We start from the raw sequence: 60,948 nt of genomic DNA on the forward strand, positions 1-60,948 counted from the left end.
AATCCCTGTGTCCTAAAAGCTGATTTTACATTCAAGTCCATGGAAAACAAATCTACAGTGCTGCGTGGAAATGGTTTTGTGTCCTTTGAGGCAATGCACAAAGGGATCTCTGATTGTGACTGAACAGCATTGAAGATTGATTTAGTTCTCTGCTAAACAACAAGCACTGACCGTCTTAATTAATCCTGCCAATATAACCAATACAGGGTGGCAGGTGGCCTAGCAGTTAAGAGCATTGGGCCAGTAACTGAAAGGTAAGGTATCTGGTTTGAATCCCTGAGCTGACTTGGTGAAGACTCTGCCGTTGTGCCCTTGAGCAATGCACTTATCCAGAGTGACTTACAGGAGCAATTATGGTTATGAGTATCTGCTAAACTACTAAAAAGTTAAATGTAACTAGCAGGCAACATAAACAAACATGTGACTCTAGAAACAGAACATTAAACCAGAAAGGTGTTTGAATTTAAATTAATTTCACCTTTCAGTGTCAAGAACACCAAAGGTTGTTCTTCTTCCATGTCAGTGAATATATTGCACCCATGTGTGTAAACATAAGCAACTGACATGTGACTACCATTCTCTCCTATCATAAATCAACAGCATTTCTAGAGAGTAAATGAGCTCATTCTGAATGAACAAGTCTGAATCAGTGAGTTTTTTTTTTTTTTTTTTTTACCTTTGAGGTATCCCTGTGGTGTACGGACCTGTCTTGTCTGCATGAAGACGGTGAGCGTGACCACATTGCCCACCACTATGGCGAAGGCCAGACTGACCATAAACACCACGGCCAGGGTACGGTTCAGCAGGCCACAGCAGCAGAAGGTGCAGAAGGGGGCCAGAGACTTGCCTGACCCCGGCACAACCAGGGCAGCTGCTGTCAGGTTGGGGCACACAATCGCCTGTGTGCCCCATGGAACACTCAGGTTGGCCAGGAGGTCAGTCATGGTAGTCTGGACGAGGCCCAGGACAAACCTCACTACTAGGAGAACTTTGTGCTCCTGGTGCCCATGTGCTGGACTGAGAGATGCTCCTGGAGAAACAAGCAGGAACATCATAAACCAAGGTAAACCATCAAACCTGTCCAAAGGAAAACTACAAACACTGCTATGTAACACGTAATACAAAGTTGATTTGCATGATAACACTCATATCACCTACTGTGCTTTCTACCTATATGTTTCCTAAAATGACTTACAGGTAACTGCCAAAATAAACGAAACACTTGAGTAAATGAGGAATACAAAGTTTATTGAAAGCAGATGCTTCCGAAAACGGTTTGTGTGCGTCTCAGTCACAAGATGTCAACCCAATTAAACACTTATGGAAGATTCTGGAGCAGCGCCTGAGACAGCGTTTTCTACCACCATCAACAAAACAGCAACTTATGGAATTTCTTGTGGAAGACTGGTGTCGCAACCCTTCTATAGAGTTCCAGACACTTGTAGAATCTATGCCAAGGCACATTGAAGCTGTTCTGGAGGCTCGGTGGCGGCCCTATTGAGACGCTTTATGTTGGTGTTTCCTTTATTTTGGCAGTTACCTATACAGTATGTTCTGCAGATGGGCACTACTAACGACACCTCACAAATCCCCATCAACGGACAAACTCTATCATTACACAACAAAGAAATTTGCTTGCCTTTGAGGTGTTGAATATACTGCAAAATGGGCAATCATGATGTATTCAAAGGAAACTACATGTACTATATACTTCCTAAATCATTGTAAGTACACAGTGTACCCCACAGGTTTATGTATGGTGTTTATTTTTTATAGTACTTCTGATTCATTACTGCATTGTTGGGAAAGAGCAGGCAAGAACACCATTTCACTGTGCTTGTGTACGTGACAATAGAAACTTTGTTGCACTGTACTGTAAATTTGTCATAGGCACATCATATTCAATGCACATCACAATGCTTGATTAGGGAATTTGTGAGATCTGCTGTTTTGTTTCACTGCCATATACAATCAGGGCCAAAATTATTGGCACCCTTAATAAAAATGAGAAAAAAAAGACTAAAATAACAGCCTGGCCTCAAAGACTAGACGTAACATAGTAAATGTAAATTTGTGACACTCAAATGAGTACAGTATGTTATGTTATGTTATGTTCACTGGCGTAGCGCAGTTTCTCTGGACCCCCAGCAAAGTCGGAGTTGCCCACTTTCAGATTATGTGGTGCTAGTGCTTCTAGTAGCCTGTAGCTTTGCCTGAATGGATGCATGTTTATTTTTATTTGGTCCTCATTTTCTCATGTTAAGTCTAACGTTTATGTTTCATGAAGCTATAGGCCTACGGTGTCGCAATGCTGCTATTTCGAATGCTGGCTGGCGGCAATAATGTATTTACTTGTTCAGTAATTAAAGTGGAAAATTCAAACATTTCAGATTGTAAAATAAATGTGATGCAACAGCATACTAAATCAGTACCCAAAATATATTTTTTAGAATATACAACTTTCCTGTAGGACTATAGCCTACCAGCCATCATTGCACTCTCTCGCAGTATGGATATAAAGTTTGTGCTCCATAAAACCAGTCTATTAATGCCAAATAATCAGTCCACTGTCAAAACAATAGCTTACTAGGGCTTGTTTCATTATGCAGACAATGCAGTCAAGCCTACTAGCATATCTATAGCTATATACAGTATTTAGCTGGTAGTCCATTTATATTACACATTGGAACTCGGGGCTAGCTGTCGTGGGCTATCAGTCTCATCACTCATAGGCTTTTACCAGTGTACACAGAAGGGGGGGGGGTCACTCATGAGCGCTGCTGGGTCACTGGCAGTCATCAGCTTGGTTTTCTGGGAGAAGAGGAGGACTGGTACTCTCTAGAGGAACTGTCACTATTCTTGAGAGGAGGAAGAAAGGAAAGCAAGGCCACTGTCATTGCCAGGCCCGGGCAGTGAGATCTCTGTGGGGACTGGGAAGCTTTAGTGTTAGCTGCCGCATGACTAGGTCTACTAGCTTCCACCTGCGATTGTGTTTCGTCAGTCGAGGACGAGGTGGTAGCTTTGCTGACGTGGTTATTGTCTGTAATGTGGCACGAGCTTGATCAGATAAAGCTTTTTTTTGTGGAGTTTTTGTTCACCACTTGATCTTGCCTTTTGTTTAACCATCTTGAACAACTCACTCACTGATTCACCTAACTGTCACTGAGAAATAGGCTAATTAGATGCATGAAAACGATATTGTCTGACTCAGCTACTACGCATGTTTGTTGGACAACACGAACGCTTCGCTCGCTACATGTGAAAATTAAAAGTATGGTTACTCTTTTTACTTTGCAACTACTTACTACTTTTTTTTAGCTATTTTGCAACTACTTAGCATGTTAGCTAACCCTTCTCTAACCACTATCCCAGGGGTTCTCAAACTTTTTTGTATTAGCAAATCCATCACTGACCCCCTCATAATCAGAACACAACTCGAGTGAGAAAAAAAATATCATTAAGGAGTTTTACCATGATTTTGTGTGCAAGGCCGGACAAACCAAGTCTCGGGCCCTGGGAAGGAACATTTTAAAGGTCTTCCTCTTGGAGAAAAAAAAGCTAATATCCTGCAGTTCATCACGTTGTCATGAGGCAGAGAGAAAACGACTGTGTAACGAAGACGCTGTGAGTCAAGAAGCAGGTGAAACGTTTAATAATAATAATAATAGTGAAATAAATAAAAAGTAAATCATGGTACCAATAAATGCTTCTAATACACCAGATGTATGTCCTTGAACCAATTATGTTTAAATCACATTTAAAAAGCATTTTTGAAAAGGTCTGAGATACAAGTTTGAGGTGGCTTTTTAAAAGTATTTTGTCTCCAATTAATGTGTCGGCCAGAAATACGAGTATAGTCAAAATTATTTGGGTATGAGTTAACAGAACATCAACTTTTAAAAGTTAAATTTTCACTGAACAATTTCTTTAAATTACAGTGCATTTATGTAAAAAAAATATAGTATTGAAGTATTGAGATTAAAAATGTGTAATAGGTAGAGTACTGTGGATACCAATAGGCCCATGTTGCCCAAGGTTTAATAACATAAATTGTAGATTAATAATATTACATTGTATTACACCCTCTAAACTTCCACGGATCCCCTGGGCAAAATGTGTTTTTTCAGTTGTTGGATCCCCCCGCCCCCTTTTGCCCTTGGAACAGCCTCAATGCGTTGGAGGATGGACTCTACAAGGTGTCAAAAGCTTTCCAAAAGGGTGCTGGCCATGTTTACTCAAATGCTTCCCACAGTTGTGTCAAGTTGGCTGGATGTCCTTTTGTCCTGCCCATTCACCCTCCGAAAGGCACACATACACAATACATGTCTCGATTGTCTCAAGGCTTAAACATCCTTCTTTAACCTGTCTCCTCTCTTTCATCTACATGGATGGAAGTGGATTTAACAGGTGACATCAATATGGGATAATATCTTTCTCCTGAATCCCCTGTTTTCAATACAGGTATAACGACACAGCTTTTTTTGGAAAATGTTTTAGAAGGTTGGAGAACACATTGGGAGGCATCTTGAAACTTTGCCGCAAGTGGATCTTTTAGCAGGACAATAACCCCAAAGCACACATCAAACCCCACAAAGAAATGGTTAATTGACCACAAAATAAACATTTTGAAATGGCCGTCTCAGGATTTGATCCCCATTGAAAACCTGTGGTCCTTCTAAATCTTGTTATTGCGTAACATTTTTATGCTTGTCTTTGAGTCCAAGAGTACTCAATATTCAGAACCATATTTTGGTTTCAGATGACAAATAAATGCCGTTCAATCTCCTAGATAATATCCACATGACTGGTGTGCATGAAGATGTCAAGAGAGACAGATATCTAGCAAGAAAAAGGCGATTGGAGGGAACACTGACAGATCAGCGCAACAAGACCATGGATTTCTACACTGACTGCAGTGAGCAGAAAGCAAGAAAACAGTAAAAAAAGTGAATGTGGAAATGTGTAAAAGAACAATTGTGAATCCGACTGAGTGAAAACAACTCACAATTCTCCTACATGTACAGTCCTAGTTATCATTGCCCAAAACTAAGGGAATCATTTCAAACATCTCACATATTTTTGCTTATTGTGTCCATTGACTAGAATTCATATATATTTGGGTTAAAAGACCAATTCAGTGGGAAAACAACAAATGGGGTAAAAATAGCCCAGTTAATATTGACTGCAGCTGCAGCTCCTCAGGCAGCAGCGCTCCCACTTCATCTTACGTTCGGGACACAGATCAAGGGTTCTCCAGGGACTGACAGTATTCTTCAAACTAATTACATCTAGTTTATTTGGGGCGTCAGGTAGCCTAGTGGTTAGCGCGTTGGGCCAGTAACCGAAAGGTTGCTGGATCGAATCCCTGAGCTGACAAGGTAAAAATCTATTATTCTGCCCTGCAGTTAACCCACTGTTCCCTGGTAAATAAGAATTTGTTCTTAACTGACTTGCCTAGTCAAAATAAAAGGTTAAATTGACAGCACCTTGTCTCTACAAACCAGAGTGCATTTGTGCAATTAACATCGAGGATGAGTGCCATGAGAACTATCAGTATGTCCCAGCAGGACCAGCCTAAGTGACACACCTCACATGTTTAAGATAATGCACACAAAATAATGGAGCCCTTAACCTTCACGACACATTCAAAGGTTTTTTCTCTCTCCATGCAATCTTCAAACACAGACGTATGTGTGTGTGCAACAGGCCGAATGAAGCTAATGAATCCAACATGGACAGAGAGGCTGCATTGTTTTGTTCATTATGGACCATGCCTATAGACCAATCACCATGACTAAATAGCTCAACTAAGAGTAGCAATTTACTCTTCAGGCCATAATGGGAGGTGGAAGCTCAACTTGCAATATTTAACGCTCTTATATAATGACACATAACCAGTGGTGTAAAGTACTCAAGTAAAAATACTTAAAAGTTCTACTTAAGTCATTTGAGGTATCTGTACTTTACTATTTATATTTGACAATTTTTACTTCTACTTCGCTAAAATAATGTACTTTTTACTCCATACATTTTCCCTAACACCCAGAAGTACTTGTTACGTTTTGAATGCTTAGCAAGACAGGAAAAAGGTCAAATTCACACACTTATCAAGAGAACATCCCTGGTCATCCCTTCTGCCTCTGGCAGACTCACTAAACACAAATGCCTTGTTTTTAAATTATGTTCGAGTGTTGGAGTGTGCCCCTGGCTATCTGTAAAAAAAAAAAACATTAAAAAAAATGTGCTGTCTGGCTTGCTTAATATAAGGAATGTGAAATGATTTATACTTGTACTTTTAATACTTCAGTATATTTTAACAATTACATTTACTTTTGATATTTAAAACCAAATACTTTTAGACTTTTACTTTCCCTTTTACTTGAGTAATTTTCTATTAAAAAAAGGTATTTTTACTTTTACATTTACTTACTTTTCCCACTACTGCACATAACTGAGATTTATAGCCGGTAAGATCCCTGAGTGGACCAAATCAAAATGGTGGGGATAGAGAAAATCTGATTACAGCTATTATTACAAATTAAACTGAGCCTTACACTGAGCATTCCATCTCAATTATATGAGGATTAAGCATGGCTAAGACTTGAAATAAAAATGCTGAACGAAAGAACAGAAGCATTTTGTTTGATGGCATACAGATTTATATTTTGAGCTTTGGGGAGGTACAAGATCTGTACCCTTGTTAACCGTCTGGTTGTAACTAGTGGAGATGACAGGCGGAAATGTCCCCTGTGTGCCCATAGCAATGCCTGAGGCTGTGGGGGACACTGTCACAACAAATACACAACTGATCCTCACAGCAAGACATGACTTCATCCACACAATCTTTTAGTTTTACAACAAAACAAAAATCTCACAAACTCCAAACCAATGCAAATGACAAAGGAGAAGCAGTATAACAATAGACGAACAAATGTCCTTGATACAAATTAAAATGGATATACAGGCGTCTGTGCAAAGTGAAATGCCTAAGTGGTAGGCAGAAGTGTGTGGTGAACCTATGAGGAGCAGTGGTAGCGAGCTGGGAAAGGAGGGCTGACTGACCACGGGGCTGATCACGTGTTTGTCATGCATGCATTGGATGTATATTTGTTTGTGTGGCGGTCTCCTTGGGTGAGAGGCAAGGCGTGGAGAAGGCTGTTGGATTAGGGGCTAGGTCAGGGCTCCCACCCTGGAGCAGGAATAATGGACTGGCCATCTCTACTCGATGTCCCCCCACGCCAGGGCTGTCTTTACTGTCATGGCCTAGCTGTACTAGAACACAGCAGTGACTCATTCATCTCTCTCTCTCACACTCCCTCTCCTCCTTTCTTACCCTTCTCCAAAGTCCACCCAATCTATGAAGACTCCCCATACTGCATATCTCTTCCCAGCCTTCCCTTTCCACACCTTCTCTCATCTACCTCTTACTTTCTCTATCAATCCATTTTATTTTGCTGTTACAGGATGTGTGCAGAGCATTGTGAAAAGCACTTTATTCCTGAATCTAGCCATCCGTTGATCTATAGGTGACTCCTCGCTTCCGCTGTTGATCTTTGTAGTGTTTGTTAATCATGTACAGTAGTCTCATTGTTCTACTCCCTGTCAATATACTGTGGTCTCAATCACACTCATCTAACGAACAGGCACCCCCACCCAGAGCACGTTATTCCATCAACTGTCCTGCTGTCTACAGCTCTAGGGAGAGACAGCAGCACAGGACTTAATGAACAAAGGCAACACATACTGTGAGTGTGACTGTATCTGTGTGTACGGTATGAGAGAGGGGAAAGAAGAGCGATACAGTACGTCATTGTTCTCTACACTCAATTATAAAAGTTCACTTTCCAAAGCACATCTTTGTTTTTTTTGTTATTTACCTAGAAGCCATATCAAATATATCCCAGATTATAAGTAAATGCATAGTAGCAGCTCATTACCACAGTTGAACTAAACAACACAGCCTCTGTCGACAGATCATATGGCTTCAGACAGAAGCTGTTGATTTTTAAAATATTTTTTTTACCGCAAACATAACATACAGTCTGCAAGCGCATGAAATATACATAACTCAGCATCTGGTAGATATTCAGTTTTCCCGATTATAAACAGATAGAAATGCCATGCACCACAAGTGATTAATTTCAATAAAAAGGCTTACTTCAAGTCCAGCAAACCAAACACTATCATTTCAGTACAACATGCAGTTGAACACACGAACAGTATATAAACAATCAGGAGAATCTCACCTGCATTGTCACTGCACTTGTTAAAAGTCCACCTTTAGTGCCTGCAATATTGTGGAGAAGTATATGGTCCAATGGTCATTGATGCCCTTTTCGGAGTAAATCCGTCTGAAAGGAGACAGGAAATGTATAGTCCTTGTATCACGCTGCCTCCACAGAATTCGTACACCTAAAGTAGACAGAGAAGCACTGCGTCACTGTACAGTCTTTCTTGCATTCTTTATTTACTTCAGCCTTCTCCATCTCTGTCTGTGTCTCTCTCACCCTCTTTTGTTTTCTCTCTCTCTCTCTCTCTCTCTGGTAGTCTCTAAGTCTCTCTCACATGAGCACGCTTTCTCGCTCTTCCACAATTGCAGCTGCAAGCCACAGTCCACACACAGCAGCTTCTCTCTCAGTCTCTTTCCCCCTCAGTCTCTTTCCCCCACACTCTCCCTCCCACATCCCCTCCTCCTTCCGTCTCTCACAACTCCAAGCGACTTATATGCCTTATGTCTCGTGTGCTCTCTACACTCATATAAAAAAGGTGCTATCTGTCCCCATAAGAGAACCATTTGACTAACCCTTTTTGGTTCTAAGTAGAACCCTTTTGGATCCTGATAGAAATGTTTCGGGTTCCACGTAGAACCATTTCCACAGAGGGTTCTACGTGGAACTAGTACTGAGCGATAAGTGTTTTTTGAGGTCAATTCGGATTCGGTTTCGGTTCGCAATTTTTTTTTTTTTTATGTTTTTTAAATTTTGTTTACGATAATTTTTTAAACATTAACTGCATTATGAAATAATGGCATTCAAATGATTTTAGAGCTTTTTCATGGACATTCTGAAGCCAACAACAGTGAACATTCACATTTTTTTCTGTCAGGTCCACATTTGGTAGACATCAATAGAAAAATAGGAGATTACTATGAAATATTACAATATTTCAGTTGTGTATATTACTTAGTTTTTATTTGATGGCTTTATTATTTTTAATTCCTTAAAGTCATCCTCTCATCTCTGCTCAGGTAGTAGCAGCTAGCCAGACAACGTTATCTCTGTTCTCCCCATATTGTACTGTCCAGCTTGGAAAGCCTGCCTAAGTATGTTGCAGAGCTGTCTGACAAAATTATTTGACTTGCTCTTCAAAGTAGATAACCAACCTGGACTGGGGGGGTAGATGTAACTTAGTAAACTAAATCTGGGACATTCCAATTATACTGAACAAAAATATAAATGCAACGTGCAACAATTTCAAAGATTTTACTGAGTTAAAGTTCATATATGGAAATCAGTCAATTTAAATACATTCATTAGACCCTAATCTATGGATTTCACATGACTGGGAACACAGATATGCATCTGTTGGTCACAGATACATAAAACAACATTGGCCTCATTATGGGCCTCAGAATCTCGTCACGGTATTTATGAGCATTCAAATTGCCATCGATAAAATTGTGTTCGCTGTCTGTATTTTATGCCTACCCATATCATAACCCCACGGCACCATGGGGCACTATGTTCACAACGTTGACATCAGCAAACCGCTCGCCCACACAACGCCTTACATGTGGTCTGTGGTTGAGAGGCCGGTTGGTCGTACTGCCAAATCCTTTAAAACAACATTGGAGGCGGCTTCTGGTAGAGAAATTAACATTAAATTATCTGGCAACAGCTTTGGTGGACATTCTTGCAGTCAGCATGCCAATTGCACGCTCCCTCAAAACTTGAGACATCTGTGGCATTTTGTTGTGTGACAAAACTGCACATTTTAGAGTGGCCTTTTATTGTCCCCAGCACAAGGTGCACCTGTGTAATGATCATGCCGTTTATTCAGCTTTTTGATGTGCCCCACCTGTCAGGTTGATGGATTATCTTGGCAAAAGAGAAATGCTCACTAACAAGGATGTATACAAAATGTGAGAGAAATAAGCTTTTTGTGCGTATGGAACATTTCTGGGATATTTTATTTCAGCTCATGAAACATGGGACCAACACTTTACATGTTGAGTTTATATTTTTGTTCAATGTAGTATGATGTTACGAATTACAATTCGTATGATATGTTGCTAATTGCAATTTGTACAATATGTCATGAATTGCAAATAATACAATATGTATTTGAATTAGCAAAACTCCAAATTTGTTGTGGCTAACGTTAGCTAGGTGGCTAACACTAACATTAACTATGTGGCTAACGTTAGCTAAGCTAGAGGATAGGGTTAGGGGTTAAGGTTAGGAGTTTGGTTAAAGGGATAAGGTTAGGGGAAGGTTTAGCTTACTACTAAAAAGTAGTTGCTACTTAGCTAAAATGTTACATTTGTACATGATGAGATTCAAATACGCAACCTTTGGGTTGCTAGACCCATCCACCCCGACCAACCACCTAACTTTTGTTTTTGCCATAATTAACTTTCTGTCTTATGTAACCATACCAAATATTTTTTATATTTTTTATATTTTTCACCTTTATTTAACCAGGTAGGCTAGTTGAGAACAAGTTCTCATTTGCAACTGCGACCTGGCCAAGATAAAGCATAGCAGTGTGAACAGACACCACAGAGTTACACATGGAGTAAACAGTTAACAAGTCAATAACACAGTAGAAAAAAAGGGGAGTCTATATACAATGTGTGCAAAAGGCATGAGGAGGTAGGCGAATAATTACAATTTTGCAGATTAACGCTGGAGTGATAAATGATCAGATGGTCATGTACAGGTAGAGATATTGGTGTGCAAAAGAGCAGAAAAGTAAATAAATAAAAACAGTTTGGGGATGAGGTAGGTGAAAATGGGTGGGCTATTTACCATTAAACTATGTACAGCTGCAGCGATCGGTTAGCTGCTCAGATAGCTGATGTTTGAAGTTGGTGAGGGAGATGAAAGTCTCCAACTTCAGAGTTTTTTGCAATTCGTTCCAGTCACAGGCAGCAGAGTACTGGAACGAAAGGCGGCCAAATGAGGTGTTGGCTTTAGGGATGATTAGTGAGATACACCTGCTGGAGCGCGTGCTACAGATGGGTGTTGCCATCGTGACCAGTGAACTGAGATAAGGCGGAGCTTTACCTAGCATGGACTTGTAGATGACCTGGAGCCAGTGGGTCTGGCGACGAATATGTAGCGAGGGCCAGCCGACTAGAGCATACAAGTCGCAGCGGTGGGTGGTATAAGGTGCTTTAGTGACAAAACGGATGGCACTGTGATAAACTGCATCCAGTTTGCTGAGTAGAGTTTTGGAAGCAATTTTGCAGATGACATCGCCGAAGTCGAGGATCGGTAGGATAGTCAGTTTTACTAGGGTAAGCTTGGCGGCGTGAGTGAAGGAGGCTTTGTTGCGGAATAGAAAGCCGACTCTTGATTTGATTTTCGATTGGAGATGTTTGATATGAGTCTGGAAGGAGAGTTTGCAGTCTAGCCAGACACCTAGGTACTTATAGATGTCCACATATTCAAGGTCGGAACCATCCAGGGTGGTGATGCTAGTCGGGCATGCGGGTGCAGGCAGCGATCGGTTGAAAAGCATGCATATGGTTTTACTAGCGTTTAAGAGCAGTTGGAGGCGACGGAAGGAGTGTTGTATGGCATTGAAGCTCGTTTGGAGGTTAGATAGCACAGTGTCCAATGACGGGCCGAAAGTATATAGAATGGTGTCGTCTGCGTAGAGGTGGATCAGGGAATCGCCCGCAGCAAGAGCAACATCATTGATATATACAGAGAAAAGAGTTGGCCCGAGAATTGAACCCTGTGGCACCCCCATAGAGATTGCCAGAGGACCGGACAGCATGCCCTCCAATTTGACACACTGAACTCTGTCGGCAAAGTAATTGGTGAACCAGGCAAGGCAGTCATCCGAAAAACTGAGGCTACTGAGTTTGCCGATAAGAATATGGTGATTGACAGAGTCGAAAGCCTTGGCAAGGTCGATGAAGACGGCTGCACAGTACTGTCTTTTATCGATGGCGGTTATGATATCGTTTAGTACCTTGAGTGTGGCTGAGGTGCACCCGTGACCGGCTCGGAAACCAGATTGCACAGCGGAGAAGGTACGGTGGGATTCGAGATGGTCAGTGACCTGTTTGTTGACTTGGCTTTCGAAGACCTTAGATAGGCAGGGCAGGATGGATATAGGTCTGTAACAGTTTGGGTCCAGGGTGTCTCCCCCTTTGAAGAGGGGGATGACTGCGGCAGCTTTCCAATCCTTGGGGATCTCAGACGATATGAAAGAGAGGTTGAACAGGCTGGTAATAGGGGTTGCGACAATGGCGGCGGATAGTTTCAGAAATAGAGGATCCAGATTGTCAAGCCCAGCTGATTTATACGGGTCCAGGTTTTGCAGCTCTTTCAGAACATCTGCTATCTGGATTTGGGTAAAGGAGAACCTGGAGAGGCTTGGGCGAGGAGCTGCGGGGGGGGGGTGCGGAGCTGTTGGGCGAGGTTGGAGTAGCCAGGCGGAAGGCATGGCCAGCCGTTGAGAAATGCTTGTTGAAGTTTTCAATAATCATGGATTTATCGGTGGTGACCGTGTTACCTAGCCTCAGTGCAGTGGGCAGCTGGGAGGAGGTGCTTTTGTTCTCCATGGACGTCACAGTGTCCCAGAACATTTTGGAGTTGGAGCTACAGGATGCAAACTTCTGCCTGAAGAACCTGGCCTTAGCTTTCCTGACTGACTGCGTGTATTGGTTCCTGACTTCCCTGAACAGTTGCATATCGCGGGGACTATTCGATGCTATTGCAGTCCGCCACAGGATGTTTTTGTGCTGGTCGAGGGCAGTCAGGTCTGGAGTGAACCAAGGGCTGTATCTGTTCTTAGTTCTGCATTTTTTTGAACGGAGCATGCTTATCTAAAATGGTGAGGAAGTTACTTTTAAAGAATGACCAGGCATCCTCAACTGACGGGATGAGGTCAATGTCCTTCCAGGATACCCGGGCCAGGTCGATTAGAAAGGCCTGCTCACAGAAGTGTTTTAACACATCTATCTATGTTACGTCTAGTCTATGAGACCAGGCTGAGAGTACTAGCCAAAAATACAAAGAACCTTACATTTTAAAGAGAGAACATAAAATGACATCATCAGTTTCTCACACTCTCTCCGATCTCCACAATAGCACAGTGTTTTCAGGTCCGGAGATGTCTTCTACTCCCCTCATAAACCAGACATTCCAATCTGTCTAAAATATATCTTCTCCTCCACTAATGGAATATCAAGGACCATTCTTATCTGTCAGAAAAGATACATCCTTCCTCTCCCTTAAACTTCCCGCAAGGTACAGACAATTAAATTGTTTTACTCACATTTTCAGTAACAGCTTAACCAAGAGCCCATACATTTATACCATAACCTAATAGTATTAGAATAAATGGTTCTAATTGAAATGTATACATTATTAATCATTTCAACTATAATTTCCTCCAACAAAAATGTACTCAATTGTCATACTTGAGTAAAAGTAAAGATACCTTAATAGAAAATGACTAAAGTGAAAGTCACCCAGTAAAATACGACTTCAGTAATTAGATTTTAATTTTACTAGGAAAGTCAGTTAAGAACAAATATTTATTATTTACAATGACTGCCTACCCTGGTCAAAACCGGACGACGCTGGGTCAATTATGTTCCACCCTATGGGACTCTCAATTACGGCCGGATGTGATACAGCCTGGATTCAAACCAGGGACTGTAGTGACACTTCTTGCACTGAGATGCAGTGCCTTAGACCGCTGCGCCACTCGGGAGTAAACATCTAAGAGTATTTGGTTTTAAATATACTTAAGTATCAAAAATAAATGGAATTGCTAAAGTAAAAATAATTTCAAATTACTTATATTAAGCAAACCGGATTGCACAATGTTCCTGTTTATTTGATTTTATTGTGGATAGCCAGGGGCACACTCCCAACACTCAGACAATGCATCTGCCCCACCTGCCCTGAATGACGGGTTGCCACTGGCTAGTACACATGATTAAATTACTTTGGATATGATCTAGAATATTTGTATTTGTCAAATGGCAGTTGAGCATCGTGTCACCAGAATAAGACCCTCGATATTTATTGGAAAGGAGCACCAAGCTCACCACCGTGCACTTTCAACACTGTGAAATTCATCATAATATATTTCATCTGTTGCCTAATAAACTGCATGGTTTCCTGAGTCGTAGTGGGAGGGCCACACAAAATATAATCGCGTGACAAGTTTACTTCGATATGATGGAAATTACATAAATATTTGAGCATAAAGGCGTTTCTACCGCCATTTCTCCCATAATTAATTTTAAGGACACAAAACTATCCCACCATGTCGAACGAACAAATTAAAAACGGTGTATGAAAACGTGGTTAATGTAGTTAATTCCGACATTTCTGCGCTGAACTCGGTTGAATATTTCGTTAATGAAAACTACAACTCCCTTCAGCCCACTGTCCCACAAAGTTCTTGACTTGATTTCTCTTGTGAATGATTTGATTTCTCTCTAGAGAAACGACGCGTTGGGATCACAAAAATAACGAACTAAATGGAATTCAAGTCGTTGAACCGACATCGGTCAATTAGTTGTTGAATAACCCGAGAAAAAAACGAAATGTCGGTTAATCGCTCAGCACTTCCCATCTCTCCATCACTCACTCCAGTGCTTAATTTTAGCCGGATCCTACCGGAACAGGACCTGGCACCTCTCCGTCTTGGACAGTTTCGTTTTGGCCTGATCCGGTACCTCCACCTCCGCGCAAACGGTTGAAATACATTTGCCAAAGTTATAGTTACTTCTGTCTGTTCAGAAATAAATGAAATAATTCAGAATAGCCTTCTACACCGTAAATATCTTATTTAAAAAATAGCCTAGCTGTGGAGTGTAGCCCAATGATAAGGCATAGCCGACAGCCGGGAACGTGCAACAAATCTGTCCGCGAACAAACATTTGCAGACAAAATTGTCCTTTCCCAATATTTCAAATAGTCTACAATCGTGGGAAAACACAGGTTGGAAAGCAAATGGCTCCTGCTGAAAATATAATTCACTAATCTGTCAGCTGTAGGCTACCAAAATATTTGATCAACTTGTCTTCCAAAAATTGTTTTATAAAGTATGAGAGAAAGTGGGAGAGGCTTTTGACACGAGCACATAGCCTTTTTAGGGCTATAATGTACTCCTCATTTTGTAACATACAATTGTCTTCACACACCTAGGCAATTGATGGATTCAAAGTCGTTTTCATTCATCTACGATTCTCAGTTTGTCAGTGTCTAAATTGCCTGTCATTTCGATCATTTTGTGCTTTCAAGACAACTTGGAACTCAAAAAAAAAACACTGAATCATGATGTCAGTGATCTTCAGGTCGGAAAGTCATCTCTAGAAGAGGCCAGAGTCCCCACGTGGAATTTCAAATTGGATGACATTCAAAAACAAATTTTCCCAGTCAGCTCGTTTTTCCCCAATTTCACAGTTGTCTTGAACGCACTACATTCAGAAGTCATAGATTTCCCAGCTCTGAGTTCACAGTTGTTTTGAACGCAGCATTAAAAACGATTGTGCCAAAATCTCTAATCGTAAAATAACGTAGAATTGCATTAAATGTGTTGATAAAAAGGCCAACAATTTTTTGGACCCTAGGCCACAAACCTTTTTTTCCCATGTGGGCAACTTCTGTAAATGCCTCTACATACTGCTCTATGCCACTACGCAAATGTGATGATATGCATGCAATGCTTTCTTATAAAGGTTATCTTTTTTTCTCATGCATTCCGGTTACTCCCCAGGTCACCCCCCTCTCGTGCTCACTTGTTCCGGCAACTCTTGATTTACAAATTAGGCACTGCCTAGCTCTTTTTTCTCCCTCAGTCAGTCATTTTGCAGTAACTCCACAGTCAACAACTTCACAGTTAACAACGTCCCAGGGGTGTCAAATTCGATTCCCAAGTGTCTGCGGGTTTTAGTTTTTTTCCTTTCAATAAAGACCTAGACAACCAGGTGAGGGAGTTCCTAACTAATTAGTGACCTTAATTAATCTATCAAGTACAAGGGTGGAGGGATAACCTGCAGACACTTGGCCCTCTGTGGAATGAGTTTGACACGTGATCTAACCCTTACCGAGCTCTCTCTCTCTCTCTGTGGCTTGTATTCTTTCCCCTGGCTTCCTTGTTTGGGCACTCTCTCCCTCCCCTACTCGCTCTCTCCTCTCCCCCCACTCTCTCTCCACTTCCCCCTTTCTCTCCTTTCTCCCCTTTCTCTCCTTTCTCCCCTCTCTACTCTGTTCCTCTCTCATTCTTCCACCACTAGCAGTGCACTCTTAATCCCCCGCCAGAGTCCATGCCCTTGTGGAGCAGAGAGCATACGCTGGCGACCGTCAGCTCAGCTCCAGTAGATGAGGTAGCAGCATATCGCTTAGGGGCCCTGGCATGGGTCACATCCTGCCACGGCCCTACCGCAGCCCTCAGGGAGGCACCATCCCAGTCAACTCCCCCCTCCACTATCACTGCACTTCATGTGTAAGCACTGAGCATGCATGGCTGCTTCACCCAATCATAATCATTTATCACAATAAAATAACAACAGTTTGCAGTCAACGGTAGATCCACATAGCCAGGTAAAACACTTCTTCAATCACTAGATGTAATATTGGGGTGGTGAACGATTAATGACTTACCACATAATTGTTAACAACATATAAATGAACTTCATATAAATGCACACACTCAATCTCATAGCAATATCACAAGGTCATTCTTTCCGATTTGGATAATCTGGCAACGTCAAAGCATTCCCCCTGGCATGTCCATGTTTGTCTTGGCTTATAATGCATTTGTGTGGTATGGAGTCCACATACCTACAAACCCATAAGGCTATATTAAAATGGCGTGCTGACTGTTAATGGACTGGGACAAACATATGACTTCAGTGTCTGTTGTGGCTTCAAACTCATGTAATGAATAATACAACAGTCAATGGGCTTGACAGTTGCTGTTTATATTTATATTTTCAGCACAGTGTCTTCCCTCCAAGATCACACTCAGTCAACTTGTCCTTGAATTACACAGACAAGATAGCAAAACAATACACAGAGAAAATACATTTAATTATCCTCTTTTAAAAGCTAATCAAATCAAATCAAATGTCTTTATATAGCCCTTCGTACAGCAGCTGATATCTCAAAGTGCTGTACAGAAACCCATCTTAAAACCCCAAACAGCAAGCAATGCAGGTGTAGAAGCACGGTGGCTAGGAAAAACTCCCTAGGAAGAAACCTAGAGAGGAACCAGGCTATGAGGGGTGGCCAGTCCTCTTCTGGCTGTGCTGGGTGGAGATTATAACAGAATATGGCCAAGATGTTCAAATGTTCATAAATGACCAGCATGGTCAAATAATAATATTCACAGTAGTTGTTGAGGGTGCAGCAAGTCAGCACCTCAGGAGTAAATGTCAGTTGGCTTTTCATAGCGGATCATTAAGAGTATCTCTACCACTACTGCTGTCTCTAGAGAGTTGAAAACAGCAGGTCTGGGACAGGTAGCACGTCTGGTGAACAGGTCAGGATTCCATAGCCGCAGGCAGAACAGTTGAAACTGGAGCAGGAGCACGGCCAGGTGGACTGGGGACAGCAAGGAGTCATCATGCCAGGTAGTCCTGAGGCATGGTCCTAGGGCTCAGGTCCTCCGAGAGAAAGAGAGAATTAGAGAGAGAATACTTAAATTCACACAGGACCCCGGATAAGACAGGAGAAGTACTCCAGATATAACAAACTGACCCTAGCCCCCCGACACAAACTACTGCAGCATAAATACTGGAGGCTGAGACAGGAGGGGTCAGGAGACACTGTGGCCCCATCCGATGATACCCCCGGACAGGGCCAAACAGGAAGTATATAACCCCACCCACTTTGCCAAAGCACAGCCCCCACACCACCAGAGGGATATCTTCAACCACCAACTTACCATCCTGAGACAAGGCCGAGTATAGCCCACAAATATCTCCGCCACGGCACAACCCAAGGGGGGGGGGGGGGCGCCAACCCATACAGGAAGATCACGTCAGTGACTCAACCCACTCAAGTGACGCACCCCTCCTAGGGACGGCATGAAAGAGCACCAGTAAGCCAGTGACTCAGCCCCTGTAATAGGATTAGAGGCAGAGAATCCCAGTGGAGAGAGGGGAACCGACCAGGCAGAGACAGCAAGGGCGGTTCGTTGCTCCAGAGCCTTTCCGTTCACCTTCACACTCCTGGGCCAGCATGTAGTGACATAGCCTGATGCAAAATAGAAATTCAAGGAGAAAAACTCCCCATGTAACTAATTTGTGCTCTGAGTGAAAGTAAGTTCACCCATGCGGTTAATTTGACTAATTTTCTGAAATGACTTCTGTTTCTCATGAGGGGATGTAGCTAGCTAATGACTTTGTCGGTCCACTCCAGCTGAATAATATGTATAGAGACACTATTAAATAACTATTATAGTATTCTAATTCATAATTCTATGGTCATATGACCCACAATGAGAGACAACTGGGGAATGCAGCTGATCGGTAGACTACTACGCTGACATCACAATGTCAGACCCGGGAAGCACTGCTCCCATTGCCTTCCCATGCCCTCTGCCCATTTTCTCGGTCGGTCACAGCACCCCACCCATCCTTTTCCCCACCCCCTCCCACTTAATGACCCCGTACCTCATTATGAACTGCAAAGTCCCTTGGTGTCCTTTCACCATTTTTGTTTTTAATTTAACCTTTATTTAACTAGGTAAGTCAGTTACAATGATGGCCTACCAAAAGGCAAAAGGCCTCCTGCAGAGACGGGAGACGGATAAAAAAAAACAATATAAATATAGGACAAAACACACATCACAACAAGAGAGACAACACAACACCTGGTCCCCCACAGCACAGCCTTTCTCTTTAAAGGTACAGCACCCTGGTAAGAATGGCTGTCAGGTAGAGTCATAGCATCTGTACTGAGAGAGGTGTTATTGATATTTTAGCTAAGAGTGCTTTACTATGTAGATTCTCCTCTTGTCATTCCTGTCTTATAATCAATTTGATGTAGCCAATGGTAATCTGCAGTTTGAACCATAACAACGTTTTAGTAAAGGGATGAGGGATGAGACTGGAGAAATGAAACCACTTTCAAAGTTATAGACAGAGTTATGGATGCAAGGACTGACCATCCATGGTATCATAGTTCTAACCATGTTTTGAGGCTATACCGTGTTTGTTTACATTTACATTGTTTACAAACAATGGAGTTAAACAAGAGTATAGTTTGCATTCGGATGGGGTACAACAGTTAAACGAAGGACATGAGGCAATCCATAAATGATAAATGTATTGAAAAGTTATTGACAAGCAGCCAGCAGCCAGTCCTCCAGACTGCTGCCTGAGTGTCTTTGTCTGCTCACACAAGCTGTGCTCTGCGTTGATACCAACACAGAAATATATAGAAAGTCATTGATTTAATATTTGATATTTGTAACGAACGTCTAACAACAGATGACTCGGTGTCTGTTTGTATGTGGTCTGACAGAGGTTTGAGTGCAGTGAAGGTCAAATGCATAAACATCATAAATGATTTCACTCTGAAGCAACACATCTATAAATTAGACTGTTGACAGGATTATATCTTCGCCCCTTTGGTGGAGACATTCAAACGAAAAGACGTCAAGAAAAGTCACGAAAGTAGACAGCCCACTTGCCTGACTCTTGCTATTCAGAAGAGTATTTTTTTTATTAAGGATCTGGAAAAATACACTGCACTATTTACATAGATAGAGAGGCTCCTCAATGGGAGCATCACTTGTGAATACAATTAATTCAACTGAAATACAATGAACTCTTATGACTCAGAGCAATGGATTGGACATATTCTTTCAAAATAAAATATCAAAGAAATTAATGACGTCCAGAGTTATGAAATTCCTGTAGTTGTCATTCAAGACTATGTGATAACTTGTTGATCTAAGGAGGTTTTGAATGTTATATGATCACATGACTCAGGCATGTGAGTAACCTGGTTTAAAGGGACAGTTCTCCAACCTCGGCAATCAGTGAGTGGTGTAAACCTTTGTTGATTCCGTATTGAATAGCAGTGATTGAATCAACATGAATAGCTTGATACATTCGTGACAGACATAGCTATCCTGATTTGTGCTGCAGAGAAAATAGAGAGGATCCCGAATGCATAGAACAGCAAGGTCAAAGTGTAAACCATACAGAGAACAGCTAAAGTGTAGTGCACCGAGTCTCTTTCTCCTGCTTTAAAAACCTTTTACAGCAGAGGACTAAATCAGTGTCACACAGAGTGTTTCTTGGTAGTCAAACAAATCTACTTTGAAACCAAAGTACTCCACTCGTAGGAGTTCATAACCATCCTCCTTTTTTGAGGCCACTAGGTCATTCGACTGCAGGAAAGGGCTACAGCTGGAATCCTTAATTGGTGAAACTGCCACGTCCGTTTGGGATATTACAACCACAAAGAAGTTACTGCAAACAACCAACACTGTTTTTTCCCTCTGACATCATTGTATGCGTGATAGAACAGCACAATATGTACTGCAATTTTCTGACGTCGCTGCTGGAGTCTCCTCTCCTCTGTTACAAGAACTAAAACTAAAACAATAACAAAAAAGACGCGCACACACGCACACGCACACGCACACGCACACGCACACGCACACGCACACGCACACACACACACACACACACACACACACACACACACACACACACACACACACACACACACACACACACACACACACACACACACACACACACACACACACACACACACACACACACACAGACACACACACAGACAGATTTAGCCCTCAGATCCTCAAGAAATTCTACAGTTGCACCAATGAGAACATCTTGACTGGCTGCTTCACTGTCTGGTATGGTAACTGCAACGCCCTCAACCACAAGGCTTTACAGAGGGTGGTGCGGACAGCCTAGTACTTCTCTGGGGCCGAACTCCATGCCATCCTGGACGTTTATACCAGGCGGTGTCTAAGGAAGGCCCAGGAAATTGCCAAAGACTTCAGCCACCTAACCCATAGACTGTTCTCTGTGCTACCGGAGCAACGGGTCTCAGACCAACAGGCTCCAAGAAAGCTTCTATCTTGAAAGCAATTTGACTGCTGAATGGCTTCTCAGACTATCTGTACTGACTCTACCTTCACTGGCTACATACATATTCACATGTCTCTATCTACACAACACACACACACGTAACACACTCACGCGTACTGATGTCACATGCAGTCGTGGCCAAACGTTTTGAGAATGACACAAATATTAATTTCCAAAGATTGCTGCTTCAGTGTCTTTAAATATTTTTGTCAGATGTTACTATGGAATACTGAAGTATAATTACAAGTGTCAAAGGCTTTAATTGGCTTTAATTGACAATTACATGAAGTTGATGCAAATATTCCTTATTTGTAGTGTTGACTCTTCTTTTTCAAGACCTCTGCAATCCACCCTGGCATGCTGTCAATTAACTTCTGGGCCACATCCTGACTGATGGCAGCCCATTCTTGCATAATCCATCCTTGAGTTTGTCAGAATTTGTGGGTTTTTGTTTGTCCACCCGCCTCTTGAGGATTGACCACAAGTTCTCAATGGGATTAACGTCTGGGGAGTTTCCTGGCCACGGACCCAAAATATCGACTTTCTTGGGCGCCCTGAAGCCTTCTTCACAACAATTGAACCGCTGTCCTTGAAGTTCTTGATGATCCGATAAATGGTTGATTTAGGTGCAATCTTACTGGCAGCATTATCCTTGCCTGCGAAGCCCTTTTTGTGCAAAGCAATGATGATAGCACGTGTTTCCTTTCAGTTAACCATGTTTGACAGAGGAAGAACAATGATTCCAAGCACCACCCTCCTTTTGAAGATTCCAGTCTGTTATTCACATTCAATCAGCATGACAGAGTGATCTCCAGCCTTGTCCTGGTCAACACTCACACCTGTGTTAACGAGAGAATCACTGACATGATGTGAGCTGGTCCTTTTGTGGCAGGGCTGAAATGCAGGGAAAATGTTTTTTTTTGGGATTCATTTAATTTGCATGACAAAGAGGGACTTTGCAATTGATTGCAATTCATCTGATCACTCTTCATACCATTCTGGAGTATATGCAAATTGCCATCATACCAACAGCAGACTTTGAAAATTCATATTTGTGTCATTCTCCAAACTTTTGGCCACGACTGTACACACACACAATCACTCACTGCTGCTACTTTTCACTCTTATTATTATATCCTAATGCCTAGTCACGTTATATATTTATTTAACCTTTATTTAACTAGGAAAGTCAGTTAAGAACAAATTCTTATTCACAATGACGGCCTACCCCGGCCAAACCCAGAAGACACCGGGCCAACTGTGCACCGTCCTATGGGTCTCCCAATCATTTTTGGATGTGATATAGCCTGGATTCAAACCAGGGACTGTAGTGACACCTCTTGCACTGAGATGCAGTGCCTTAGACCACTGCGCCACTCGGGAGCCCCAGCCTTCTGTACATATTTACCTCAATTACCACGTATCCCTGCACATTGATACGGTATTGGTACTCCTTGTATATAGCTTCATGCTTGTGTGTTTTATTTCTCACATGCTTTTTAATCTTTTTATCTAAAACTCTACATCTTTGGGAAAGAGTTTGTAAGTAAGCATTTTACTGTTGTATTTGGCGCATGTAACAAATAATATTTGATTAGACACACACACACACACACACACACACACACACACACACACACACACACACACACACACACACACACACACACACACACACACACACACACACACACACACACACACACACACACACACACACACACACACACACACACACACACACACACACACACACACACGTGAAAACGCTAAATGAAATGTCTGCTGGCAGATGGCTGTTTTTATCTGTACAGGTACCTGTACATCATGTCCTGTCCTGTAGTGTGATACCCAACACAACACACATGTTCCAGTCTGGAATCACAAGGCCTAAGGACAGTCAGTGGTTGTGAGAGTGAGCCACAATGACCTTACCAGTCATATGTAACATCAGGCACTAAGAACATGACAGTTCAGAGACATCAACAGCATTACAGTGCCAGGCAAGCAAGCAAGCAGGCAGGCAGGCAGGCAGGCAAGCATGGCATCCATCCCTCTGTCCTTGCATCAGTCATTGCCCACCTGTTTCAGAAACATGAATGAATGATACCAATGAGACCATCAGAGAGACAATCTGCTAACGCGTTAGCCCTGACACAGTTCTTATTAACAATGGCTGTTTTATATGTTGTAATTACACTGATGAGGTTCATGATACTGTTCAGCCAGTATCCATCCCTAGATCTACAGTAATATAAGTACACAACAACATACTGTACGCTGTACGCTCACCTATTTGCTACAAAGCATGTTAGCTTTTTTCTGTTTGTCAATGAAAGCCTCTCATTTTACATTTCATCGATACTATAGCAAACTAATTTTGCACAAACAAAAGGGAGGATGGCTATAAACGAACTACTCCACTCCTACGAGTGGCCATAAGAATGAGATCGCACACTGATACATGTCAGAAGGTGCTTTCAACTGGGATGTGGTAGTAGCCCTGTCCTGCAGTCAAATTATCTAGTGGCCTCACGGGTGGAGTGAAATTCTTATTTTTCATAATTTAATAATTTATCAACATTATTAGATTTATTTTATGCAGAAAATCCAGTGTTTCTATGTCTAACGGTTTTGTTATATTCAGTATTCTATGACGTATATAAAGTGTAATATTGGGATTCAAACTCACAATTGAATACATCAGATAATGACCAGATCTCCCGGTGGAAGAAAGTCACATAATACTACAATTTATTTTCCCAACACCAGCAAATTCTTTAGTTGCAAGGCTGGACTTTTCCTAATGTTGAGCCAAGAAGCATGGCAAAAGGACAGACAACTTGTTTACTCAACTTTACTCTACTAGGCTACCTGTTCTTTCTCCCTCTGCCAACAGCCAAGTGGAATTCACATGATTTCACAAGGCTGGTACTCAGTCAGCTGTATAAGGAAATAAGCAAACAGGAAACCACTCACCCAGAGGCGACGCTCCTAGTGGCCGGAGACTTTAATGCAGGGAAACTTAAATCAGTTCTACCAAATTTCTATCAACATGTTAAATGTGCAACCAGAGGGAGAAAACATCTAGATCACCTGTACTCCACACACAGAGATGTGTACAAAGCTCTCCCTCCATTTGGTAAATCCGACCACAGCTCTATTGTCCTGATTCCTGCTTACAAGCAAAAATTAAAGCAGGAAGCACCAGTGACTCGGTCAGAAAAAAGTGGTCAGATGAAGCATATGCTAAACTACATGACTGAATTGCTATCATAGACTGGAACATATTCCTCGATTCTTCCAATGACATTGAGGAGTACACCACATCAGTCAGTGGCCTTATCAATAAGTGCATCAAGGACGTTGTCCCCACAGTGACTGTACGTACATACCCCAACCAGACACCATGGATTATAGGCAACATTCACACTGAGTTAAAGCTGCCGCTTTCAAAGTGCGGTACTCTAACCTGGAAGCTTACAAGAAATCCTGCTATCCCTTGCGACAAACCATCAAACAGGCAAAGTGTCAATACAGGGCTAAGATTGAATCATATTACACTGTATCCGATGCTCATCTTAAGTGGCAGGGCTTGCAAACCATTACAGACAACAAAGAGAAGCACAGCTGCAAGCTTCCCAGTGGCACAAGCCTACCAGACAAGCTTGCTTCGAGGCTAGCAACACTGAGGCATGCATGAGAGCATCAGCTGTTCAAGACGATGGTGTGATCATGCTCTCCGTAGCCGACGTGAGTAAGACCTTTAAACAGGTCAACATACTCAAGGCTATCCTCCCGAGTGGCTCAGTGTTCTAAGGTTAAGGTGTGCCACCAGAGACTCGGGGTTCAAGCCCAGGCTCTGTCGCAGCCGGCAGCGACCGGGAAGCCCATGGGGCGGCGCACAATTGGACCAGCGTTGTCCGGGTTAGGGTTTGGCCGGCAGGGATATCCTTGTCTCATCGTGCACTAGCGAGTCCTGTGTCGGGCCGGGCGCAGTGCACGCTGACCAGGTTGCCAAGTGTAAGGTGTTTCCTCCGACACATTGGTGCGGCTGGCTTCCGGGTTGGATGTGCATTGTGTCAAGAAGCAGTTGTGTTTTGAGTCTGTAATACCAACATGTTTCCACCATAGTCCACCATAGTCCTTGTGCCCAAGATCACTAAGGCAACCTGCCTAAATGACAACACGCCATGTAGCACTCACGTCCGTAGCTATGAAATGCTTTAAAAGGTTGGTAATGGCTCACATCAACACCATTATCCCAGAAACCATAGACCCACTCCAATTTGCATACCGCCCAAACAGATCCATAGATGATGCAATCTCTATTGCACTCCACACTGCCCTTTCCCACCTGGATAAAAGGAACACTTATGTGAGAATGCTATTCATTGACTACAGCTCAGCGTTCAACACCATAGTACCCTCAAAGTTCATCACTAAGCTAAGGATCCAGGGACTAAACACCTCCCTCTGCAACTTGATCCTGGACTTCCTGACGGGCTAGGTGGTTAGGGTAGGTAACAACACATCAGCCATGCTGGTCCTCAACACTGGAGCTCCTCAGGGGTGCATGCTCAGTTCCCTCCTGTACTCCCTGTTCACCCACGACTGCATGGCCAGGCACGACTCCAACCTCATCATTAAGTTTGCAGATGACACAACAGTAGGCCTGATCACTGACAACGACGAGACAGCCTATAGGGAGGAGGTCAGAGACCTGGCCGGGTGGTGCCAGAATAACAACCTATCCCTTAACGTAACCAAGACTGTGGAGATGATCGTGGACTACAGGAAAAGGAGGACCGAGCACACCCCCATTCTCATCGACGAGGCTGGAGGCTGGAGCAGGTTGAGAGCTTCAAGTTCCTTGGTGTCCACATCAACAACAAACTAGAACGGTCCAAACACACCAAGACAGTCGTGAAGAGGGCACGCCAAAGCCTATTCCCCATCAGGAAACTAAAAAGATTTGGCATGGGTCCTGAGATCCTCAAACTGTTCTTTTTATTTTTTACCTTTATTTAACTAGGCAAGTCAAATAAGAACAAATTCTTATTTTCAATGACACCCTAGGAACAGTGGGTTAACTGCCTGTTCAGGGGCATTGTGTCCCGCCATCCACCACCCGCCAACCCCTCTTTTACGTTACTGCTACTCTCTGTTTATCATATATGCATAGTCACTTTAACCATATCTACATGTACATACTACCGCAATCAGTCTGACTAACCGGTGTCTGTATGTAGCCTCGCTACTTTTATAGCCTCGATACTGTATATAGCCTGTCTTTCTACTGTCGTTTTATTTCTTTACTCACCTATTGTTCCCCTAATCCATTTTTTTTGCGCTATTGATTAGAGCCTGTAAGTAAGCATTTCACTGTAAGGTCTACTTTACACCTGCTGTATTCAGCGCACGTGACAAATAAACTTTGGTGCAAATCTCCTAGAGATGAACGTAGTTGGTACAAAAAGTGCAAATCAATCCCAGAACAACAGCAAAGGACCTTGCGAAGATGGTGGAGGAAACAGGTACAAAAGTATCTATATCCACAGTAAAACGAGTCCTATATCAACATAAAGCCACTCAGAAAGGAAGGTCGCTCAGCAAGGAAGAAGCCACTGCTCTAAAACTGCCATAAAAAAGCCAGACTACAGTTTGCAACTGCACATGGGGACAAAGATCGTACTTTTTGGAGAAATGTCCTCTGGTCTGATGAAACAAAAATAGAACTGTTGGCCATAATGACCATCGTTATGCTTGAACCAAAAATGGGGATGCTTGCAAGCCAAAGAACACCATCCCAACCGTGAAAGACGGGGGTGGCAGCATCATGTTGTGGGGTGCTTTGCTGCAGGAGGGACTAGTGCACCTTACAAAATAGATGGCATCATGAGGTAAGAAAATTATGTGGATATATTGAAACAACTTCTCAAGACATCAGTCAGGAAGTTAAAGCTTGGTCTCAAATGGGTCTTCCAAATGGACCACCAAGCATACTTCCAAAGTTGTAGCAAATTGGCTTAAGGACAACAAAGTCAATGTATTGGGGTGGCGATCACAATGCCCTGACCTCAATCCTATAGAAAATCTGTGGGCAGAACTGAAAAAGCATGTGCGAGCAAGGAGGCCTACAAACCTGACTCACACCAGCTCTGTCAAGAGGAATGGGCCAAAATTTACCTAACTTATTGTGGGAAGCATGAGGAAGGCTACCCAAAACATTTGACCCAAGTTAAACATTTTAAAGGCAATGCTACCAAATACTATTTGAATGTATGTAAACTTCTGACCCACTGGGAATGTGATGAAAGGAATAAAAGCTGAAATAAATCATTCTCCCTACCATTATTCTGACATTTCACAGTCTTAAAATAAAGTGGTGATACTAACTGACCTAAAACAGGGAACTTTAACTTGGATTACATATCAGTAATTGTGAAAAACTGAATTTGAATGTATTTGGCTAAGGTGTATGTAAATCTCCGACTTCAACTGTATATCTCCCTCACTAACTTCAAGCATCAGCTATCTGAGCAGCTTACCGATCGCTGCAGCTGTGCATAGCCCATCTGTAAATCGCCCATCCAACTACCTACCTTATTCCCATATTGTTTTTATTTACTTTTTTTGCTCTTTTGCACAACAGTATTTCTACTTGCACATCATCATCATCTGCACATCTATCACTCTAGTGTTAATTTGCTAAATTGTAATTACTTCGCGACTATGGCCTGTTTATTGCCTTACTTCCTTACTCCATTTGCACACGCTGTTTATAGATTTTTAAATTGTGTTATTGACACCTACTTTTGTTTATCCCACGTGTAACTCCGTGTTGTTGTTTTATGTCACTCTGCTTTGCTTTATCTTGGCCAGATCGCAGTTGTAAATGAGAACTTGTTCACAACTGGCCTACCTGGACAAATAAAGGTGATTTTATTTTATTTTATTTATTACAATAATTGAATATGGTCAATTTCAAACATTTTTATATAACATAAACATACTGTTGACATGTAGGCTATGGTGGTGTAATGGAATGTTTTGCCTTGTGTGGTAGGTTTTGTGGGTTTTGACACTCTTATGTAGGTGTTATAACCAGCCATAAAATAACGCAATACAGTGTTATGACCATATTATAACTGACAAGTTATGTTAGCCGTTATGACATATTATGACATGGTTATGACTGTGTCATAATGTTTTATGACGCTGGATGTCAAGTACAGTGTTACCAAAGTGAGTCGTAAACAGCAAATGTGAGTCAATAACAAACAACAACAACAATTTTTATCGGGTTTTCCAAATAGCATAATCAAGAAAATGTTTGGAGATTATGATGATACCACATTTTCTAAATAACACACTCTGATGCGGCATTTATATGCACCTCATTTACTTTCAATAAACCAAATTGACACACAAATTATAGATGTTGTGTCCTGTTCTGTTCTGATTTCATAATTCATACCCTATGAAATGATTTATCCCTCCGATGATCTTCTCTGATTCTAGTTGGCAGTGGCTGAACTCCAGATGGGGCCAGGGTTAGGGTTTGGACACGATTCCAATAACGGGTTGGCATGAACAGAGATTTTGCAATCTCTCCGATTTTCGGGAATCAGAACTGAAGCTGTGTCCAGCAAAATTCCCATGGGTGGGCAGACAGGGGGTGAGTTCTCTCCTCAGCAGATATAAGGCCTTGGTCCTATAACTTCTCACAGAGTACATCGTCTTTACAGAGGAGACACAGCTCAACATACAAACTCATAATCAGATATTTCCATCAAAATGTGGTATGTTATACTTTTCATATTATTTCCTCAACGAAACCCTAGTAGCCTGGAAATTTTTGTCTTTGCAGTACTAATCCAAATTAATCTCTGGAATGTCTTTGGAAAATGGATCTTTGTGAAATGGCAGGGAAACGCAGCTATTTAAATCTTTCAAAAAACATTCAAACTGCTCTATCTAGAGACCTTTTCTAAATATAAGTAAACATGCAAGCCCCAAGAGGCCCTAAGTAAAGGAACCGTTAGTTGTGGTACCCGTGAGTGTTTGGGCACTGCCTGTCAGTTGACTCTGTGTGTGTGTGTGTACTGTATTCATGTGTTCCTTCTGTCCGCAGGTCATCCCTGGCAGTGCTCCTCGCGGCCTCCTGTGTCTGTCTGGGACAGGTCGTAATCATAATCAAAACCAAACCCAAATCAATTGATGAGATCCCAGACAATTCAGGTCTGTCTAACTGACACATAACCAACTCCCTGCTTTATGCCAATACGGGCTTACTTCTTCTGATTTAGATTGAAATGTCAACAAAGTGAGAGGGATGGAACGTTTTCAAACAAAGACATGTACATTTTAAAGATCAAGGAGCCATTGACAACTTTTTTTATTATCCCATGTCTATGTTAAGGTGGGTATTAGTGACACCATTGATGCAGAATATCGCCCAAAAATATTGGACAAACACATTCCACGTGTTTTCGCACGTGCAATTTGTCTATTTCCGAAACATCTTATATTTGCTGGCCCATTGTGACTGGTTCGTGTAAGGATATCACTCACATTTCAATTACACTGTCATTCTGATCTGATGTTCTGAAGCCAATCTTCACTATGGCTCCTCTTACGCTACTCTGAGCTGAGCAGACACAAGCTGTTCCTATTCAGCCTGTTGGCCTCTGTAAGAGGAAGAGAATACAGTAGCTGTGGCCAAAATGAGTATGTCACCATCACTTTCAAGTGAAAACCTTGTTAAGTCTCACGGCTCACAGCTATTTTCCCGATTATCTTAAAAATCGATTCAGCAGCGACATACATGAGATGCATGAAAGCCTTGAAAAGTAAAATTCCTCCAAAAATCCACCTCTCATCAAGCGTTTCAGGAAAATGTTTGGGAAGAGAAATGACACTAATTCCAGCCTCATCTAGGTTTCTGAGTAGTGTGACTTCCAAGGTAATTCTGTGAAAGCCAGCCTTGTCTGGCTCAAGTCAGGTCAACACTTATTTTTTCAGATAATAGTAGATGATTAAGGAATTTACTGAACTTTTGTCAGGTCAAAGCTAAAAGGTTCCACAAAGCTATTACCAAATGCTGTGTGTATTCAAGTGAATAGTGTTGATTTTAGCAAACTCAAACTAAAACTAAGGCTGGAATTGTATTGAGCCACATTTCATGTTTCTGCAATAATCTTTTAAAGTTGTGTTTGAGTTGCACAGCAGTATGTGCTAGGTGGTGCTGAGTTGGGGATGTTTTAACCATATAGAGATTGTATAGAAATAATGTTGTTGTGTTTCTTGCCCAGACATGCGCTTCAAGCGTATGATTAGGGGCTCCCTGGCCCCTCATGTCCCCTGGCAGGCCATGGTCTACCTGAGTAAAAGCGTCATGAACGGGGGCTTCGCTGGGGGAGCTCTAATCTCTGACCGCTGGGTCCTGACGGCTGGCAGGAACTTGTTTGTCAGGAAGAGTAGACAGGACACCCAGGGGAAAGAACCAATCATCCCCAAGGTGTACTTAGGCATCACGCGACAATCCCAAGCCGATGAATCCAAAGAAGTTGCTGTAGAAAAGGTGAGCTAGTATGCCCATTACCATCTCTTTCAAACAATATTCAGACAATTCAGTATTTTCAGCAAGCAGAACTGCACTGGGCTCTCTCACCTACATCATCATGTTCAGTCTTACAGGTAGTTAGAGCACAAATACAGTAGATCATCAAAAAGAGGTCCTATGAATTATTCCCTTCCCCCTTCTAGGTGGTTCTGCACCCAGGCTTCCAGAACGTGTCAGACTGGGACAACGACCTGGCTCTGATTCAGCTGAAGGAGCCATTCCCCCTGAGCGAGGATGTGATGCCCATCCCTCTGCCTGAGAGGGGTGAGGACCTGGCTGAGGCAGCCCAGGAGAAAGGCATCATCACAGGCTGGGGTTGGGGGGTCCTCTTCACCCCCACTGAGTCACTGAGACACCTGGTATTGCCTGTGGCATCACATAGCTCCTGTAAGGCAGAGTACAACTCTGGTGGCCAAGTGCTGAGCAGCACTCCAACCGTAGATGACAACATGTTCTGTACTGGAGCCAGCAAGTACCAGGAGAATGTGTGCTTTGGGGACGCAGGCGGTGCCCTGGCAGTCCAGGACCCCAAAGACGGCAGAGTGTATGCTGCAGGGATCCTGTCCTTCGATAAGACCTGTGCCGTGGAGAAATACGCTGTCTACATGAAGCTCTCTGCCTACATGCCTTGGATCAACAGTGTCCTCAGGGGCGACAGTGAGACATCAGCCAGTCTCCGCTCCAGTGTAATGTCTGACATGTATTCCAGGCAGTTGTAGCCTCCACCAGCACAGTTTCAGATATTAGAGCCGGGGCTCATAATCTCCATTATGCCTTTGCTAACAAAGTCATTTTCTGACTTGATCTTGTCAAACTCTCTCAAGTTATGACTTTCATTGAGTGTGTCTTCCGAAATTTTCAATAAATTAATCTCTCCTAAGAAGTTTGGTTTCCGATGTTTCACCGTATAACTTTTATTCACATTTTCTTCAACTCATATTAGAATGCTGGGAAACATGTTTTAGATCATCGCTACAAGCTGTAAGATGAGAGCATGTTAGAGCCATTAAAACAAGTAGCCTAAAGCCAGGACGTGAGATGATTTAAAAGTTCATTTAAGCAATGGAATTATTAAGGACAAATTGTTATCTGGCCAAGGAGGATATTGACCAGCAAGGATTTTAAAGTGGATTTGTCATGAAAATCATCCAAGAAGGAAATAACTTGTTCTAAAATAGAGCTGCATAAACGAGGGTCTAGAATCCCTCCCAGCAGGGGAATGGAGGTCCTGTCACTCCTGGTTAGTGACTAATTTAAATACAGAAGACAAAAGGCTTGTCACCATAGCTCAACACTAGTTAATAGCTCTCTTGCTTTGGAGCAGCCTGCTGTACCACAATCTGTTCAGTTTCAACAAGAGATATCTCAGAAATGGCGCTGAAGAGTATGGCTGACATTTTACATGCCCGTAATCAATTACTCTATTTTGTTCATTTTTCTGCGTTGTTTGTAACCTTTAAAAAAAAAATATTTTGTACATAATGTTGCTGCTACCGTCTCTTATGACCGAAAATAACTTCTGGACATCAGAACTGAGATTATTCACCACGTACTCGAAGAGGCTTTTTCCTTTAACGAGTCAGACGAGAAAGATATACTGCTGTCCCGGGAACAGGCCCAAATCCCTGTCATTTGCGTGAAGAAAAAGAGGAAAAGGAGGAAAAGAGGACGCAGATCGGGATGCGTTCTGAGAATCCGTAGGCGAGTGAGTAAACTCCCATTGCCATAAATTCTACTTGCTAACATGCAATCATTGGAAAATAAAATGGATGACCTAGGATTACGATTATCCTACCAACGGGACATTAAGAACTGTAATATCCTATGTTTCACCGATTCGTGGCTGAACAACGACACGGACAATATTGAGCTGGTGGAATTTTCAATGCACTGGCAGAACAGAGAAGCTACGTCTGGTAAGACGAGGGGTGGGGATGTGTGTCTTTTTGTCAATAACAGCTGGTGAGCGATGTCTAATATTAAAGAAGTCTCGAGGTACTGCTCGTCTGAGGTAGAGTACCATATGATAAGTTGTAGACCACACCATCTACCACAAGACTTCTCAACTATATTATTCATAGCCGTCTATTTACCAGCACAGACCGATGCTGGTACTAAGAGTGCACTCAACCAACTCTATAAGGCCATAAGCAAACAAGAAAATGCTCAGCCAGAAGCGACACTCCTAGCGGCCGGGGACTTTAATGCAGGCAAACTAAATCAGTTCTACCAAATCTTTACCAGCATGTCACATGTGCAACCAGAGGAGAAAAAAACTCTAGACCACCTTTACTCCACACACAGAGATGCATACAAAGCTCTCCCCCGCCCTCCAATTGGCAAATCCGACCATAATTCTAGTGTCCTGATTCCCGCTTACAAGTAAAAACTAAAGCAGGAAGTACCAGTGACTCGCTCAATACAGAAGTGGTGAGATGCCACGGATGCTACGCTACAGGACTGTTTTGCTAGCACAGACTGGAATATGTTCCGGGATTCATCCAATGGCCTTGAGGAGTATACCACCTCAGTCATCGGCTTCATCAATAAGTGCATCGACGACGTCGTCCCCACAGTGACCGTACGTACATATCCCAACCAGAAGCCATGGATTACAGGCAACATCCCCATCGAGCTAAAGGCTAGAGCTGCCCCTCCAGCTATGCCCTCAGACAAACCATCAAACAAGGAAAGCGTCAATACAGGATTAAGATTGAATCCTACTACACCAGCTCTGACGCTCGTTGGATATGGCAGGGCTTGAAAACTATTATGGACTACAAAAGGAAACCCAGACGCGAGCTGCCCAGTGACGCGAGCCTACCAGACAAACTAAATGCATTTTATGCTTGCGTCAAGGCAAGCAACACTGAAACATGCACAAGAGCACCAGCTGTTCTGGATGACCGGTAGCCGACGTGAGCAAGCCCTTTAAACAGGTCAACATTCACAAAGCCACGGGCCAGATGTATTACCAGCATGCGCCAGCATGCACTGACCAACTGGCAAGTGTCTTCACTGACATTTTCAACCTCTCCCTGACTGAGTCATATAATACCTCATGTTTCAAGCAGACCACCATAGTCCCTGTGCCCAAGGAAGCGAAGGTAACCTGCCAAAATGTTTACCGCCCCGTAGCACTCACGTCGGCAGCGATGAAGTGTATAGCCTTGACATAGCATAGCATAGGCTTGACATAGCATAGCATAGCATTAACGAGAGAGGTTGACGCGGAGCATTTATTTTGCGCGTGCTCAGGTAGGCTTTCCACTTTCCTCCGTTATTTATTTAGCAAAGATAACACAATCACTCCCGGACATATGCGAGCAAAAACTTATGACAGCAAAAACTCATGACATAAATGTTGAAGCAGCCTAGGCTACACCTAAACATTAGAAATCTGACATGCTGTATCGGATGAAAACGAGACGATATTTCCGTGTGATCAACTATTAAAAATTGTCCCACTGCTCTGGGACCTATGGTGCCACCAGTCTGCTTGCAGATGTTATGTTGATGATCATTGATTTATTCAGGAATGTTTCTTAGTCCACTTTGATGTGTCGAGTGGGCGAGATGCGCGGTCTGTGTTTGACTTTAGGAATTTTGAGATGTCTGATGTCTGATGACACTTCTGTAATGGAATGTATCTGCTATTTGTATTTCCAGCTAAGTCCCCTCCTGTTCCCTTATTAATAGCTGATGACTATTCCACTCCACTACCATTGTCAACTTTCTCCTGACATAAACTGAAGCCTCGTCTCATGTGCCCGCTCACATTTCCCCTCCAAGTACAGTGAGGACCCCTATCAATTTTCTCTCATTACTGTATGTAGAGTCAATCACATACAAAAACTCACAATCACAATGTTACACATCAATTATTTTACTCCTTGCTCAGCTTTCCACCAAAATGTCTCGAAAGCCTAGCTTGATAGGAGCAATACCTCCTCGTTGTTTAGCAATATACAAGAGACAGCATTTAGGCTAGTATTGTGAGATATCAAATTCTGAACTAAATTGAGCTTCTTGATGTTAGTCTAGAGGGAGACACAATAGGTGCAATATGAATATGTCCATTTGGCTCCACAGTAGGACGTAATATTCTGTAAACTCATCACCACCTGGTGTTGAGAACTGAGGAGAACAGAGGAGAGGGCCAATTTGACATAATGAAATTCCAAGAAGGAGGTGCTCTCTTCCGCTGCCACATGTACAAAAATGACACGCTGTAGTTCTTGGTACTTCAACATCTACCTCTGTTGACAGCAGGTTGTCCAATTCCCTAATTTAAACAGTGGGGTGACGGAACCATTGATCTCAGGAGAAAAGAGTAGCTTACCACCACCCAGAGGCTGTTATGACAGATGGGAAGATTCAATTCATACTTGATCATTGAAAATTTACTTTAGCAACTCTTCTATAATGTAGCTATTTCATTACAAGTGCATGTGCATAGCAACAGGAAATGGTTAACCAATCCTATTCCACGACCAGAATGACTCAACACGATTTCGAAGCCATTTGTCAATGAAAACACAACCTTCATGTTTGAGGATTAAAAAGGCATTTTTAAAGCAATCGGTAACAGAGTGACGTGGTGGGTTAAGAACTCTGTCAAGTTAAAATATCAATGTCCCTGTCAGGGTACATTACACTCTACTGGTCTCAGTTCGTGCATCATGTTCCTGCTTTGCTAGTTACATTAGCAGTCCCTCGCCCCCGGATCAAGGGCTAGGCCTCAAGGTTTCTTGCAGCACATTGGTGCTTAGACTCCGCAGCTTGTTCGTGTCATCACCTTATCCAACACATAGTCTAGCCTAGGCCGGGTTCCTCAGGGGCCTACTGATAAAGTGCTCTCCCTCATCATTGTTACTACGAGACTTGCTGTGTACACTTGACATCTGTGTGAGCTTTTGAAATTGTGTTGTCTTTTCTTGCAAGGATACACTGACAACTGCAACGCTACTACTAGTGATGCAACTATTATAAAGAGAACATCAGGCATAATTAGTACTTTGTGTTAATGTTTGTACATATTTTAAAAACACAGACAGCAAGTTCTGATATAATCACAGTCTTTTGAACAACTCTGATCTCCTTCATGGTCAACAGTGGAGCCCTTGTGTGCAGCGGTTGGCTTAACATTAGGCAGAAGAGGCAGTTGCCTCAGGCCTCATATATTGTATCATCAAGGGTGAGCTGGGCATAATTGAAAAAATAAATTACTTAGGTAAGTAGATATTTTAGCTATCTAATTTCTTCAGTAAAACGACAGGTGCTGTTGATAATACTGCCATAGCCGTCGAGGCAGAGGCCACGTGTCTGATGCTGTCTGGCCAAAACGAGCATGGCATGTCAAACCTCAGACTGGACTCTGCCTGGAGCCTCCAAATCACCTAGTCCGCCCCTGCTTGCATGCAACTCTTTGAGGGAAGGTTTACAGTTCCATACATTACATATCATGAACTATTGCCCTCTCGCACACAGTTAAAAGCACTGCCTCCTACACCTCTGATCCACTAACTGGCCTCTATAACCTTACACGACCTAGAGGGACCAAGACCACAGGGGAGAGTGGGTTTAAAGGCTACTGACACTCACTAGTTTCAATACCAGCATATATCCCCACTTATACTGTATAATCAGAGGCTAAGCAACCAAGAGAATTCCTCTGTGTTAAGTCGCTGACAATTTGGCTCTGACATTTTTTGGACATCTTTTCTTTTAGACCCTGAACGGTGGGTTTTGAGGGTTGAGAACAGTTCACCAAGTTTATATACAGTGCCTTCAAAAAGTATTCATACCCCTTGACTTATTACACATTTTGTTGTGTTACAGCCTGTATACAAAATGGATTAAACAAATAATAATTCTCACCCATCTACACACAATACCCCATAATGATAAAGTGAATGCATGTTTTTAGAAATGTTTGCAAATGTATTGAAAATTAAGTACAGAAATATTTCCTGTACCTTTGCCTCACCTCTGGATTTTTGACCTCCGCCTACCCTGACCTTAAACCATTGTTTATTCCACGTGTCTGCATCTGGGTCTTACCTTCATACCTGATATCCTGAGTCAATACATGTTAGAATCACCTTTGGTAGTGATTACAGCTGTTAGTCTCTAAGAGCTTTGCACACCTGGACTGTGCAACTATTTTTACATTCTTCAACCTCTGTCAAGTTGGTTGTTGATCATTGCCAGACAGCCATTTTCAATTCTTGTCATAGATTTTCAATCCGATTTAAGTCAAAACTGTAACTTGGCCAATCAGGGACATTCAAAGTCGTCTTGATAAGGAACTCCAGTGTATATTTTTCTTTGAGTTTAAGGTTATTGTAAAAAAATATATGTTTATGTTGATATTGGGCGATCACAATGTATTCTGAGGTCTGATTGGGAGACTGACTTTAATTTCCTGTCTTCCTGTTTCCCTTCTCATCTACATCCCCAGGAATTCCTGTGTGTGTGTGTGTGTGTGTGTGTGTGTGTGTGTGTGTGTGTGTGTGTGTGTGTGTGTGTGTGTGTGTGTGTGTGTGTGTGTGTGTGTGTGTGTGTGTGTGTGTGTGTGTGTGTGTGTGTGTGTGTGTGTGTGTGTGTGTGTGTGTGTGTGTGTGTGTGTGTGTGTGTGTGTGTGTGTTTCTGAGAACATGTATGTAAGTCGCTCTGGATAAGAGCGTCTGCTAAATGACTTAAATGTAAATGTAATGTAAATGTAAAAAACATTTTATTTCCCATAGGGCCTGAGTTATCATACCATTATTAGACGAGTAGAATATGGCTTTAGAAGGAGCATTATCGGAAAGCCTTTCATGTTGCTGAACTGACAAATAAAAGTCAAACAGCCATTCAGAGTAAAATCCATGAATAATATTTGTTTTCAATTGCTCTGACGTTGTGGAGAGGACTTTTGCTTTGTTTCATGTCCTCCACTGTATCTGGGAAACTAATATCTGCCAAGCCAACCAGGAAACATTCACAGCTGACATATTTACAGTGCCCGACCACACAAATGTGCCCTTTCAACATGCAACAATATCAGAGATACTGTATATCCACAGAAGCCTGTGAACTCTACCAGAGCGACTCCGTCTTCCACAGAAAATTCATACTGAACTAGTCCGATATTTAATTGTTATAGATATGGCCGGTATACAAACACGCATTTGATAACGCTAGTACACACTTAAAGAGTGTTTGTCGAGTGTTCTTTGGTAAGGGTAATGGTGTTATGTGGAATCATAATGACTCAACGAACCCTTCAAGCCCTTCAATGGTTATGGTCCTCCATCCACACCTGAGAAGCTGGGACAGTTCTGACTGGTTGTGGTGACTGTGGCCAACTCTCCCATGACTAAACTACTAGACTAAATGGTGTTGTATGAGTGACAGCCCCTCACTCCAGGTGGGAGCTGAGGGGTAATGTTTTCCCAGTGGACAGAATAAAGAGAAAGTAGAAAAGAGAGCTTTATATGGAGAGGATTGTATGACAGGATGCCAGAGACACCAGCATGCAGAGATCAAGTCACTGAGAGATATGATGTAAGATAATACTTTATCATACAGGGCATCAGAAAACTCTAACTAGTGAAAATTAAATAAAAAACGGAAAATATTGCACCTTTTTGACAATTCTTCCATGTGTCCGAACCCCCTGCAACCCCAATCCCCTCCCGTTGAATGTAGTGTTTTATATCACACATACAGTGGGGATAATTGAATGAAGTCACTAATAGAGACAGGGAGTTATCACTATCTCCAAAAGCAGATTATCTGATTTGCTTATATCCCTGGCCTGTGCATAAGGGCTGAACAAACCTTCACTCTGAAAGTTACTGGATTTAAATAGATTACTATTCAGTGTTGCAGACAGCACCGTGTATGTGTGACATGTTTCATCTGTCCTTCTGTGGTTTCTCTGCCTTTGTCATCGATTCGGATTGAGTTTGCAGATTAGTTTATATAACATTACATGATCAAAACATAGATAAGGTAGATAAGCAGCAAAATAATCACAATCAAATCACGTCAAATAATAACAAGAATCCGCTATTAGTTCTCTCTGTACCTGTCGGAATAATATAATAAGGACTATCACATCCTTCAGCTATTATCAACAGAATCCACAAATGATTTTAGCTATTATTAACAGAATACAAATGATTTTCCCCTTCTGACCCTAGATTGGCATATCTCACCCTTTGACTGCACCAAGTGTAATTCTGTCTGACTACTGACATCACAAGCACTATGAGGTTCAGTGTAGCATTTGAGACCTTTACAGTATGACTACAATGATGCTGTCTCTGTTGGAGGACACCAGCTTACAGCCGCTTGATTATGTTTGAGAACCTATTTTACATTCAGATGAAGGACATGATGAATTATTGACTCAGGAGACGTTATTTCAGAGTTGTTACTTAGTTCACTGCTTCTTAGTTCCTGTATGTCAACATGCTGCCCAGACAAGAAGATAATAAGAAAAGAGGGAAGTTCAAATACGATATTGAAGCCAATTGGCTGAGAAGATCAGGCATGAAATTATGTTTTTGACGGTCTGAATCTCTTGCAGGAAACGTTGTGGTTCTGTTTCAACTGACCTGCAGCCACTGTGCACAAACTCAACTGCTTCACTCTTCATTCATTCTTATTTTTTCTTCTTGGGTCTGAGAGGCAGTGCTCATTGGCTTTGATGTCAATTGGTAATGCATTCCTGATTTAACAAGGTTCTGGCTTACAGAGTTTGATTGAACAAAAAGTCCAAGGCTTAACTTCCTGAAGTGGATGAGATTATGTTGTAATTGGGACCAATTTGGATAGAGGCACAGAGAGGAAAGGCAACTTACACGCGACACTTACCTCTCGTCCCTTTCTATGCTGAAGTGAGTAGCATAGCCAATGAGGTTGACTTTTTAGGGAAGATCAAAATACTAATTATTCTGCTGCTGTTGGGAGTGGTTTGATGGTCTCCCCTTTATCACTATTCCTGATAAGTTGTAGTGATTCAAATGAATAATTTCACCTAATTCACATTTTTCAAATGTTCCATCTTACCTCTTCTGTAACATTTTCAATAATTTGATGCAATTTACAGGAACTTCATTCGGAATTGGAAACAGCCGATGATTCAATACTACCCTAGAGCATCCCAAATCTCCGGGTGGTCTGTTTTTTACCCAATTGTAAATGATATATTTTCCATATTGAGTTCCCCATGGAAAGCTTTCAAAAGTTGCAGTCATTTTATGTAAACATGTTTCTCTGGCTAAAAGCTCAAATGTGTGAGAACCGAGTGATGATGATGATAATCATTTGGACAAAGAGACAAACAGACAGGGATGCAGACAGGCAGGCCTGGTTTTGAAGAACTGGGGACGTTGGTCCCAGATGGCACAGGAAGCCTGGCTGTCTCAGTGGCTCTTCCAAGACACCCCCTCCACTCATGAATGAAACGCTCATTACTGACCAGGCCAGGCTCTACACGGCTGCCCCATTACAACCAGGGTGAGCCAGACAGAAACACTGTGCGCGTCTGTCTGTCTGTCTGTCTGTCTGTCTGTCTGTCTGTCTGTCTGTCTGTCTGTCTGTCTGTCTGTCTGTCTGTCTGTCTGTCTGTCTGTCTGTCTGTCTGTCTGTCTGTCTGTCTGTGGGTCATCAGCATTGAGACTATGTACCCAACACCGTCACTCACACTCCATTACAGATGAAACTCATTCTGTTGCATGGCCTTTTAAGAGTCCTCTGTCTCTGTGGCTGAACGTCATGGACCAGCAGCTAATTCTAACAATATGTTCTATTCAGTATTCCAGAGACACTCAGCACTGTGTGTGTGTGTTTGTCAGCACATGAGTATAGTGTGCATGTATTGTGTAGTGTGCTTGCGTAACGGATGTGAAACGGCTAGCAAGTTAGCAGTGGTTCACGCTAAATAGCATTTTAATCGGTGACTTCACTTGCTCTGAGACCTTGAAGTAGTGGTTCCCCTTGCACTGCAAGGGCTGTGGCTTTTGTGGAGAGATGGGTAATGATGCTTCGTGGGTGACTGTTGTTGATGTGTGCAGAGGGTCCCCGGTTCGCGCCCGGGTATGGGCGAGCAGACGGCCTAAAGTTTTACTGTTACACTTGCATATAGTGTGCTTGCATATGTCTTGTACTGTATGTTGTAAATATACTATAAGTTCTAGTCTATATCTGTGGAGCCTGTGCCTGTCTCTGAGCAGGAGTGACTGTATTCTGTCTTTGTGGCTGGTTGGTGGGTTAAAGGCACTGGGCCAGCCTTCTTTTCTTCACAGTTCCCTCAGTGGCTAAGTGCCTTTCCATGTTCTGACATGATGGAGCATTACGATGGTCTAAATGAGAGGGGACAGGAATTAAATGTCTGTCACACCCGTTTTAGGCAGCAGCCTGCGATGGCCTTCTCTCTTGTCCTCACCCAGCCTTATTTACAGGAGAGGCAGCTGGACCATGGGTAGAGGGGGAGTCTCTCTCTGTCTCATGTTGTTCCATACTAATTTTCTGTCATATATTGCTCTCTCCTTCACTTGATATACAACAATACATTTCTTGCTCGTGACAGTTTTCTTGATCGTCTCTCTCCCTCTCTCTGACACACGTAGGGTCATCACTCAGGGAACAGTGGGGACGTTGAGGGTGGGTATTATGTTGGCTAAACACCCCAGAGCACGTCACACAGTTCCCCTGACATGAATCCATGTGAAAACATGTAGATATTTGTAACGGTCGTCATATGAAGAAGGTGTAGACCAAAGCGCAGCATGGTAAGTGCTCATGTTATTTTTATTTAAACTGAACACAAAACAAACTAACAAAGAGAATGACCAAACACAAAACAAAACAGTCCTGTCAGATGCAGAAACACAAAACAGAAAACAACTATACACAAAACACAGGTGGGAAAAGGCTACCTAAGTATGGTTCTCAATCAGAGACAACGATAGACAGCTGCCTCTGATTGAGAACCACACCCGGCCAAACACACAGAAATAGAAAACATAGAACACACAACATAGAATGCCCACCCCAACTCACGCCCTGACCAAACCAAAATAGAGACATGAAAGGATCTAAGGTCAGGGCGTGACAATATTAAGATGGCTGGAGCCAGGTCTGGTCTATAACGACATGGGTGACATGTGGACCTCAGTAGGGCATATAGGGCTCTTGGATGTGAGAAATATGCTCTTGATTCAACCATAAACAGTATAGTGCACAGTGGTCACACAACCATCAGTTTCATGCTACTCTCTGAATCTAAGGAGGGTTCTGGGGAGAGTCCTCTTCAGACAGACAACACTCCCAACAAATCGTGAGGTTTGCTAAGGCAGGGCTTAAAATGTGGGCGGGAGTTGTTCTCATGTTTAGCTTGGGCAACAAGCAGATATGGCAGTGACGTCACCGGTGTGGCGCATCCCATTTCCAACTTGTCCTCCGTGTCACAACTCGCGCCGGAACTTCTACAGACGCGTATGCAGGAAAATGAGTACATTGTGGTATGCAGGAAAATTAGTACATTGTGGGATGCAACCCGTCTGTCTAGAGAGACTATTGTCATGCTACACATTGAAATGTTTTTACATCTGAAGGTCTGCTGAGATTTGTCTGACTTCACTCCCACACAACAATTTCTCTGTTACTTAATCAAAGAATAAAGTGACTCAGTGGAGTCTCATACAGTGAAAGCTGTAAAAGTTCAGAGCAGACCAGTACCTATATTCACCAAAGGTTGGAACAGATATTTGCAGTGACAATTCTCTCTCCTCTTAGCCCAGTGTACAGATGGAGGGGTGTGAAGAGGATCCCCACAGGCGCTGTGTGTGTGTCTCAGTCGGAGCCTAGTAAAACTGAGGTGTTCTCTGGACAACAGGAGGACTCCAGAGCATCTTATCACAACAGAGTTTTTCTCCTCTTAGCCTGTTTCCATTCAGTTTCACTGCGCATAACTTAATTAGCAGTTGTTAGAATAACACATGCACTGCACAGTGTGCATTAGCATAGCTATGGTACTTCTATGAAGTGAATGTGAGGATGGCTATTGTGATGATTTTAGCCCTTTGCTGCCCTACTCCTCTCTCAGTTCTACATGTTTACTAGGTGCAATTCCACGACAGGTTGGACCAAAGATATTTATGTTTTGGATCTTCCTGACATAGAACCATATGAAGGCCATTTGGGGAAGGATGTTTTGAATAACTTACGAAGTCTAAATCCAAAATGATTCATGAGAAATAATTGATTAAAATTGGTAAATTTGTGACACAACAATGATGAGTCTGTAGATGCTATAAAGTCAGTCTTGGTGTCATTTGAAATATGAGTAGTGTTTAGATTAAGAATAGCTAAATGTTTTTACATTCATTTATCCAAAACATTATATTATATGTAAATGAAAATTCAACATACAATATATTTACAAAAGTATGGGGACACCCCTTCGAATGGATGGATTTGGATATTTCAGCTACACCCGTTGCTGACAGGTGTATAAATGGAGCACACATCCATGCAATCTCCATAGACAAACACTGGTAGTAGAATGGCTTTAATGAAAAGCTCAGTGACTTTCAACGTGGCACTGTCGTAGGATGCTAACAGCTAGACCTTCCCCTGTCAACTGTAAGTGCTGTTATTGTGAAGTGGGAGCAACAACGGCTCAGCCGCGAAGTGGTAGGCCACACAAGCTCACAGAATGGGACCACCGAGTGCGCAATCGTATAGCGCGTTTGCCGTTAACGGTTTGTCGGGAGCTTCATGAAATGGGTTTCCATTGCCAAGCAGCCACACACAAGCCTAAGATCACCATGGACTCTGGAGCAGTGGAAACATGTTCTCTGGAGAACTGAATCCCGCTTCCCCATCTGGCAGTCTGACAGACGAATCTGGATTTTGCGGATTCCAGGAGAACGCTACCTGCCCCAATGCAGTGTCAACTGTCAAGTTTGGTGGAGGAAGAATAATGGTCTGGGACTGTTTTTCATGGTTCGGGCTAGGCCCCTTAGTTCTAGTGAAGGGAAATCTTAACACTAACGCATAGAATGTTATTCTAGATGATTCTGTGCTTGCAACTTTGTGGCAGCAGATCTGGGGAAGGTTATTTCCTGTTTCTGCATGACAATGCACCGGTTCACAAAGTGAGGTCCATAAAGAAATAGTTTGTCGAGATCAGGTTGGAAGAACTTAACTGGCTTGCACAGAGCCCTGACCTCAACCCCATCAAACACCGACTGCGAGCCAGGCTTAATCGCCCAACATCAGTGCCTGACCTCACTAATGCTCTTGTGGCTGAATGGATGCAAGTCCCCGCAGCAATGTTCCAATATCTAGTGGAAAGCCTTCCCAGAAGAGTGGAGGCTGTTATATCAGCAAAGGGAGGACCAACTGAACATTAATGCCCATGATTTTGGAATGAAATGTTTGAGCAGGTGTCCACATGTGTATATACATCCAAAGACCCATCTATTCTGAACTATAGATTCAGAGTTATATTTGGATGGTGTATGAGGGCGGCAGCAGGTCTCCACAGTGAAGTCAGTCTGGCAACACAACCATGTGCCACCCTCTGGGTGGCCAGGTGCAGTGCTCTTGCTCTGGCCCCTCCCCTGATAAACACATTCCTGCCAGGTATGTACTCTCTGAAGCACCACTTGTCTTGCTGTGTAAGTACTAATCAAGCAGCCGGAGTCTGAGAGCAACAGATGAAGATTGATGCCATTAGTTGCTGAGGGGACACTCATTGGATCAGCTTGACACACTGCCACTCATTGGATCAGCTTGACACACTGTCACTCATTGGATCAGCTTGACACACTGCCACTCATTGGATCAGCTTGACACACTGCCACTCATTGGATCAGCTTGACACACTGCCACTCATTGGATCAGCTTGACACACTGCCACTCATTGGATCAGCTTGACACACTGCCACTCATTGGATCAGCTTGACACACAGCCACTCATTGGATCAGCTTGACACACTGCCACTCATTGGATCAGCTTGACACACTGCCACTCATTGGATCAGCTTGACACACTGCCACTCATTGATATAAACTGTGATCGGGAGGATTATGACCTTTTGTTAGTGTTCGCATAACTTCCTCATCATGTTCCCATGAGCTGACAGCTTGACAGGCCCAAGAGCGATTGGGACACATGTGACTTGGAACTCACCACTAGTGAAATAATAGACCACTTCCTCTTTGACTAAACCACTTCTTATACTTGTGTTGCTGATGCATGTCACTTGGGGACAGAGTTCATGCTGACCCCCAGCAACAGGTCTGGCACACGCCTTCGTAATGGAATTCAGTGGTAAATCCTGACATCACTGACCACAAGACCCACGACGCACAAGCCCCCACAAAGACAACTTCAACAACCAACCCAGACTGAATAACATGACACGCATTAGGTGGACATACTGTATGTGGTTGTATATTTTAGCAGCATCAATGAGACAACCGGAGCGCTATGATAAAGACACTTGACCGTAATCTCTGGTCGGTGAGACAGTACTGTCTTGAACGCTTTCATAACACAACTCACCATCTTTCACATTATTTTAGTTGAGCAGCACATCTGGGATTAGATAGGTCTAATGATGATATATGCCCATATGTTAGCATCAGTGACATAGTTTCCTAACAACTCAGGGCTGTGAACCTTACTGATGGACATACAGTAAGTAGATGAGCTATATATGGGAAATCCAGGTTGTTCGGAGTCAAGCTATGTGACTGATGTAAAAACAACTTTTTACAGTGCCTTGCGAAAGTATTCGGCCCCCTTGAACTTTGCGACCTTTTGCCACATTTCAGGCTTCAAACATAAAGATATAAAACTGTATTTTTTTGTGAAGAATCAACAACAAGTGGGACACAATCATGAAGTGGAATGACATTTATTGGATATTTCAAACTTTTTAACAAATCAAAAACTGAAGAATTGGGCGTGCAAAATTATTCAGCCCCTTTACTTTCAGTGCAGCAAACTCTCGCCAGAAGTTCAGTGAGGATCTCTGAATGATCCAATGTTGACCTAAATGACTAATGATGATAAATACAATCCACCTGTGTGTAATCAAGTCTCCGTATAAATGCACCTGCACTGTGATTGTCTCAGAGGTCCGTTAAAAGCACAGAGAGCATTATGAAGAACAAGGAACACACCAGGCAGGTCCGAGATACTGTTGTGAAGAGGTTTAAAGCCGGATTTGGATACAAAAATATTTCCCAAGCTTTAAACATCCCAAGGAGCACTGTGCAAGCGATAATATTGAAATGGAAGGACTATCAGACCACTGCAAATCTACCAAGACCTGGCCGTCCCTCTAAACTTTCAGCTCATACAAGGAGAAGACTAATCAGAGATGCAGCCAAGAGGCCCATGATCACTCTGGATGAACTGCAGAGATCTACAGCTAAGGTGGGAGACTCTGTCCATAGGACAACAATCAGTCGTATATTGCACAAATCTGGCCTTTATGGAAGAGTGGCAAGAAGAAAGCCATTTATTAAAGATATCCATAAAAAGTGTTGTTTAAAGTTTGCCACAAGCCACCTGGGAGACACACCAAACATGTGGAAGAAGGTGCTCTGGTCAGATTAAACAAAATTAAACTTTTTGGCAACAATGCAAAACGTTATTTTTGGCGTAAAAGCAACACAGCTCATCACCCTGAACACACCATCCCCACTGTCAAACATGGTGGTGGCAGCATCATGGTTTGCGCCTGCTTTTCTTCAGCAGGGACAGGGAAGATGGTTAAAATTGATGGGAAGATGGATGGAGCCAAATACAGGACCATTCTGGAAGAAAACCTGATGGAGTCTGCAAAAGACCTGAGACTGGGACGGAGATTTGTCTTCCAACCAGACAATGATCCAAAACATAAAAGCAAAATCTACAATGGAATGGTTCAAAAATAAACATATCCAGGTGTTAGAATGGCCAAGTCAACGTTCAGACCTGAATCCAATCGAGAATCTGTGGAAAGAACTGAAAACTGCTGTTCACAAATGCTCTCCATCCAACCTCACTGAGCTCGAGCTGTTTTGCAAGGAGGAATGGGAAAAAATGTCAGTCTCTCGATGTGCAAAACTGATAGAGACATACCCCAAGCGACTTACAGCTGTAATCGCAGCAAAAGGTGGCGCTACAAAGTATTAACTTAAGGGGGCTGAATAATTTTGCACGCCCAATTTTTCAGTTTTTGATTTGTTAAAAAAGTTTGAAATATCAAATAAATGTCGTTCCACTTCATGATTGTGTCCCACTTGTTGTTGATTCTTCACAAAAAAATACAGTTTTATATCTTTATGTTTGAAGCCTGAAATGTGGCAAAAGGTCGCAAAGTTCAAGGGGGCCGAATAATTTCGCAAGGCACTGTATGTACACATCAGCCTTTCTGGAGTTAATATATCATCCCTTCTGGTTGATGCACTGCCACTCATTGATATAAACTGTGATCGGGAGGATTATGACCTTTAGTCAATGTGTTTGCATGACTTCCTCATCATGTTCCCATGAGCTGACAGGTTGTTCGGGGTCAAGCTATGTGACTGATGTAACAACAGCTTTTTATGTACACGTCAGCCTTTCTGGAGTTAATATATCGTCACTTCTGCTTGATGCACTGCCACTCATTGATATAAACTGTGATCGGGAGGATTATGACCTTTTGTTAGTGTTCGCATAACTTCCTCATCATGTTCCCATGAGCTGACATGTTGGACAGGCCCAAGAGCGATTGGGACACATGTGACTTGGAACTCACCACTAGTGAAATAATAGACCACTTCCTCTTTGACTAAACCACTTCTTATACTTGTGTTGCTGATGCATGTCACTTGGGGACAGAGTTCATGCTGACCCCCAGCAACAGGTCTGGCACACGCCTTCGTAATGGAATCCAGTGGTAAATCCTGACATCACTGACCACAAGACCCACGACGCACAAGCCCCCACAAAGACAACTTCAACAACCAACCCAGACTGAATAACATGACACGCATTAGGTGGACATACTGTATGTGGTTGTATATTTTAGCAGCATCAATGAGACAACCGGAGCGCTATGATAAAGACACTTGACCGTAATCTCTGGTCGGTGAGACAGTACTGTCTTGAACGCTTTCATAACACAACTCACCATCTTTCACATTATTTTAGTTGAGCAGCACATCTGGGATTAGATAGGTCTAATGATGATATATGCCCATATGTTAGCATCAGTCACATAGTTTCCTAACAACTCAGGGCTGTGAACCTTACTGATGGACATACAGTAAGTAGATGAGCTATATATGGGAAATCCAGGTTGTTCGGAGTCAAGCTATGTGACTGATGTAAAAACAACTTTTTACAGTGCCTTGCGAAAGTATTCGGCCCCCTTGAACTTTGCGACCTTTTGCCACATTTCAGGCTTCAAACATAAAGATATAAAACTGTATTTTTTGTGAAGAATCAACAACAAGTGGGACACAATCATGAAGTGGAATGACATTTATTGGATATTTCAAACTTTTTAACAAATCAAAAACTGAAAAATTGGGCGTGCAAAATTATTCAGCCCCTTTACTTTCAGTGCAGCAAACTCTCGCCAGAAGTTCAGTGAGGATCTCTGAATGATCCAATGTTGACCTAAATGACTAATGATGATAAATACAATCCACCTGTGTGTAATCAAGTCTCCGTATAAATGCACCTGCACTGTGATTGTCTCAGAGGTCCGTTAAAAGCACAGAGAGCATTATGAAGAACAAGGAACACACCAGGCAGGTCCGAGATACTGTTGTGAAGAGGTTTAAAGCCGGATTTGGATACAAAAATATTTCCCAAGCTTTAAACATCCCAAGGAGCACTGTGCAAGCGATAATATTGAAATGGAAGGACTATCAGACCACTGCAAATCTACCAAGACCTGGCCGTCCCTCTAAACTTTCAGCTCATACAAGGAGAAGACTAATCAGAGATGCAGCCAAGAGGCCCATGATCACTCTGGATGAACTGCAGAGATCTACAGCTAAGGTGGGAGACTCTGTCCATAGGACAACAATCAGTCGTATATTGCACAAATCTGGCCTTTATGGAAGAGTGGCAAGAAGAAAGCCATTTATTAAAGATATCCATAAAAAGTGTTGTTTAAAGTTTGCCACAAGCCACCTGGGAGACACACCAAACATGTGGAAGAAGGTGCTCTGGTCAGATTAAACAAAATTAAACTTTTGGCAACAATGCAAAACGTTATTTTTGGCGTAAAAGCAACACAGCTCATCACCCTGAACACACCATCCCCACTGTCAAACATGGTGGTGGCAGCATCATGGTTTGCGCCTGCTTTTCTTTAGCAGGGACAGGGAAGATGGTTAAAATTGATGGGAAGATGGATGGAGCCAAATACAGGACCATTCTGGAAGAAAACCTGATGGAGTCTGCAAAAGACCTGAGACTGGGACGGAGATTTGTCTTCCAACCAGACAATGATCCAAAACATAAAAGCAAAATCTACAATGGAATGGTTCAAAAATAAACATATCCAGGTGTTAGAATGGCCAAGTCAACGTCCAGACCTGAATCCAATCGAGAATCTGTGGAAAGAACTGAAAACTGCTGTTCACAAATGCTCTCCATCCAACCTCACTGAGCTCGAGCTGTTTTGCAAGGAGGAATGGGAAAAATGTCAGTCTCTCGATGTGCAAAACTGATAGAGACATACCCCAAGCGACTTACAGCTGTAATCGCAGCAAAAGGTGGCGCTACAAAGTATTAACTTAAGGGGGCTGAATAATTTTGCACGCCCAATTTTTCAGTTTTTGATTTGTTAAAAAAGTTTGAAATATCAAATAAATGTCGTTCCACTTCATGATTGTGTCCCACTTGTTGTTGATTCTTCACAAAAAATACAGTTTTATATCTTTATGTTTGAAGCCTGAAATGTGGCAAAAGGTCGCAAAGTTCAAGGGGGCCGAATAATTTCGCAAGGCACTGTATGTACACATCAGCCTTTCTGGAGTTAATATATCATCCCTTCTGGTTGATGCACTGCCACTCATTGATATAAACTGTGATCGGGAGGATTATGACCTTTAGTCAATGTGTTTGCATAACTTCCTCATCATGTTCCCATGAGCTGACAGGTTGTTCGGGGTCAAGCTATGTGACTGATGTAACAACAGCTTTTTATGTACACGTCAGCCTTTCTGGAGTTAATATATCGTCACTTCTGCTTGATGCACTGCCACTCATTGATATAAACTGTGATCGGGAGGATTATGACCTTTTGTTAGTGTTCGCATAACTTCCTCATCATGTTCCCATGAGCTGACATGTTGGACAGGCCCAAGAGCGATTGGGACACATGTGACTTGGAACTCACCACTAGTGAAATAATAGACCACTTCCTCTTTGACTAAACCACTTCTTATACTTGTGTTGCTGATGCATGTCACTTGGGGACAGAGTTCATGCTGACCCCCAGCAACAGGTCTGGCACACGCCTTCGTAATGGAATCCAGTGGTAAATCCTGACATCACTGACCACAAGACCCACGACGCACAAGCCCCCACAAAGACAACTTCAACAACCAACCCAGACTGAATAACATGACACGCATTAGGTGGACATACTGTATGTGGTTGTATATTTTAGCAGCATCAATGAGACAACCGGAGCGCTATGATAAAGACACTTGACCGTAATCTCTGGTCGGTGAGACAGTACTGTCTTGAACGCTTTCATAACACAACTCACCATCTTTCACATTATTTTAGTTGAGCAGCACATCTGGGATTAGATAGGTCTAATGATGATATATGCCCATATGTTAGCATCAGTGACATAGTTTCCTAACAACTCAGGGCTGTGAACCTTACTGATGGACATACAGTAAGTAGATGAGCTATATATGGGAAATCCAGGTTGTTCGGGGTCAAGCTATGTGACTGATGTAAAAACAACTTTTTATGTACACATCAGCCTTTCTGGAGTTAATATATCATCCCTTCTGCTTGATGCACTGCCACAAACTGGGAGGTTTTCCAAAGTGTCAATGTCAGGGAGTTAAATGTCCCTCTCGTGTCCCTTCATCTAGCTATTGCAGTTAACTGTAACATTTAGATTTTTTTAGAGGTGGAAAAACCCAACTACAACAACAAATAGGTCACACACAATATTTTTGTTATATTAACATATCAATTTAATTATATAGTTTTACTATATTGGGTTGTGTACATTATATGTACATTCACAAAAAGTGAGAGAATTCCAGGACTTGTATGAAGCGTATCCATCAATCTCCGGCGTCGTGGAGGGTAAGGGCCCTATCCTGATCCCCAGAGACCTGTCCTCCTCCTCCTCCCCCACAGGACTCAGGAGGACACTCCCACATGAAGGTCAAGGGACAGTCTTTCATCTGGTAGCTGTAGACGGTGTCGAAAATACCAATCTGCTCCTCTGTGAAAGTGTTTCTCCAGTCACCGATTATACCTGTAAACAGAACAAGGCCTCCATTATTATGGCCAATCTCTCCACAGCACTGTCATTTTTATTAGGATTCCCATTAGCTAAGGCCATAACGCTAGCTAATCTTCCTGGGGTCCAACAGCAATTAACAAGACATTACAAACAACCACAATCAAGACTTCAAACATTCAACAAGTAGACAATACAGATAATTAAAATACCTGACAGGAAACACATTTAACATTCAGTTGATACTTTCTATTTGCTGTCCAGGTATATGGTCTATCTCATTAGATGTTCTTTTATTTTTTTCTTGAAGGTGGATTTACTTTTTGCCTGAGAAATATGGATTGGTAAAAAGTTTCATTCAGCTATAGCTCTATATAAAACTGTAGATTTAAGGTGATTTGTCCTTGGGTTGATTTGTGTTAGCTGCGCTGAATTTGTCTGTCTGGTTTGGTGGTTATGTGTGTTGCTAGTATGTACTAATTGGACAGAAAAGTACTGTGTCTTTTACATTTTTTAAATATAACATTCCTAAAGAAAATCAGAAGACTAGATAGTAATTTGTTTTTAACATGAAGCCATGAGAGATTCTGATGCATTTTAATAATATTCATTCGGTTAGAGCAATGAAGAGAATCTGGCAACCTTGTTTTGAGCCATTTGGAACTGTTTTATATCTTTCTTTGCTGCAGGTTACCATACAACTGGACATTACTCTAAGTGTGATAGGACCAGGGATTGACCATACAACTGGACATTACTCTAAGTGTGATAGGACCAGGGATTGACCATACAACTGGACATTAATCTAAGTGTGATAGGACTGGGGATTGACCATACAACTGGACATTACTCTAAGTGTGATAGGACCAGGGATTGACCATAACACTGGACATTACTCTAAGTGTGATAGGACCGGGGATTGACCATACAACTGGAATTTACTCTAAGTGTGATAGGACCATGGATTGACCATATAACTGGACATTACTCTAAGTGTGATAGGACCGGGGATTGAATGACCTGATTCAGAGCGCTAGATGTTACATTTTCTTGTAACAAAAATTCGCTTACCCATCTTAATAACAATATTATCTATGTGTTCTGACCACGATAAAGCTGCGCCCAACATCACGCCTAGTATTTTTGTTTTTTTCACTTGCTCTACATGTATTCTATTCATCGACAAATTCAATTGGGGGTCATCAACAAGCATATATCTTGAACCAAATACAATACATTGAGTTTGTGCTGAGGTCGTACTCGTAGAATGGCCTTTGTATGCATGCTGGAAACCCGTTATCAGATCATTACATGAGAAATAATCCTTGATTTGTACAGATACATTTTTTTGCAATAATTTACTTAACACAGGCAGCAAGCTTATAGGACGACTTTTAGGACCAGTGAATGCAGAGTTTTTTATCCTTAGGTAGTGGTATAACCTTTGACTCTTTCCAGACTTCTGGGCACATCCCATACATCAAGCACTTATTAAAAATATGAGAGATCTTATCTGTACCAGGTGACTTGTCATCCAAAAGAGACAACAGCATCTTTTCTACCTCTTCTCTTTCTACTTGATGAAATTTGAACCTGCATTGCCTCTCCTTCATGATACAATCTTTTATAAGGGTATATTATATGGAGCCATCAGTTGGAATCATAGCATTCTTCAACTTGTCCACTTAGCCTGTAGAATATGAATTAAAGTAGTTTGCGATGTCATGTGGTATTGTAATAAATATACCTTCTGATTCAACAAAAGAGGCAGACATGGTTGAATTCCTACACATAATAGTGTTCAATGTTCTCCATAGCTTTTCCCCATCACCCTTCATCAATGTTGTGCTGATAGAATCCCTTCTTGTTTCCTTTGTTTAGCTTGGTCACAAGATTTCTTAATTTACAATAACTTTGCTTATCAAACAAAGTGCCAGATTTATCTGCTACTTTTTTGGCATCACAACGTTGAATCATTACATTTCTCAGCTCATCATCAATCCATGAGGCACCATTTGACCTCACAGTGCATTTTCTATAAAGGATGTGCTTATCAGCTGTACTCATAAATAATTTCATAAACAAACTTAGTGACATTTCAGGATCATCCTTACTACACACTTCTAACCATACTGTGAGTGCAGGGGAGGTCTATGGTACTGTTATATCCTTCTGACACTGACTGACACACAACTCTAGTCAGGATATAACTCCTGTTGAGCAAGGGAGCCTCACCTTTCCTCATGAATTTGCCTTTGCTGTGGTCCATGATCTCCTTTGGGATCTGAGTGTAGTTCACCATGGCGTTATCGCTCATGCTGCTGAAGCTGCAGTGTCTCAGGGAGTTGGTTAACTCCTCGCCCACCAGGGGGAACTGCAGGAAAGAGCTGATCCTCTCCATCGAGCCTTGCAGGTCCTGAGGAAAGTCAATGCTCTTATTATAGATATGGACAAAGAGGGTGGTTTTCACAAAAGGCTGAATTGATCCACTATTTCTAGTCTATCAACAACATTTGTGGCAAACTAAGACCAAACCCCCCTGGGGTCGGATACAGTTGGTTGGCTGGAACTCCAAGATGGCATAGCAATGCAGACGTTGTTTGTCGTTCTCCTGTGTACATATTTTATTTTTGTCTTTTTTGTATATATTTCCAAATATTTTCAATATCTTTTTTCCATTTAATTTTTTTTTTTTTTTTATTTATCTTCCGGCAACCCGCCTCACCCAATGTGATACAGATCTGCTATTTTTAGACCTTATAGGCAGAACCTCAATCAGCAGCTAAACAGCTAATTAGCAATTTAGTCATTGTTAGCTACTGCAAGCGGCCTTTACTTTTAGCACAGTCACCAGACTCTTTTAGCCTGGATAATTACTTTCCAGCCTGCACAGCGCGTTATCAACCCTGAGCAAATCAGACTATTTTTTTCCCTCCAGGACAATGCCGGATTCCTGCCATAAGCCCTGGACCATTACTCCAGATCATCGCAGCTTGCTAGCTGCCACTGAGTGGCCCAGCCCCGAAGCTAGTCTTGAGCCAGGCCCATCTCCCGGCCTGCTCAGTGGACCCTATGATTACTTGGCCACACAGCTGATGCCTCCCGGACTCTTCACTAACACGACTAGAATTCACTACACTACCGGATTCCTCTCGACCTTTGCATCGGATCATCACTGCTATCTAGCTGCTACCGAGTGGCTATAGTGGCTAACACCCTTGTCCCGAAGCTAGCATCAGTTAGCCGAGGGCTGGGCGCATCTCCCGGCTAGCAAACAAAATTACTCCAGTGACAATACCTATTTGCCAACTGGCCTGGACTCTTTGTCAACATGGAACCCCCGCCGTACCATCATAACTGGTCTGCCGACGTAATTCCATCCGCTGTGGCCCCAACTGACCTTTGCCGGATGTCGGAGTAGACGCTTCTACTAGCCCTGGCCTGCTAACTTTATTAAAATAGTATTTATTTTTTCAACTCTGTGTAGTAACGACTACCTAGTGGCTTCCCTATTTCATCTATTGCTGTTAACTGAACCCTATGATAACTTGGCTACTTAGCTGATGCCTGCTGGACTGTTCATTAATCACAGTACTCCATTTTGTTTATCTGTCAGCCCAAGACTCGAACTCAGGCCCTGTGTGTAGTTAACTGACCCTCTCTGCCCATTCATCGCCTTCTTACCTGTTGTTGTTGTCTTAGCTGATTAGCTGCTGTTGTCTTACCTGTTGTCGTCTTTGCCAGCTCTCCCAATCAACACCTGTGATTGCTTTATGCCTCACTTTAGGTCTCTTTCTAATGTCAATGTGCCTTGTATACTGTTTAGGATATTTATCATTGTTTTAGTTCACTGCGAAGCCCCTAGTCCCAATCAACATGCCTCAGATACCTGTTTTGTCCCACAACCCACACATGCGGTGACCTCACCCAGCATAACTAGTGCCTCCAGAGATGCAACCTCTCTTATAGTCACTCAATGCCTAGGTTTATCTCCACTGTACCCTCATCCTACCATACCCATCTGTACATTATGTCCTGAATCTATCCTAACATGCCCAGAAATCTGCTCCTTTTATTCTCGCACTAGACGACCAGTTTTGATAGCCTTTAGCTGTATCCTAATCCTCCTTTGTTCCTCGGGTGAGGTGGAGGTTAACCCAGGCACTGCGTGTCCCCATGCGCTTGTTGACTTCAGTAACCTGCAAAAGCCTTTGTTTCAAGCATGTTAACATCAGAAGCCTCCTCCCTAAGTTTGTTTTACTCACTGCTTTAGCACACTCGGCCAACCCTGATGTTCTTGCCGTGTCTGAATCCTGGCTTAGGATAGCCACCAACAATTCTGAGATTTCCATCCCCAACTACTACATCTTCCGTCAAGATAGAACTGCCAAAGGGGGAGGAGTTGAAATCTACTGCAGAGATAGCCTGCAAAGTTATGTCATACTTTACAGGTCTATGCCCAAACAGTTTGAGCTTCTAATTGTTCACAATCTTTCCAGAAATAAGTATCTCACTGTTGCTGCCTGTTATAGACCACCCTCAGCTCCCAACTGTGCCCTGGACACCATATGTGAATTAATTGCCCCCCATCTATCTTCAGAGTTTGTTCTGTTAGGTGACCTAAACTGGGATATGCTTAACACTCCGGGCAGTCCTACAATCTAAACTAGATTCCCTCAATCTCACACAAATTATCAAGGAACCCACCAGGTACAACCCCAAATCCTTAAATATGGGCACCCTCATAGATATTATCCTCACCAACTTGCCCTCCAAATACAGCTCTGCTGTTTTCAATCAGGATCTCAGCGCTCACTGCCTCAATGCCTGTGTCCGCTGTCAAACGACCACCCCTCATCACTGTCAAACACTTCCTAAAACACTTCTGCGAGCAGGCCTTTTAAATCGACCTGGCCCGGGTATTCTGGATGGATATTGACCTCATCCCGTCAGTAGAAGATGCCTGGTCGTTCTTTAAAAGTAATTTCCTCACCATATTAAATAAGCATACCCCTTTCAAAAAATGTAGAACGAAGAACAGATACAGTCCTTGGTTCACTTCAGACCTGACTGCCCTCGACCAGCACAAAAACATCCTGTGGCGGACTGCACTTGCATCGAATAGTCCCCGCGATATGCAACTTTTCAGGGAAGTCAGGAACCAATACACGCAGTCAGTTAGGAAAACCACTGAAAAATCCACGATAATCGAGAATTTCAAGAATGATTTATCTACGGCTGGGCATGCTTTCCTCATGGCTACCCCAGCCCCGGCCAACAGCTCCACACCCCCCGCAGCTACTTGCCCAAACCTCCTTCACCCAAATCCAGATAGCAGATGTTCTGAAAGAGCTGCAAAACCTGGACCTAGGCTAGACAATCTGGACCCTCTCTTTCTAAAACTATCCACCACCATTGTTGCAACCCCTATTACCAGTCTGTTCAACCTCTTTCGTATCGTCCGAGATCCCTAAAGATTGGAAAGCTGCCGCGGCCATCCCCCTCTTCAAAGGGGTTGACACTCTAGACCCAAACTGTTATAGACCTATATCCATCCTGGCCTGCGTTTCTAAAGTCTTCGAAAGCCAAGTTAACAAACAGATCACTGACCATTTCGAATCCCACCGTACCTTCTCCGCTGTGCAATCCGGATTCCGAGCTCGTCACGGGTGCACCACAGCCACGCTCAAGGTACTAAACGATATCATAACCGCCATCGATAAAAGACAGTACTGTGCAGCTGTCTTCATCGACCTGGCCAAGGGTTTCGACTCAATCACTGTATTCAATCACTGTATTCTTATCGGCAGACTCAACAGCCTTGGTTTCTCAAATGACTGCCTCACCTGGTTCACCAACTACTTCTCAGATAGAGTTCAGTGTGTCAAATCGGAGGGCCTGTTGTCCGGACCCCTGTCCGTCTCTATGGGGGTACCACTGGGTTCAATTCTCGGGCCGACTCTTTTCTCTGTATATATCAACAAAGTCGCTCTTGCTGCAGGTGATTCTCTGATCAACCTTTATGCAGACGACACTATTCTGTATACATCGTGCCCTTCTTAGGACACTGTGTTAACAAACCTCCAAACGAGCTTCAATGCCATACAACACTCCTTCCGTGGCCTCCAACTGCTCTTAAATCACTAGTAAATCTAAATCCATGATTTTCAACCATTCGCTGTCCCCCACCTGCCGTCCGACTAGCATCACTACTCTGGACGATTCTGACTTAGGTATTTACAGTTGTCCAGATATTCTAGGTGTCTGGCTAGACTGTAAACTCTCCTTCCAGACTCATATTAAACATCTCCAATCCAAAATTAAATCTAGAGTCGGCTTCCTATTTTGCAACAAAGCCTCCTTCACTCATGCTGCCAAACATACCCTCGTAAAACTGACTATCCTACCAATCCTCGACTTCGGTGATGTCATTTACAAAATAACCTCCAAAACTCTACTCAGTAAACTGGATGCAGTCTATCACAGTGCCATCCGTTTTGTCACCAAAACCCCATATACCACCCACTACTGCGACCTGTATGCTCTCGCCGGCTGGCCCTCTACATATTCGTCGCCAGACCCACTGGCTCCAGGTCATCTATAAGTCTTTGCTAGGTAAAGCTCCGCCTTATCTCAGCTCACTGGTCACCATAGTAACACCCACCCGTAGCACACGCTCCAGCAGGTATATCTCACTGGTCATCCCGAAAGCCAACATCTCCTTTGGCCGCCTTTCCTTCCAGTTCTCTGCTGCCAATGATTGGAACGAATTGCAGAAATTGCTGAAGTTGGAGACTTATATCGCCCTCACTAACTTTAAGCATCAGCTATCTGAGCAGCTTAGCGATTGCTGCAGCTGTAAATAGCCCATCCAATCTACCTACCTCATCCCCATATTGTTTTTATTTACTTTGCTCTTTTGCACACCAGTAGTTCTACTTCCTCATCATCATCTGCACATCTATCACTCTAGTGTTAATTTGCTAAATTGTAATTACTATGGCCTATTTATTGCCTTACCTCCTTACACCATTTGCACACATTGCTTATAGACTTTTTCTACTGTGTTATTGACTGTACGTTTGTTTATTCCATGTGTAACTGTGTTGTTGTTTGTGTCACACTGCTTTGCTTTATCTTGGCCAGGTCAGAGTTGTAAATGAGAACTTGTTATCAACTGGCCTACCTGGATAAATAAAGGTGAAGTAAACAAAAATAAAAAAAATGAATTGTGAATATCTACAATGCAAGCATTTATTTTTCCTAAAGCTATGTTAACATAGTATTTCATAATGTCACTTAAAATAGCATCTCACAAAGGTCTATTTATAATCTATGACTAATATTTTCATGTCTGAAGGATAGCCTTTTTCTTTGATTACACAACCTCAGAGACTCTGAGACTTAATACAAGTGTTGTGTTCTGATGGTCTTAAATTAGGTCTACAATATGGTTAGTGGTGACACAACTGCAATGACTAGAGAGAATGTAATGGGATGTTTCAATTGATGACGACAACAATACATATCAGACAGTGATAGACAAGAGTTATCCTACCAGCCACATCTCCTCATAAGAGATATAAAGAACATTTGCCAAGACTACCTCATTGACTCTTTCCAGCCTTTCACATGATCTGAATTAGGACCCATGACTCACTGTAAAAGGGTAAACGTTGGATTAGATCTGACTGTAATTAGGATTAAATCCCAGAATTGCTCTTGTACAAATCATTAGTGTCAACTCACCTGTTCCCTCCAGGAAACTATCCAGAAACTCATCAAAGGAATTGGGTTCTGGGAGGAACTACGGCCATTTTATGGAAGTGGTAATATGACACAGCAACATCTTTGGGGTTTTCCCGACATAGATGACTAGAGGGTTGGAGATAGTGTTTTAACTTCAATATATTATTTCCATAGAGTTGTCCTTTACCTGCAAAATAGAAATGTCTCACAGCTTTGAGAATAGTCTCTTCAACATAACCATTCATCCTACCTTAGCTTTGGAGCCTTGAAATGTGCAGAAGCCAGCAGGTTGTAGGGCAGGTGAGTGGTGATGACCCGGTCCCCTGGGTGGCTTCCAGCACCTTTGCACTGCCATGCTGTTCCAGCCAGGGGCTCGTGCCCCAGCTGGGCACAGTTTTGGAGAGTCTTCCGAGTCTGTGGGTCCCCTCTGTTTTTCACAAGATGTGACAATCTCCTGCAGCCCAGGTAGTCCTTTAACCAGAGATCACAAAGGGAAAGAAGAGTTGAGAGAACTCTCCACCTAATACCTCTGTCTTCATTGAATCCCTGCCTAAACCACTACTTCCATAAAGACAGATGGTCTGAGAGAAGTGGATCAGAAAGCAATTAATCATTGACAAGTTAAACCAACAGTAACAAACAAGGAGATGATACTGGAGTCTGTGCATATACAGTTTTAAAACCCTTCCGGGCTTCAACTGCATAGTGTGACAGAAGTGAAAAGATCCTGCAGATTGGCTAGTGTTGCAGCATGTCTAATGTGTTGCTGCACTCCAGTGACTGGAACAGAGCTGTCCTGTCTCACCGTTTTTGAGGGTACGGAGGTTAAAGATGAGAGTGTCCCTGTCCATGAAACTGGAAGTGGAGGGCATAGTTCAGGGAGTCCTGGGCTGTGGAATGTGCCCAGGGAATGAGATGTGATGGAAGGTCTCTGTCACGTCCAGCCTGGCCATCTCCTCCACTTGTTCTACCTGAGCCCATGCAGCTGGTCTGTTTTTCTGACTGACTCTCTGAATGAGGAGAGGGAAGGAGAATCACCAACCGCCTTCCTACAGACCTTAAATAGCTGGACATTTTGTCATTTCATGTCCAGTTGGGTAACACCAGCTCATTAGTAAAGTTGAACATTTATTTTGAGGCCTTTAACTCTACAGGTCTCTCCATCAAGATCCAGTTATCTTCTCAGAAGTCCATCTCATCCCTGGAACTGCCCAACACAGTTCCTACAGTGCCTTGATAGACTCTGGGGCTGAGGGTTGTTTTTAGTCAGCCACCAAACATGACATTCTCTCAGAAAACGATGGGAGCCTGTATGTTCTCATTAGATGGTAGTCTTCTCCCCAGTATCAGAAATGAGAAAAACCCTCCAGAAAATCACATTGAGGATTTTTTTTGATTTATATGCACCTTATGGTGGTAAATAAGTATTTGGTCCATAACAAAAGTTTATCTCAATCACTTTGTATATATAATCCTTTTCTATTAATTGGTCTAGTAAATCTATTTCTGGAAGTCTTCATGTGAAGTGTTTAACTGTTACTGGTATCCCTCCCATTCCTCCATGCAGATCTCTTCAGAGGAGTGAGTTCTGGGGATTTGACTGGGGTGCACGGAGGAATATCAAATGATCTTTTTACGGTCTTGAGATCGGTCCAGGGCCACCTCCCTTCCTCCTCAGGTCCTTGATTGTTGTATTGTCTGCTGAAAGACCCAGCCACGGGGTAGACTTCATCTTC

The 60,948-nt window shown here is 42.6% G+C and overlaps 2 protein-coding genes and 1 pseudogene across 6 annotated transcripts in view; 1 reads left to right on the plus strand and 2 right to left on the minus strand.

Annotated features, from left to right (window-relative positions):
- Window positions 1-14,944, minus strand: part of LOC124033141 (trace amine-associated receptor 13c-like) — a 17,704-nt gene extending 2,760 nt beyond the window's left edge. Inside the window, exons 1-3 of one of the 5 annotated variants that reach the window (XM_046345095.1) lie at window positions 14,874-14,944; window positions 8,247-8,412; window positions 677-1,030 (exon numbers count right to left, since the gene is read on the minus strand). In XM_046345095.1, coding sequence (XP_046201051.1) covers window positions 677-944 — 268 coding nt within the window. In that variant the 5' untranslated portion in view covers window positions 945-1,030; window positions 8,247-8,412; window positions 14,874-14,944. Of the gene's footprint in view, window positions 1-676; window positions 1,031-8,246; window positions 8,659-8,803; window positions 8,910-14,873 lie in introns of those variants that run through there. The other 4 variants (XM_046345094.1, XM_046345092.1, XM_046345097.1 and 1 more) reach the window with 4 other exon arrangements.
- Window positions 14,945-29,014: 14,070 nt separating this feature from the next.
- On the plus strand, window positions 29,015-31,864 carry LOC124033142 (haptoglobin-like). Its single transcript, XM_046345098.1, has 4 exons — window positions 29,015-29,142; window positions 29,475-29,581; window positions 30,655-30,923; window positions 31,109-31,864. Exons 1-4 carry the CDS (start codon window positions 29,138-29,140, stop codon window positions 31,682-31,684), a joined length of 957 nt encoding a protein of 318 aa, XP_046201054.1. The 5' UTR covers window positions 29,015-29,137; the 3' UTR covers window positions 31,685-31,864.
- Window positions 31,865-51,164: 19,300 nt separating this feature from the next.
- Window positions 51,165-60,084, minus strand: LOC124033494 (annotated as a pseudogene).
- Window positions 60,085-60,948: the final 864 nt, after the last annotated feature.

This window comes from Oncorhynchus gorbuscha, linkage group LG04, assembly GCF_021184085.1.
Source record: "Oncorhynchus gorbuscha isolate QuinsamMale2020 ecotype Even-year linkage group LG04, OgorEven_v1.0, whole genome shotgun sequence".
In the NCBI taxonomy this organism is placed as follows: Eukaryota; Metazoa; Chordata; class Actinopteri; order Salmoniformes; family Salmonidae; genus Oncorhynchus; species Oncorhynchus gorbuscha.

Coding starts and splice junctions, on each gene's coding strand:
- LOC124033142 (XM_046345098.1), top strand. Junction 29,582..30,654: donor TGAGATCCCAGACAATTCAG/GTCTGTCTAACT, acceptor TTTCTTGCCCAG/ACATGCGCTTCAAGCGTATG. Junction 30,924..31,108: donor AAGAAGTTGCTGTAGAAAAG/GTGAGCTAGTAT, acceptor TCCCCCTTCTAG/GTGGTTCTGCACCCAGGCTT.